Source organism: Barbatula barbatula (assembly GCF_947034865.1).
Source record: "Barbatula barbatula genome assembly, chromosome: 8".
NCBI classification, from domain to species: domain Eukaryota; kingdom Metazoa; phylum Chordata; class Actinopteri; order Cypriniformes; family Nemacheilidae; genus Barbatula; species Barbatula barbatula.
In genome coordinates, this window is record NC_136771.1 from 6,800,052 (window position 1) to 6,869,918 (window position 69,867).

At 38.0% G+C, this 69,867-nt stretch overlaps 7 protein-coding genes and 1 long non-coding RNA gene across 13 annotated transcripts in view; 4 read left to right on the plus strand and 4 right to left on the minus strand.

Annotated features, from left to right (window-relative positions):
* Positions 1-7,504: 7,504 nt before the first annotated feature.
* mdh1aa (malate dehydrogenase 1Aa, NAD (soluble)) lies at positions 7,505-13,741 on the plus strand (the record flags this gene model as incomplete). 2 transcript variants are annotated; one of them, XM_079462149.1, is made up of 9 exons in its annotated part: positions 7,505-7,558; positions 9,820-9,918; positions 10,598-10,694; positions 11,560-11,735; positions 11,953-12,075; positions 12,166-12,342; positions 12,556-12,669; positions 12,857-12,946; positions 13,345-13,741. In XM_079462149.1, 9 exons carry the CDS (start codon positions 7,505-7,507, stop codon positions 13,465-13,467), a joined length of 1,053 nt encoding a protein of 350 aa, XP_079318275.1. In that variant the 3' UTR covers positions 13,468-13,741. The 2 variants fall into 2 exon arrangements, with proteins under 2 accessions (XP_079318275.1, XP_079318274.1); XM_079462148.1 differs by lacking the exon at positions 7,505-7,558 and adding an exon at positions 9,051-9,275.
* Positions 13,742-14,150: 409 nt separating this feature from the next.
* Positions 14,151-22,235, plus strand: ugp2a (UDP-glucose pyrophosphorylase 2a). Of its 2 annotated transcripts, none has more exons than XM_079462143.1 (10): positions 14,151-14,189; positions 15,660-15,787; positions 16,813-16,920; positions 18,067-18,252; positions 19,352-19,485; positions 19,735-20,032; positions 20,139-20,336; positions 20,416-20,658; positions 20,948-21,049; positions 21,320-22,235. In XM_079462143.1, exons 2-10 carry the CDS (start codon positions 15,689-15,691, stop codon positions 21,425-21,427), a joined length of 1,476 nt encoding a protein of 491 aa, XP_079318269.1. In that variant the 5' UTR covers positions 14,151-14,189; positions 15,660-15,688; the 3' UTR covers positions 21,428-22,235. The 2 variants fall into 2 exon arrangements, with proteins under 2 accessions (XP_079318269.1, XP_079318268.1); XM_079462142.1 differs by lacking the exon at positions 14,151-14,189 and adding an exon at positions 15,097-15,404.
* Positions 22,236-22,431: 196 nt separating this feature from the next.
* spast (spastin) lies at positions 22,432-29,124 on the minus strand. Of its 2 annotated transcripts, XM_079462140.1 has the most exons (17): positions 28,623-29,124; positions 27,217-27,300; positions 26,941-27,024; positions 26,178-26,252; positions 25,873-26,033; positions 25,638-25,783; positions 25,278-25,371; positions 24,753-24,827; positions 24,598-24,669; positions 24,292-24,367; positions 24,109-24,200; positions 23,927-24,006; positions 23,803-23,845; positions 23,640-23,719; positions 23,486-23,556; positions 23,364-23,404; positions 22,432-23,255 (listed from the first exon to the last, which is right to left on the minus strand). In XM_079462140.1, exons 1-17 carry the CDS (start codon positions 28,948-28,950, stop codon positions 23,130-23,132), a joined length of 1,728 nt encoding a protein of 575 aa, XP_079318266.1. In that variant the 5' UTR covers positions 28,951-29,124; the 3' UTR covers positions 22,432-23,129. The 2 variants fall into 2 exon arrangements, with proteins under 2 accessions (XP_079318266.1, XP_079318267.1); XM_079462141.1 differs by lacking the exon at positions 26,178-26,252.
* A 504-nt stretch (positions 29,125-29,628) lies between these two features.
* dpy30 (dpy-30 histone methyltransferase complex regulatory subunit) lies at positions 29,629-31,376 on the plus strand. Its single transcript, XM_079462152.1, has 5 exons — positions 29,629-29,672; positions 30,158-30,192; positions 30,277-30,324; positions 30,551-30,699; positions 31,145-31,376. The coding sequence occupies exons 1-5, from the start codon at positions 29,663-29,665 to the stop codon at positions 31,215-31,217; spliced, it is 315 nt and encodes a 104-aa protein (XP_079318278.1). The 5' UTR covers positions 29,629-29,662; the 3' UTR covers positions 31,218-31,376.
* A 105-nt stretch (positions 31,377-31,481) lies between these two features.
* psen2 (presenilin 2) lies at positions 31,482-37,426 on the minus strand. 3 transcript variants are annotated; one of them, XM_079462145.1, is made up of 11 exons: positions 37,297-37,426; positions 36,341-36,506; positions 35,769-35,977; positions 35,415-35,556; positions 35,011-35,078; positions 34,555-34,775; positions 34,220-34,318; positions 34,057-34,107; positions 33,827-33,946; positions 33,464-33,579; positions 31,482-32,919 (listed from the first exon to the last, which is right to left on the minus strand). In XM_079462145.1, exons 2-11 carry the CDS (start codon positions 36,470-36,472, stop codon positions 32,764-32,766), a joined length of 1,314 nt encoding a protein of 437 aa, XP_079318271.1. In that variant the 5' UTR covers positions 36,473-36,506; positions 37,297-37,426; the 3' UTR covers positions 31,482-32,763. The 3 variants fall into 3 exon arrangements, with proteins under 3 accessions (XP_079318271.1, XP_079318273.1, XP_079318272.1); XM_079462147.1 differs by having other exon boundaries at positions 37,146-37,387; XM_079462146.1 differs by having other exon boundaries at positions 36,608-37,387.
* Positions 37,427-42,106: 4,680 nt separating this feature from the next.
* On the plus strand, positions 42,107-45,642 carry srd5a2a (steroid-5-alpha-reductase, alpha polypeptide 2a; the record flags this gene model as incomplete). The annotated part of the gene is made up of 5 exons (XM_079462151.1): positions 42,107-42,381; positions 44,037-44,200; positions 44,353-44,454; positions 44,632-44,782; positions 45,371-45,642. The coding sequence occupies 5 exons, from the start codon at positions 42,107-42,109 to the stop codon at positions 45,435-45,437; spliced, it is 759 nt and encodes a 252-aa protein (XP_079318277.1). The 3' UTR covers positions 45,438-45,642.
* Positions 45,000-47,525, minus strand: LOC306897422. The gene is made up of 3 exons (XR_013787007.1): positions 47,467-47,525; positions 47,030-47,290; positions 45,000-46,206 (listed from the first exon to the last, which is right to left on the minus strand). It is a non-coding gene; the product is annotated as an uncharacterized lncRNA (long non-coding RNA).
* Positions 47,526-57,645: 10,120 nt separating this feature from the next.
* Positions 57,646-69,867, minus strand: part of jag1a (jagged canonical Notch ligand 1a) — a 17,341-nt gene continuing 5,119 nt past the window's right edge. The window contains exons 4-26 of the mRNA XM_079462138.1: positions 69,762-69,867; positions 69,402-69,462; positions 68,803-68,933; positions 68,431-68,550; positions 67,163-67,276; positions 66,707-66,820; positions 66,239-66,352; positions 65,742-65,788; positions 64,457-64,630; positions 64,208-64,358; positions 63,319-63,483; positions 63,114-63,227; positions 62,810-62,923; positions 62,521-62,634; positions 62,319-62,435; positions 61,771-61,798; positions 61,605-61,690; positions 61,348-61,461; positions 61,133-61,242; positions 60,821-61,045; positions 60,224-60,355; positions 59,903-60,056; positions 57,646-59,635 (exon numbers count right to left, since the gene is read on the minus strand). The exon at positions 69,762-69,867 is cut by the window's right edge and continues 152 nt beyond it. Coding sequence (XP_079318264.1) covers positions 59,085-59,635; positions 59,903-60,056; positions 60,224-60,355; positions 60,821-61,045; positions 61,133-61,242; positions 61,348-61,461; positions 61,605-61,690; positions 61,771-61,798; positions 62,319-62,435; positions 62,521-62,634; positions 62,810-62,923; positions 63,114-63,227; positions 63,319-63,483; positions 64,208-64,358; positions 64,457-64,630; positions 65,742-65,788; positions 66,239-66,352; positions 66,707-66,820; positions 67,163-67,276; positions 68,431-68,550; positions 68,803-68,933; positions 69,402-69,462; positions 69,762-69,867 — 3,156 coding nt within the window. The 3' untranslated portion in view covers positions 57,646-59,084. The remainder of the gene's footprint in view (positions 59,636-59,902; positions 60,057-60,223; positions 60,356-60,820; positions 61,046-61,132; positions 61,243-61,347; positions 61,462-61,604; positions 61,691-61,770; positions 61,799-62,318; positions 62,436-62,520; positions 62,635-62,809; positions 62,924-63,113; positions 63,228-63,318; positions 63,484-64,207; positions 64,359-64,456; positions 64,631-65,741; positions 65,789-66,238; positions 66,353-66,706; positions 66,821-67,162; positions 67,277-68,430; positions 68,551-68,802; positions 68,934-69,401; positions 69,463-69,761) is intronic.

Here is a 69,867-nt window from a genome sequence, read left to right on the forward strand (position 1 = left end):
TATACTCGAAGACGTAAAAAAGCGATCTTTAGAGTTCAGTAAAAACTGGTTGTACACCTGTTCCACCTGAGGTGTACTTAAAAGCATACTTTTATAAACAACAAAAGTGGGCCAATTTTGTACAAGTGTACATTGATTTAAGTGTACTATTATATAGTGTAGTAGGCCCCTCTATATTATATAAAGTTTCTTGTAATAAAAATATATAAATAGTAAACTATTCTCAAAGGAGTTTAGGTAGTTCACTAGGAATATACTTCAAAGTATACTTTCATGAACTAAAAATGTGCAACAAGTATTAAACTGGAAAAACTATCATTATACTAGTTGCAGTTAAAACTAGTTTGATATTAGTATACTATTATATAGTATATTATATGTAAAGTTTCTATAATAACAATAATACATACCATAATAATAAATAAATAATAAACTATACTTGAAATAAGAAATTAGTTTACTAAGAGTATATTTCAAAGAAGTATTGAACTAGAAAACTAAATAAATAAGTAAAGAATTACAAAGGTATGTCTATGTTGCGCAGTATTCGTACACTGCAATAAAATAATAATAAATAGGAATACAGCAAATATAACAATACAATAATAAATAACATGTTGGCAAAAATAGCCTAACAAATTAGTTATTTCATAACCCAATAGTTGGATTCAAATTGACCCAACAAATAACCCAATGCTGGGTTATTATAGCACCGACCCATTGTTGGAAATTTTAACCCAGTTTTCTTAAGGTAAACCCTCTTAAGTGCAGCGTAGCGCTGAGAAGGTTTCGGGAAACGCAGCCGTGTTTGGTTATGAAATAACAAATTTGTTATTAAAACAAACATGTTACTTATTACAGATATATAAGTTATATTCTTATTTATTATTATTTTATTGCAGTGTAAACGCACAACGTAGTAATACCTTCATAATTCTTTATTTCCAATACAATACATTTTGGTTGCAGTTGTTTCCTTAATGTTCTTCCTTTTATCATAAAGTTACTAGCAATTGAGTATCAATTTACAAGAATCAAATAAATCAATAAACAAACAGAACAGAACAGAACAGAGGGTAGTCTAGTTTACACAATTATAAACATAAACAAAAGCTACCCAACAGCAGCACCACCAGGCTTGGCATACTCCAAAATGTTAATAAACAACACGTATCAACTTGAAAAAGACGGTCTTCCGTCATGCAAAAATCATGCTTCCCACAATAATGAAGACTAAAGAGGAAGTCCATTGCTCCTGATACTGAATTATGTTTGTTCCAACCTATTAACTGATATTCTATTTTGTAAATATGCACACACATGCACAGTATTATTCTTATTTTGACAATAATTATTTATAATTAAAACTGTATTGTCAAAAATTATGTTCAGTCATGTGGAAAAAGTACAAGCGCACTTCAATATGATGAATAGGTCTTTAAATCTTAGCCTGATGACCTGTAGTGCTCACACTTTTCCTATTGATTTGTAAAAAAAAATTATTTCAAGTCATATGATAGATTATATTAATTTATTATTAGGTATACGTTTCACTAAATATTTGTATAATCAAAAATGAAACATTTAAGGTACTTTTTCACATGACTGTACTAACAGGAAAGTTTTCAGACATTAATCTCCTACCTGCAGATTTGTCATTTAAGGTTTCAGGCAGGGCTGGACTGGACTGGAAAGAAAAATCGGCCAGATTTTTTGGCCACATCGGCCCTCCACCATTTCCGTCTGAACGGCCAAAGCATCCATTACAGGCCCCAAACGATAGTGGCTGACCGGGAAAACTCTTCAGGTTCCCGCTTCCGAAGATGTCCTTTGCATGTAATCTCTCTAAAAGACAAATATCTAAAATATGATTTCCACAAAGGTTTATGACTTACCTAAAAGTTTCGGACTAAGAAAAACAAAGCGAGGGGGTCGTCCCAAACAATTATTTGTATACGTTTTAAATTATGGTTATAAAGCAAGTGTTGGCATCGACAGTAATGCAGAGTATAAAAACAGTCGACAGAGATTCTGTGAAAAAACACGGCATACAAGCATTAAGAACGTATTAAGAACAAGCAGGTTGTCCTATTGCTTCGTGCCTGTCGCCTCCGGTGTAGACACGTTGTTAGACTGGACTTCTGTTCCACTTAAGGTGTAGGCCCTACTTAAAAGTAGGCCTATACTTTTATAAAGTAAAAAGAGGGCCAATTTAGTCCAAAGTAGTATTGAAATAGTACAACTAGATATACTACGAGTGCGTTTATATTAGTATACTATTATAGCATATAGAACATAGTACATATAGAGTTTTTAAAGTAACAATAATACACATTATAATAATATACAAATAGTAAACTATGTTTAAAGAATATAGATTACTAAGAGTAACCTCAAAATGTACTATGAACTAAAGTATACTTTTATAAACAAAAAAGTGGGTCAATTTAGTCCCAAGTAGTATTAAAATAGTACAACTACAATTGTGTAATAGTGCATTGATATTATATACTTACATGAAGTAAATTTAAAAATATACTTGAACTTCACTTAAGGAGACTGTACAATGCACTTCAAATATACTTTGTATACTTAAAATGATAGTGGTCTATCAAAGGTTGAGGGTTGAGGGTTGATCATCAATATCGACTTATATTGTCTTATACATTGACCCTAAAAATGAGTTTAAAACGGGCTGAATTTGGTGATGGTGTGCAAATTTTGGAAGAAAACCTTAACCCAATCGAATAACTCTGATAGAATAGAAATTGATCAAATGGAAAATATGACACTCAAAGCTTTACGTTCTCTGTAAAACGATTCCTTTTCCTTTGAGTTTTCACTCGGCGTGTTTTCCTTGTTTGACTGATCAAAAAAAGACATCCAACCCCAATTTGCGTCACACTAATTTCCCTTCTAGAGTTCCAGACCTCTGTGTGCCTCTCGCTCCCCGCAGGGCCCTGAGGGACAGAGAGGAGAAGAATGGAGACATGAAGGCGATAAAGAAAAGGCGGATGAGGAGGACAAGCACAGCCGCACCCGGTGGTACTGGATCTCCATTCAGCCTCGGACAGCGACATACTGGCGCCAGCACACAGCAAGAGAGTATGAATGAGAGATAGAGAGACTCCTAGCAGCTAATCGAGTATCTCAGAAAGGTAGCTCTTAGTGTAGAAGTGGGTGTGTACGCATGTGTGTAGTTCCGTGTGAACAGGTTCGTGAGCATGCACGCATTCACGTGTGCATGCTGGTGCATGTGTGTGACAAAAAATCCTTGTTTGACACCTGAGTGCAGATGACGAGTTGAAGAGTTCATCTTGCGGCGAAAGGTCAAATAAGCTTTTGACACACGTACACGTCACTTTAAGGAGTGCGGAAGAAAACATCCCCTGTTAAGGAAATAATAATAGACTGCAGACTTTATATAACAAACACTGTCAAAAACACAAAAGATATAATTTGTGACTATAAACACAGATTAAGAGTTAACACAAACACGTTGGCTGTGTGTGCCAGAAATGTAATGCCAACACAATCTCACGGGAAATCGTAACTATTTGTGACTAGTGACTAGTAACTAGTATTTTGTGTGATTTACTGTTTTTGTGATTTACATCAAATCAGTTTACATAATACATGAAAATATAACCTTCATATCTTTAATGTTGACTACATCCATGTCAAAGATTAAAAAGCCAACCTCTGTTTTGTGTGCTGAAAAATACTGTATGTTAAAAACAATTAAAATGTATTCAACATCAAAATAATAGAATGCAGTGTCAATTAAAATAATTTCAGTGTTGTCAATTTGTCAAAATCTATCAAATACTTAATCATTTATGATTTATATTACATATTTGTGTCATGCAAATCATACAAATTTATACCAATTTTATCACAGGTTCAGACTAGTTTAACTGAAATAATCGCAACATTATGAAGCTTCAATCGGAAACGTTTTCTGACTCTCTATTGCCATCTCTGTTCGAAACTGCATGTTATGTACTTGTGTACTTTTTAACATACTTATCTTTACCTCTGTTCAAGTCAAATAATGTCAAATTATTTTACGCTCACTGTTGTGAAACCTGAAGACAGTTTGATCACATTGTTTATGTACTTGCTCAATAACTGACTTTACATATTGCAGCTTTAAATTGAGAACTATTAAGTAATTTTTTAAGTGTTTCGTTTTCTGTTGATATGGTTACCAAACAATGTATAGCAGCTTGGCCATTAATATAGGATGTGCGGTCACTGCCTCAATCTGTTGCTCGTCTAGACTGTATTTTGGGTGTGGAATTCTATATCTGTTTCTCATGTCACAATTGCAAATTGTGAACAAGCATTCTTTTTATAGTGGTCTCAAACAGTCAAAATGAGATTTAAAATCATGTAACCGTTTCTTCTAGTCAGTAATGAGATTAAAAGTTTTTATAAAACTCATGAAAACCCAACGGTGAAGTGATGCATGATCTCAACACTGCTGAGACGACCAAATGTCTGCTGTTTTGTCTGATGGAAAAGCGGGAAGGATTGTTGTGTTTCATTGACATCTCATATCGGTTTATCAACTGGTCTACGATATAATCCGGATAAAGATACTGATCCTACTTCTGTTTGTTAATCCCTGTCCGAATGTAAGCGTGTCTTCGTTACCCCTATTCAGATACTAATCGGAGCATTTTACCTTAGAATGAACTCTTCGATAAAGCCACGTCTAACAAGAGTAAATATATATTTTTCAGATTAGACCATAATGAGCCTATATTTTATCTAAACACTTTCTTTAGCTAAAATCCGAAATTGCATTGTATCCTTTACTGAAATCTCATAATGAATTGCAACATGCAAAGATTGCAGATGATACAAGAATATTATATACCGCCAACCAAAAGTTCAGCCACACCTGTTCTTTATTTACATTTTTGAACATAATGAATAATAAATGCTGGCAAGTAAACTGTTTAATAAAAATACACAGCAAGTTACAGCTTTTTGGTTGATTATGAAAAAATAATTATTGATTAAATGTCAAGAAATATTTATATCAACGAAGAATGATGTGAAAATTATGTTTTTAAGGGGATAGTTCACCCAAATCCTCATTTATTCACCAAAGTTGTTTCAAACCTGTATAAATGTATTGGTCTGTTAAACACACACAAAAAAGATATATGGAGGACCTGTAGTGCTCACACTTTTCATATTGACTTTGATTGTGAAAATTTGTAAAACATTTAAATTTCATGTCATATGAGATACATTAATTTATTATTAGGTATACGTTTCACTAAATCTTTGTATAAATGTGAAAAATGTGAAAAATGTCCTTTTTCACATGACTGAATTGTTGCCTATGTAGAACATTTTAAAATAGCTCACTTCTGAGATTCCATTTAATTTAGGATGCTACCTCTGAAGGCCGTTGCCTATGCAGACTGCAGACATCTAGGCACCTATCTAGATTGGGAACAGAAATGTTGTATTTACAAGCAGCAGAACACATGAGGATGGAACCATGAGCGCTGAAAAGTTGTGTATTTCGGAGTAACACTGCTCACATCGAGCTCGTGGGGCTGCTTTTCACGTTCATGTGGAGCTTTAGATCAACCCACCAATCACAAGGCCGGTCACAAGATGGGGGTTCAAGTGTGTGTCAAGGATAGAATGCCCACAGTTCTCCACTGTCTTTACAGCAACAAATTCCGTGTCCATTATGACAAGTCTTAAAGAAGAGAATGATAGGATTGAATTCCATATTCTGTATTGTTCGAATATCTCTAATTTTAAACAAAGTATGCATACTTTGTTTGACACCAACTCTTGTCACATGACCTAATAATAATTGTTATATAATTTAAATGAAAAACAGCTATTTTTAAGCAATGGTTTTGTATGCTTCAGTATCTCTATCAATGCAGGACATTTTAAGTTCTTAAATTATGCAAATAACACTACATTCTCATCATGCATCGGTTCTCTAATCCAACGCTGACAGCCCCTTTCAATGCCGGTGTAATTACAAAGAGCAGACAGGAACAAGTCACTCACGCCCATTGACTACTGAAAAATACCTCTTCCAGTTTTCTTCTGGGCAAATCTGATTGACTGACTTCAAAAAAGAGAGTGAGAAAGTGCCAGTCATAGAGTGATGCAGGACAGTGTTTATTCGCACCAAAAGGAGGGTCCTGACTGTTGTTTCTCTCCACATCTCATATTTGTCAATCATTGCAGACAAAACTTGTGTTTTTACTGTCGAAAATGTTTGTTTAAATGAGTGGATGAAAGAACTGAAGTCTTTCACGGTCTTGACAGTGTTGTTTGTGAATGAGTAAATAACTGAGATTGTGTGTGTGTGGGGGGGGGGTGCTCAGGTTATGGCTTGTGTAAATTGGCTCTAGGCTGTATAATCAAGCATAAGTTGTTTGTCAGGGATGTGCTGAGTAAGGAATGCTGCTTTTCTCTTTGTGTTATGATTTGAACAGTAATTCTATGTATATGGAAACAATGTGTTTACAGTTGAAGTGTACTGGAGAACATTTTAACGGCACTGTTGAAAACTAGAAATTATTATTGTTATTATTATTATTATTATCATCATTTTTATTGGTCTTTTTGTGTAAAGTGATAAAGAGACACATGTATGGGCAGTTGGGCACGCTATACTGCCCACTTCTGCTCAAAGGTAGTACTACAGTAGAGTTCCACTCGGCTGTGCAATGAAGGAATGTGACATCGGGGATATGGATGGTACTTTGTCTCCATCGTGTGGATGAAGACACATGTTGAAACGTGCTGTTTTGCTGCTGAAAACAACACTGCAACGTGGCGAGTGAATTGCAGATAAGTCTTGTCTGCTTTTGACAGGCAACAGCCTCATTCAAGATACCCAATATACACTGCGCTGGACGTTGATGTCGAAATAAAATACAAATCACTGTCTGAAAAAACGCATGTGCATGTTTAACTTGTCACTGCAGCGCCCTTAAACGCCCTAATGTATACTGGGATAAACACAGATAAAAAGGACAAAACATCTATGAATGTACATTTTTCGAGTCAAGGTTGGAATTTAGAAAATCAGACCTTATATGTTTTATCATCCGGATATCCGCCCTGTCCACTTGTTTAACGGTATCTAGGCCTCTTTCATTCACACAGCCCATGTTTGCAGCGCCGGTCCTGTGTACTGACGTCACCTCCAAATTTCGCGGATCCCATCATCACTTGCCCCGTTCACTTAGCCCTGTGATCAGAAATGGCGGAAAGATTACTTGATGTCTAGCTATTTTTGTCCGCCAAAGCTCATTAGCGTAACCGCGTGCACCGCGTCGGGGTGCCAGTAAAAACCGTAGGCGCGCGCATCAGAGACGCGGTTCTCGTGCATTGCTCTCAGGTTACCAGAAACGTCGCTCTGCGTCACATCGCGTCCCAAAGCATCTGCGCTCTGTGGGAAAATATCAGACTCGATTGGACACTTCGAGGGACAAACTACTTGAAAATGTTGACCCTCTTGTCGGCTATGTACTTGGTTTTGCGCACGGCTTCGGCGCAGGTAAGACGCCTCTCCTTGACAACGGAGGCGTACGATGCACCATGAACGGTTTGCGGTGAAAATCACCGGTCTCCATTAAATGTGTATACGTATTTATCCCTCGCATGCGCTCACTCGAATGCTTTTTTCTTTATTTAGGGGTTGCTCGATATGACCGCTGGTGAATGGTTGATGCTATTGAATAGTCTCGTTCATAATGCACGACATTAAAACTTAGTGCGGGGGGAAGGCAGTGACCTCTTTGATGATTAATGCACGATGCTTTGGCGTTCAGAGAAGAGTCCAGCACCATGGATAGCACCCGTTCCCTTTCGGAACGCAGACCGGGCCCCCATGTAGGCGGCTCCACCCTTTCTTCGGAACGTTATGGCACTGTGAACTTAGCATACTGCTGAAGTGGCTCCGTCCCAGACCGAAGCAAATGTCCGCATCAATCAATAACTCATCTGTTAAGCTTGACTCTAAAAGGCTTTGCAGTTTAGATGTTTGTTTGGGGCTTTTAGATCACACACAAAACAGTCAACAAAAATCACAAATATTTTGACATAGCAAACCCATCTTTACGACAGCTCGGCTTTAACAGCAAAGAATGCAAGGCAAGGCAGGGGTTAAATAACCTGTTTTCAAAATGACAGTGTGAAAGTTGTTTAACTGAATGTACGGGTTAATCAATATAGATTTCTTAACGTCCAATATTATTACAGATATCTAGAGAGCTGGAAAGCCAATTGCCAAAAGCTGTCGATATGGTTGGGTTTATATGGTACACAATGCTTTCTCTGTGTGTAATTGTTTAAATGTTGTACCCATATCTTTGAAATATAGCTATGTAAAGACAGATGTGGAGTATCACTAAATATACTCAATTTAAGTAAGATTTACTTACATTTAGTAGGCTATATTAAGTGACCCAGAAATAGTGCAGAATCTTCTAAGTGTTTTAAGCGTTTTGTTTATTTATACGTGTGGTTTCAGATTATTGAACCTAAGCGTATACAAATGCAAAAACATATTTTCAACTTTATCATCTGCATAGAGACAAATATTAAATTGCAACATTTAATGCAAGAATGTCAACTAGTCTCCTGCTAAATCTGCACACCTTAGATTGGAATCTTATGAACTATGTAGCTTATTGTGTGGTCACAGAACACAAATCAGACGCCCTCTACAGAGGACAAAGAAATGACTTTCTGTATTCCAGGAACAACATTTTCTGTGCTAGTCAGCAGAATGTTAAGTTCCTGTTTGTCATTTGCAGTTTTATTTCACAGTAATGCAGCTTGCTTACTTTACGTTTGTTTATTTGTGCACCTAAAATGTTTTATCAAGATATTGTTTAACACCAGAATGCATACAGTTTATATGTGTGGTCGTCCTACACGACTCTAAACCTACTACCATAACGAACGCAGAGTAACAAAAGTCAACCTTTATAGAGCATTTTGGGGCGGTATCCTCTATATAAGGAAATGGGCGTGTATGATGACTTGCGTCAGAGCTGATATTCATGGGGAACGTGTTCGTTTCCGTGAGCTGGTTGGTGGAGGAGACCAGCAGTTCCTGAAATCAACTACATATCCCAGCGTACAGCTTCGCACGCTTTCGCGCCACCCCCATACAAGAATAGAGGTGACCCTTCCGATCAGACTGTCCGAGCGCTCGAGCAGCACATTTCTGGCGTACTTCTCACCCTGCACAATCTCACCTAGAAATGGTGAGATTCACATTCCTCCATTTTCGTTTTACATTTCGACAAACGACAAGTTTGCAACGTTCCATGCATAACATGGCGGGTTGGTTTTTGTCTGTACCGCGCTTTGGATGTCTGATGGTATAAATGCGAAGTCTTTGATCGAGAGATTGTGAGCGGTTCATATCGAAGGACATTTGAGATGTTTTGTGAATGTTTGCTTATAAACGACTATTTCCGCTGTTGTGGAGAAGGTGGTAACGCCGGCTATAGAAGAAAGCGTGGCTTTTGCACGTCGTTTAGGAATTATATTTATTTTATCTGATTGTAAGTAATGAGTGCGAAGCAGCACAGTTGCCATCGTTACAGTGTTTCGCGTCATTAATTGCATCACTTTTTCATTCATTTATTCATTCATTGAGGATATAAATAGTGGGCCTACACAGAAACCTGACAGCCAGCCGTCAAATCGCAGACGGATTTATGGGTCTATTGATTCGCAAAAAATGTCTGTTAAATAGGTCAAGTTGTTTTGCGCCATTGACTTCGCTTTGTGTCCTTATTTTAGGCCGAACCCATCCGTGTTCTGGTGACCGGCGCAGCCGGACAGATCGCCTATTCTTTGCTGTACAGCATCGCTAAAGGAGATGTGTTCGGAAAAGACCAGGTAAGGCTGGAGAACCTATTATTGAGGGATTTTAAACAGTCCTCGTGTGTTATATAAGAATATGGGATTAAAACGACTGATTGGGTCCCGTTTTATGCAGCTGTGGCGTTTTTAGTCGAGCATTTTAATGCACTACTTTTATTATTTCCAGAGTATGTAAACTTTGCATGTGTGCATAGAATCTCTTGCATGACGACCACTTCTACACTAGTTTGCAGTGTGCACCAAAGCACACGATTAGAGTACTGCATCCCACAATGCAATGCTCTCAATTCAACCTTCATTTACAACGTGACAAACCTGAGACTTTTGTGCACAAATAATAATTAATTTATGATAACTGGTACATTCTTTTGTATGGTACAATGTTTTCATGTGACTTTAGTACCAGTTATCAAAATGTATTTATTTCAGAATTACTCACTAAATTCAACATGTTTACAAAGAATTGAATTGAAATAAAAGTATAAAAATTATCAAAATAAAGATGACTGAATGCCACTCGTATAGAAGTCATGAGACCACTTATTTTTGAAATGTTGCATACTGCCTACTGATTCACCCTTTTTCTTTTGTATACTACACAGTATTTAGAACAGACTAGGGTAGTATTCTATTATGAACGCGGGCTATGTTTTTTGCCTGTCATGTTGAGGTGAATATTTATTTTCTCCATCAGCCAATCATCTTGGTGCTCCTCGATATCACTCCCATGCTACCCGTGCTGGACGGTGTCGTCATGGAACTGCAGGATTGCGCCCTTCCACTCCTGAGAGGTGACGACAATTATTTTTAATGTTACGGCCTTATCACACTGAATCGGTTTTGAAAGTCGCATTGGGGGAGCTATGCCTGAATCAGACCCCTAGCTGCAGACCGGTTCGACTCTGTAATTGGTTTGTTTACAGTAAAGCCTGCGACATCTTGAATGTGTTAAAAATGCACAAGAGCTAGCATGACTCTGCAGAACAGCTCTGCAGACTGCTGCGTTTGAGGAGTTGAGAGGTGTGTACAGCATCAAGTCGTCTTATTGGCTCACGCTGTAGGATGCTCTTCACAGTCGGGAACCAATCAGAAACATGATGGTGACACAACAATGGGGGCATAGGGGAGGTGTTCAAAGAACAGCTTGTGTCACAGAAGTTGAGCTTTGGGTGAAGTTCACTCTGATAAAAAGATTTTCACTGTTGCATTATCAATGAATTCAGCATCTTGATGAATGATTTATGATAGTAAGATATGAAAGTGTCAAAAGATAATGATCAGTGCTGATCAAGTCCTGCCTGCTCTACTTATACTGTTCTCAAAGCAGTGTTAACAATTGACCCTTAAACTGTTGTTTTTGTCAGGCCCCTCATTTAAAATAATTCCTTATCTCATTTTTATTGGCACAAAGCTGTTGAATAATACATTTAATTATTTAAATTATCTATCTCTTTCTGCTTTGATGAATATAAGAGGTTTTAAACAGAAAAATAGACTGTAAAAACATGTTTTACTATTCAATCAAACAGAAGAACCGATCAGTTCTGATGTGTATCATCAAAATGTCAGGTTTGAATAACCCAATGGTTTCAGAAAGTCTGAATCTTTCCTTTCCATTTCCCCTTTTCACTCCTCCTTTCCATTTCACCTTCACAGAGGTGATTCCCACTGATAAGGTGGAGGTGGGCTTTAAGGATCTTGACGCTGCCATCTTGGTGGGCTCTATGCCAAGGAAGGAGGGCATGGAGAGGAAGGACCTGCTGAAGGCTAACGTAGCCATTTTTAAAACCCAAGGCGAAGCCCTGGAGAAGTACGCCAAGAAGACTGTCAAGGTAATGTGGTTGATGTCAAGAGAAAAACAAAGCATGAATAAATATATTACAAACATTTCATACAAAATTCTCTCTCCATAAGGATACTAAGAGTTTCGTGCTTTGTGTTTCAAGCCATAATTTGCCCTTTAGTAGGATTAGTTTTTCCTGCATTTTAACTTTCATGAATCAATCGATCACTGAGCATTTTTGGTCACTGTTTTTTATCTCTCCGTAGGTGCTAGTTGTTGGAAACCCAGCCAACACCAACTGTCTGATCGCATCCAAATCTGCTCCCTCCATTCCTAAGGAGAACTTCTCCTGCCTGACCCGTCTGGACCATAACAGGGCCCGATCCCAGGTCTGAACTTTATAGCTGAGCCAAATTGTGCCTGTATATAATTTGTTGTATCTATGGCAGGTGTTTTCAGTGCATTTTATTTGCCTGTAGGTGGCGATGCGTGTCGGCGTGCCCTCTGACAACGTAAAGAATGTGATTATCTGGGGAAATCACTCCTCCACTCAGTACCCAGATGTGCATCACGCTACAGTGAAGCATCATGGGAAGGAGGTGGCAGCTTTTGACGCTGTGAATGACGAAAGCTGGCTGAAGGGTGACTTTATCACTGTACGTCAAAGACCTATTCATAATCACAGTCCGATTTTATCACAGCCTGAATTGCTTTGTCAGAAGAGTTGCTTACTCCAACTATTATAATTATGAATAAACTGAACTGTTGAAGACTATTTATAGTATTGCTTTTGATTTACTTTACTGTGGATTATTGGTTTAATTTACAGTTCAGAAACACTTTTTTTGACGTGGCTTGTTGTTTTTCAGACCGTACAGCAGAGAGGTGCAGCTGTCATCAAAGCCCGGAAGCTCTCTAGTGCCATGTCTGCTGCCAAGGCCATCTCTGACCACATGAGAGACATCTGGTTCGGCACTGCAGATGTGAGTTTACACCTCCATATGAGCATTTTATATACCATTAGGTGTCTGGCCCTTTACGTTTTGTTTAATTTCAACTGATTTGTCAATTTAGAGAGATGAATGAACATTTTCTTTTTAATGCAGTGGGTCAAGTGATGATTTGCTCCTTACTGATGCTTCATAAATTTGTGTATATGTCTCCGAGCAGGGTGAGTGGGTGTCTATGGGCATCTATTCCTCTGGTAATTCCTATGGAGTTCCTGATGACCTCATGTACTCCTTCCCTGTTATGATCAAGGTTTGTCTTCATGATAACCTACTTGTTCAATGACCTGTTGACGTCATAGTGGCAATATCACAATTATTGTTATTTTGCGATTACAAATTAGAGGCTCATTTAAAGTGGGTTCACCTGGAAATATTAATTCAATACAAATAGTTTAGCAAAATCGTTCTTTAACACACGAACCGCCACGGTGTAAAATTTCAAATGTACATAACATATTTTCAATAAAATACCCAAGTCTCCTTCTCATTGACTTTGACTTAACTTGTGTTGTTTATAATCCCCTGTTGGAAAAAATTGTTAAATAAAACCGGATTAAAAAGCCTATAAGCTTTTAGACCTATAAGTGCCGTCTGGTCTCATTTACCTAATTTAACTCATTTTTTGTGTATGTGTGTCAATCCCAACAGAATAAGACCTGGAAGGTGGTTGACGGACTCTCCATCAATGATTTCTCCCGCGGCAAGATGGACGCCACCACAGCCGAGCTGGTGGATGAGAGAGACACTGCAGTCACTTTCCTTGGAGCGTGACTTGATGGATCAACGACACGGCAGCCACTAGACTCTTCCAAGTCCCTAAACTCCCGTCTATGAAGTCCTGTAGATTCCCCGGCTGTCCGTTTGTGTGTGTCTGGATGCATGTCTCTTAATGGACGCGTGTGTGTATGTGTGTGTGTGTCATTACTTCCTCTGCTCGTCTGGGGAATCACCTCGCCAGGGAACATTTCCATTTCAAATAAGACGCACATAGTTTTCCTGACCAAAATAACAACTGTTTATCCACCAATAAAAATGAAAAAAAGCCGTTGTTTGTGTTATATTTTCATTCTTGTGCAAGATTAAGTCATTTTCATCCTCATGAGTCATGACTGTAAAAGTCATGTTTATTTTTACATTGATATTGTCCAACATTTTACTGTTTCGGGTTCATTTGCTCATCTGTAAAATATTCAAGGTCAATTGTGAATGCATCTTTTATAAATGATTTAAAGTCAAAAGTGAGGAGTTTAAAGTAATCTAAAATAAAAATTGTAAAGTATTCTCCAAGGAGAAAGAGCCTCTCCTTTAGATTTTGCCAGAAGATGTCGCTGTTTTTCACTGTGGCATGATTCCGCGTACGTGCCTAATTCCCGAAATGTGATTGGTTTAGTCGACCTGCCTGCTGTTCTGATTGGTCCGTGAGCCAACTTCATTTGTACTCCCCGATTCTGCTCGACACTTCCGCCCTTGAAACAGCGGGCAGTGCACTTGACGTGAGTATCTCCGCATGGTCTGTCAAAAATGCGCAAGAAAGCCGGTCTGCTCTCTAAATGTGCTTTATAGTTCCCCGACCCCAAACAGCCAATGATCTCTGCGCAGTGTGTTTTGTGTTTGCTTGCCAGGGTCGCTGTCCATTGTTTTGTCTGGTAAAGTTCACATGACAGATGCTATTAGCTGGATGAGAGGTTTTACCCTCAAGCTTTTTGTGTGTGTGTGTTTATGGCAAGCCGAATTATATTTTAATCATTCTCAAGATATGACTTTTTAATATCAACAATTTATAATTTATATATAATTCTTGCTATCAATAATGGAATTTGTACTAGTAACAGTTGCTATTTTTGATTTCAGTAATTACATTTCACTAGTAAAAATCATCACTCGCAGTAATGTGTATTCTTAGTAAAAAACATAATTCTTGATATCTGTAATAGCATTTTTACTAGTTAAAAAGCACAATAGGCTGCCATTCATATTCAATTTCAGATTTCAATCTTATTTCTGATATCAGAGATGCAATTCTGACTAGTAAAAAACTATAATGTTTTATATCAACAATTAACTTTGTTACTAGGAAAAATGTTAATTCCTGAGATCAAGAATTTAATTTTCACTAGTTGAAATGCTTATTATTGATATCTGTAAATGAATCTTAACATGTAGCATTGGGTATTTCTGATATCAGGAAATATATTGCAGATATCAATAAATCAGAGAGAAATTGTAGATATCTACATTCCCACTGTATTCCACGCTGTGACGTTACGAACTTTACATGTGAAATGACGTTCTCTCTCTCTCTCGCTCTCTCGCTCTCTATCTCGCTCTCTCTCTATCTCTCTTTCTCTCTCTCTCTCTCTCTCTCTCTCTCTCTCTCTCATGCATGCCCGCACTTGATTCGTTCAGTACAAAGCTGTGATCAGGTGTCAGCCCCCCAGACCCTCTGAAATCTAATCTGACTTCAAACCGGCTCAGATGCGTAGGCTGGGAGCTTGTTTTACTGCTGAACACTTTGTGTCTTTTGGTTTTTGTAGATTTGAGGTTTTCAAAGGATTATTGCTTAAACCGTTGTTTAATGTACTGTAGCAATAGGAAAATATATGTACAATATTGAATCTGACCGTCTCCGCTTCTGAATTCAACAAAGGATTAAGTCATACCATAATTTGAGAGTTGTCAGAAGTGTTTAATCATGTCTTTGGTTGCTGGTAAGTTGACTTTTCAAAGCCTTATAATAAGTGCTGCCATGTTACCATTAGATCAGTGTTGATACCGTGGCATCTTAACGTATACCTAAATGATCAAAATGGTATTTACATGGAAACTTTAAAGAATACCATGGTATGTTAAATGCAACTCGAACAGTTTGAGTCTTTCTTTAACGTTTGGACTCAAAGAACTCATGCATTTGTCCTGTTGTCACTGCATTTCTAACCCATTGTCATGTTTTTGCATTTGTGTAGATTTATACAGAGGTGGTTCTAATGCAGGTATGACAGAGTTTCAGGAGAAGCAGAGACTGCAGCATGAGACCTCCATGCACAGAGAGCTAGAGAAACTCCTGACCACTGCCAAGACATCAGAAGTGGAGGTGAGTCTCAAACTATGGGATCTGCTGAGGTGACAAGCATGTTCCGCAAGAGCTTTTGTCCTTGACATATGTACCCAAATATACCACCACCGTGCTTGTCTAGCTGTCCAAATGAACATATGATGAAATAAATGTACATAGTACAAGGGTCAAAGACAAAAATAATGTAAAGCTCAATTTTTGGCTAGAACTGTTGAGTTATATAGAAGTACATGTATTTATGCACACAAATAATTTGAATATGTGATAACATTTTTGTAAGTGAATTTTGAGGCTTTTTAGTGGGACGTAAAATAAAAAAATAAGCAGTTTTGTTTATATCAGAATGGTGAAAGCAACATGCAGGAAGCCATTTTGTTGTCATGTGACAAGACAACCATCAAATTTGAAATGGTGTCCCAGAGAAAACACTATAAACCCTTTTGACTGTGTTTAAATATCACATTTTTGTTCTTTTATCTCGTAACGTTTGTTCAAAAAGTTTCAATGCTTCATAAATGTGTATTTACATTTACAGTAATGTATGTTAATGTAATGTGCATGAAACTTTTGCGAATCAAAATGAATAAAAATATTTCCTGGTTAGAGCATTTAATGCTATATTAGTTTGTGAATTTCTGTCGTGCTTTAGATGTTTTGCACTCGTTTAACTCTGCGTGGTAATTTATATGAGTTTTCCAACATACCACCTGAAATTAGCCATGCTTAGAATTTTCTCATAGATGCTCGTGATGACCTAACATAGGAGGCGTGTCTTAATTACAGCCTGTCGCCTGATTAGTCTAAAGGTCGAAGGAGAATATTAATTTTGTGCAATCACTGCACAGGGTAATTTGGGATAAATGACTTATAGCTACATGATCCAGCGAATCCGATTATTTGAAAATCAAACATTATTGTTTGGAGTTTAACACAGGTTATATGTATTCAATTAAGTACAGTTAAAAGTGAAGCTTAATTTATTTTCGAGCTAAAGACATGATACACTCTAATATCCGAATTCATGTGGGTTGTGGCTCTTGCAGATCTCCAGGAAGGACTTTGAGGGCTTCAAGAAGCTATTTCACAATTTCCTTCAGGCGAAGGGACCATCTGTGGACTGGGCCAAGATCCAGAGACCACCTGAGGACTCGGTAAGATCCACGAGAGCACCCTAGCCTGAACGACAACCGGGGCTGTGCAGTGTATTTTGGAAAACATTTTTGAAGTCTGTGTTGTTGATGTTACCTGATAGAAAAGCCCTTGTGAGAGATATCAGAAAAGCACCAAATTAAGAATCAAATTAAAACATAAAACAAAAGGGATAGACAGCTACTGTAAAGTCAACATAGCCGAAGAGAGAGAGAGAGAGAGAGAGGTGTTTGGTTTTGTGCGTAGGCAAGACATTTTGCTTCTGGTCCCCTCCCCATGACCGACAACCACTCCAGAAATAGTCGCACACCGAAGGTTAAACTATGAATAGCCCAACACTTCCAGCATCCCACAGCCTTGGCTGACATTTCTCTCCAAGCACACAGCCGTTGTGAAAACTCAGGTTACAGCGCATAATAATCCCGAAACAGTGACCTGAAATCTGCTACAATATATCAAAACTCATCCAACCTGTTACAATATAAACACCACATCTGCTCTGAGATCAGCACTCAAGCGTAACGCTCAATGGCTCGGTTCTATTTCTGTCACCGCATGTGCTCGCCATTCACATGTGCTCATTGGTCTGATGGTAGTTAACTTTACCCAGTCGACATGTAGTCTGTTTTGTCATGACACGTGTCATTGAGGGTGCAGTCAGGAGAGAGGAATTTTAAAACTTTATATTCGGCGAGGGGCTTTACCCTCTCTGCCAGTTTTTTCAAAGTAACATGAAACTTGTTATGTTTATACAGTCACGACAGTTGTGAACCTGAAAGAGAAACGATTTTAATAATAGTATTAATGTTAGCGCTTTCAAACGATCAATTGCATCCAGAATAAATGTTTGTGTTTACATAATATATGTCTGTGTACTGAGCGTATTCATTTTGTATTTATAAAAACATACATGCATATATTTAAAAACAATTGTAAAATATAAAAATTTATAATTATTTAAATGTTAATATAAATAAATACGTGTAAATATGACCTAAATCTGTATACAAATGTGTACGTGTATGTTATAAAAGAAAATAATATGCACAGGTCATAGACAGTAATTATGTAAACAAACGTTTATTCTGGATGCGATGAATCATTTGACAGTCCTACTAAATATACATATTTCTCTCTTTCTTTGACAGATCCAGCCCTATGAGAAGATTAAGTTGAAGGGTCTTCCTGCCGACGTTGCGTCCAGTCTTAATAAACTGGCCGTGGTAAAACTGAATGGAGGTCTGGGAACTAGCATGGGCTGCAAAGGACCCAAGAGTCTCATCAGCGTCCGCAACGAAAACACTTTCCTGGACCTGACCGTCCAGCAGATTGAGGTACTGTGTTCAAACGGTCAAAGGGAAATTCATTAGTAATGAAGTTACACGTTTATAAAATGTATTGTTCATTTAATCACCTCAGGCCATCTTCTAGGATGTAGGTGACTTTTTCTTAAGTAGAAGAGTGCAAAAGTTTCCAAGTCCAAGACGCAAGTCCACAGATGCTTTTCCCCTTAGAATTAAAGAAGCTGATCCATGCAACCAAAAATCATAGTTTTATAGTCTAGCATTGTAGAAACAGAACTGTATTCAGCAATACAAAAATTGACAATAGTATTGTATCGCTGGGTAAACAGAACAAAGGAGTCATAACGTACCGTTACAGCACGGGACAAGTCTGATCTTATCTTATCTATTTCACGTGAATTTTAAGCGTATTTCACGCGAATTTCCATGAATTGAAAAATATTTTTTATTGATGAATACTTATGAGGTTGCGTTAGGACATATAGATAAGGATGTTACATTATGAACATTTCTGAGTAAGATTTAAGCAACATCTGATTAAAAGCTAAAAATGATAATATTGTGTGGAACTTAGAAAAGCAGGTGATGTGTCAAACTGTATTTACCCACATCTAGGTCAAGTACACCAGTTTAAACATTTCTGTGGATTATATGTGATCTGTTAGAAGATGATGTGAGCCTCTGTTTGCAGGTTTAGACTCTGCTATCGATTCTTCCTCTGTGTCGATGACAGTTTACCCCGAAGTTGCGTAACGCTGATATCCTTCTCAAACCTTGTATCTCCTTATTTCATGATTTTTGCCTTAAATAATTGTTATTAATCACCCTTTGTGCTTGTCACTGGGTTTTGCAAATATATAACCAATAAAAGTATTAAAAAGAATAAACTTTAAGTGTTTTTTGCCATTTCTTGAAAAGCAGCTCATTTGGGCATACAAGGTTTTTGATGGACAGCGACGATAGTGTAGCTTTTCTTATCAAAATAAAATGTATTTTCTCTGAGATTTTTTTTCTGTGCTACGAATAATATTATTAACACAATAATTCTTACCGTAGGCTTTAGAATATATTTCAACATTATAATAATTTAATTTGTTTTATTTGCCTTTGCTCACGCTCTCTCTCTCAGCATTTAAACAAGACGTATAATGCAGACGTGCCACTGGTGCTAATGAATTCCTTCAACACAGATGAAGACACCAATAAGATCTTGCAGAAATACACACATCACCGTGTGAAGATACACACCTTCAACCAGAGCAGGTGCACACACACTTCATCACCCTCATGCCTTCATATGACAATATGAACAAAAATATTTTCTAGCTGTGACTTTTTCTCCCTTTCCAATATGCTTCTCATTTGTGTTTTAGCCTCTCTTCATCTTTCTGTAGATCTCTGTTCCTATTTAGTATTTTTACGTATTCTGTATAAACCTCAACACACTGAACCACCCAACCCAAAGTGTGTCAAATATTGACAATTGACTTGCCTTTCTCCACGTTTCCACAGATATCCCAGAATCAATAAGGAGTCTTTGTTGCCAGTGGCCACTAACATGGGCCTGATGGGCGAGAACGGAGAAGCCTGGTACCCGCCCGGCCACGGAGACATCTACGCCAGTTTTTACAACTCAGGACTGCTAGATAAACTCATCGCTGATGGGAAGGAGTACATCTTTGTGTCCAACATCGATAACTTGGGTGCCACGGTGGACCTGCACATCCTAAACCACCTCATGAGTCAACCAAGTGGAAAACGGTGCGAGTTCGTCATGGAAGTCACAGACAAGACCAGAGCTGACGTAAAGGTGAGGTTATCATGTTGTCATAGCCCTGTCGTTTCATATCTCTTTGACTCGTATTCTTCTATGGAAATGACGGGGTCTTTAAAAGATCTTTCCCATTCAACTTTAGGGTGGTACACTGACGCAGTTTGACGGCAAACTCAGGCTGCTGGAGATTGCCCAGGTGCCTAAAGCTCACGTGGACGAGTTCAAATCCGTCACCAAGTTCAAGATCTTCAACACCAATAACTTGTGGATCAGCCTGCCAGCCATTAAAAGACTTCACGAGCAGAACGCAATGGACATGGAGATCATTGTTAACACCAAGGTGAACACATCTTCACTATAGAGAAGAACTCGCTGGATGATTGTATGCTTTTGTGATGTCATAATGTTTGTGTCTCAAGACTTTAGATGGCGGGCTAAACGTGATTCAGCTTGAAACAGCAGTCGGCGCTGCCATGAAGAGTTTCGACAACGCGCTGGGCATCAACGTTCCTCGTAGCCGTTTCCTGCCCGTCAAAACCACCTCTGACCTCCTATTGGTCATGTCTAATCTATACAGCATGGAGGCGGGGTCTCTGACCATGAGTCCCAAGAGGGAGTTTCTCACAACACCTCATGTCAAACTGGGCAGCTCCTTCACCAAAGTAAGCAGGTCTCACAGATCTTTTGAGGATCTGCAGGATATCTTGTCTATTGTGCTGTTTATAATCTGACCATGTACAGATTATCTCACAGATATTTTTTGCTTAGTTTCTATTTTTTGCTATTGAGCAAAACTCCAAGTTGAGTTGTCAGCTTTCATAGCACAATTTTGTTTAATGTTCTTTGATTTCAACCCACGTTAATAATGTTTCAGACTGAGATGGCAAGGGTTGCAGATTGCAGTTTTTACATGACAGAAACCACCTTAATTTGCAAGCTTGTGTGTTTCAGGTTCAGGACTTTCTGAAACGGTTCGAGAGCATTCCCGACATGCTGGAACTGGACCACCTCACTGTGTCAGGAGATGTTACTTTCGGCAATGTTACACTCAAGGTATAGACCACTTTGCAAGATGTAAACACTGTTCCAGAACTACTTCTGGTTTCAGTTTTTATTTAGAGTAGAGTATTTTTTCAAATCCTAAATATATTATTGTGTACACTGTTAAAAAATAGTGTACAAAACTAAAACAGGACCGGCGTTAACCACTGTTGTTTACGTCATTCGAAAAAGTCTGTAAGGTATAGAAGTCCAGGAATTTAAACAGAATAAATAGAAGAGATAGAGATAAGAAATGATCTCAACGTTGTGTGTTGTTGACAGGGCACTGTTATCATTATTGCTAATCATGGAGACAGAATCGACATCCCAGCTGGAGCGATGCTGGAGAACAAGATTGTTTCAGGAAACCTGCGTATCCTGGACCACTGAGGCCATTACAACCATTTCACATACTTCATGTCCAACATGTCAGCTGGACTGTTACAGGCTGTGTGTGTGTGTCCAACATGTATCAGATATATTAGTGATTTCCTCTGTATGCTGTCAATACGATTAGGATTAAGATAAGTACCATTTAAAAAATTTATTTGTTTTGTGTAAAAACTGGTTTTACTGCTTTGTGGCTCACTCAGTGATATTTCAGTCGAGTGTCACATGAAAGCAAATGTCGTGTTTAAAGGCTGGTCAAAGATCAGCTGTAATCGTTACATGGTAGATCACCGAAAAAAAATATTTAACTGAAATCACTGTTGTTTCAAACTCATATGCCTACATTTCAGTCTGTGCCTCATACAAAGCCGTATAGATACCAAAAATAAAGTCACATTTATGGATGTTTCCAGAGCTTAATAGATATATCCACTGCGAATAAGGGCAATAATGGCTGTGCTCTCGTGGGCGGACTGTTCCTTTAACACTGCAATCTGAATGACCGAGGTTGTGCAATTATGCTGTATGTATGTTCAATTCAAAAAAAGAAATTAAAATGAAGATTTAATCAGCCGAGCTGTTTCTTTTCTGTGTGGGATGACAAAAGTTATGTTTTTTTGTTTCTTTCTGTAAATGACTAGAATTGCACCAAAGATGAAGCACGAGCATATATGAAATGATCAATTATTCACATGTTCTTTTAAAGACAAATCTACAACATTTAAGCATAAGAATATGTTATGCACTGTTATCTAATGAATGAATCACAGCAAACTGTTACAAAGTTGACATTAAACGGTTGATGTGGAACAACATTTGTACAAATAACAATATAATGGTTTTGTTGAAGGAGTCTGTTCTAGTCTTCGCAACTGTTCTGTGTAGTGAACGGAGCAAGAGCATCGACGGACAAGCGTTTACCCCACTTCCGGTTTGTCACGCTGTGAAATAGGTCTATTGAGGAGATGAATTAATTCATATGACTTAATGTGACGACACAAATCACCACTGCAAGTTTTTTAATGTTCCAAACAGAACTAAAATATAAAAAGTTTAAGAAACATATTTATAATTCAGGCAAAAATAGTCCTGACCTTTAAAGGTGTCATTGGGTTTATCCATCATTGTCTTTTTGCATCAATCCCACAGCAGCTACAAACATTTTATTATATTATATTATAAACCATATTTCAAGATCAAACAATTAACAACTAAAACTCATCAGACAAGTGTAAAACTCAATGTATCATCTTCCTCAAACTGTATGTATGAGGAAGACAAGCCTTGCGAAACATCATTTCATTTAACTTTATCTGAACACATAAATCCGCCTATAACAAAACAAACGCGTCCAACAAACAAACACTACAGAGTCTTGTTCACAAGTGCTTCACATGTCAGATATATGAACTAGCATGTTAAATGTTTCTGAAAGATCTCCGACTTGGAAAAAGACTTTGTGACAAATGCAGGCAAGAATCTCAAATGGTTGCTTTGCTCTCCAAATTGTCTCAAGATCAGGGTGTCAAAACAGCCGTAAGTTCGTAAATCGTATGATCCCACCCTGAGTTTCACATGTAGTCATGGTAGAAAAACAAAAATATTATAAACTCCAACCAAAATGTGTTTGTTCCGTCTTTAGTTAAAAGAGCTGTGCACTCCTCCATAGTGCTGCGGGACCGTGAGTACAAAGTTCATGATGTCATACGCCAGTTGTGTCTCCATACTCTCTGTTCCAGCGGACATACAGATCCAGTGTCTGAGGACTGACGCTGCGCTTTATCCTCTTCAGTGAATCGATAAAATCAGGGTATCGGATGTTCCTCACCTGAACAGAAGAATAACAACATGAGGGAGACATTTATTATTATTTGTGGGTGAACTTTTCCTTTACAAAACAGCCTGAATAATCTTAAAATGTGAAAAAAACATTTACCTCATTGGCCGACATGTTTCTCACTTGGTCAGGCCTCAGTTCTGCAATTAGAAGAAAATCAGTACACAGTTATAAATTACAAATATCAATACACGCCTAAATAAATCTCTAACATACAGTACCTCGTATGGGGCCCAGAGCCGCATCTTTAGCCAGTGAGGTCAGATCACTGCCGGAGTAACCTTCAGTCAACCTGTAAACAACACACACATTAAACATCAAACAAAAACATCCATCTAATTTGCATATCATGCATAAATATAAGCTGTCTCGTACCTGGCTAACTGGCTAAGCTCTTTCTGAGTTAACGGGTTTCCATGTTTACTCAGGAGGTTCTTGAGCAGCTTCAAGCGAGACTGAAACGCACAAATAAAGAGCATATTAGTGTCTTTAATTGTTATTTAATATCTGGCAACCCTAAAAAAACCACACACAGTACCTCCTCTGTAGGTAAAGCCACATAAATGCGTTTAGCGAATCGCCTGTAAGAAAAATAAAAGTTAATTAAGAAAATTGTGAAATAATTGACAGAATGCGGCAGACAGGTCAAAGGTCACAAGCACCTGAGCACAGCCTCATCAAGTTCCTGAGGTCTGTTAGTGGCTCCCATAACTAACACACGATCATCACCGCCTGACTGCACCTACAACACACACGCATATCCCCATTCAGACTTGAGACTGTTTGACTGACACGTAGGCCGGCCAATCACAGTTTGCTGCACATCAGCTGTACTCGTACTCACTCCATCAAACTCGATGAGAAACTCAGTTTTGAGTCTTCTGCTGGCATCGTGCTCTCCCTCTCTCCTCTCGCACAGCAAACTGTCGATCTCATCTGCATCCAAATCACCATTAAATGACATTCTGACAGGAGCAGGACGTTTACAAAAAAAAAAAAGAGTCATGACGCATGATAGAGTTCTCACCCATGAAGATGATTGACGGCTGTAGTTCCCTAGCAACAGCAAATAGAGCACGAACCAGTTTCTCACCCTCTCCCACCTGCGCACACAAAACAAGTTTCTTGAATAAACAAATGGTTGCTTTTTAAAAATAAAATAAACACTTACACAGCCGTAAGTCACAATGTCATGCCCTTTCTGATCATAAATAAGCAGTGACACAACGGCTGGAATTTTAAACCAATCAGACTCAACTCTTGAGCTTTCATGCATTATGCAGAAACCAAGTGACCATCAGACGAATATACCACAGGACTTTTTATCACTCACATATTTGGAGGTCAGACTGGCAGCGCTGATGTTGAAAAAAGTGGCATTAGATTCCATTGCAACGGCTTTAGCCTGTGAGTAAACAGAAGAGATTAAATACAGCTCTGTTCACACTATATACAAATATGTGATTTGAAATTTGTTTTTTGCGTTACCAGCATGGTCTTCCCATTGCCAGGGGGCCCGAAGAGAAGGAGGCCTCTTGCAGGAGCCCTGAGACCAGTGAACAGCTAAAAATAGATTCATACATAAGAAACATGAAATGTTTGAACATTTAAAATGAGTTTAGTCATTCTGCAGCTTGCAGTTTATAGATTTCAATTTCAATATAGTACAATAGCACATTCGTTTCCGCAGTGGTATAGAGAATTATATTATCAAAAACTGAAATGTAACCATTAACCAATTCAACTGTTTATATTTTAAGATTGGATTAGTAGAATAGTTCACTCAAATCTTGAAATAAAGATTCTGTCCACGTTTGTTCACCCTCATGTTGTTCCAAATCAGTATATGACTCTTTTTTTCTGTGACAATGTTTCTGTGTTTCTTTTGTCCATACAATTGAAGTAAATGGGGGCCAACATTGTATGGTTACCAGCGTTCTTCAAAATATCTACGTTTGTGTTCTGCAAAAGAAAGTCTTACAGGTCAAACAACCCGAGATGTCACAGACGTACCTCTGGACGTAAAGCAGGCAGTATCACGATCTCCTGCAGGGCCTGTTTGGCCAATTCCTGTCCTGCTATATCATCGAACGCCACTGAAGAAGCGCTGAAACAAACACACAAATGATCATATGTGAAGATTTCAGAAGCCCCCAGAGTGCTAAACATGTCTTCAAACGTTCAAACTTCATTAGCTTTTCTGCATTCTTGCTCTTAAGGAAGTGTTGTGTCCATAAAAAAGACACACTTATGTTAATGCTGTTGTGGTTTTAGATTGCAGCAAAATCATTATTAACATTTCACGAATATTCAACATATTACCAAACCCTAATGGTGACCAAGAGTACTGTCAATGATACGCTCTTATGTTACCTGTCGACTATCTCATTAAGAATGAGGTTGGCCAGCTTGCTGTCTACATTTTTAAAGTTCTTCGTCTCTCGTTTCTTCTGAGGTGACGCTGTAGTGGCGTGGCTGGGTTTGCTGATAGGTCTGTTACCTCCTCTTGTAGAGAGAGCCTATAAAAACAACGCAGGTCCAACATGACTACAAAATAATAGCAAGCTGCCTATGTAGGAAGCATTTTAAGACACGCTGTGGCACTGACCTTCTGGTTGTTCTGTGGGCCGGTCCTGCCGGTCTGACATGCTGAAGGTGTACGGTGCAGGGCAGCAGCAGGAGCACTGTTGGAGGATTTGGGTGGGTTTTTAGGCCGCGGATGGGATTGACTCGGGATGGTGTCTTTCTTTTTAGAAACAGCTCCACTGCCTGTAATTATAAAGTCAAATACAGTTTTTGTGTTATACTTCACTAACAAACAATCCAAACATGAGCAAAGCATTTCCAACAAAGATAATATACAATTTAACCAGCACACCACAAGATCACCTAAGATCACCCAGAAACACCCACCTGGCCGCAGGTTCCCGTTGGAGAGGGGAAGAACAGTTAGGTCGGAGAAGCCCTCTGCCGGAGACTGCAGTTTGGCTTTAAGTTTGAAAAATTTTGAGAGAAAGTGAGAGTGATAAGACGTTTACGGAAAAACCAAGACGACACTAGAAAAAAATTAAAATGCAGAAGATCAGAGACAGAGGTTTAATCTTATGTCCAGGTCACACTTTATCACCAAGCACAATACATTTCATTTAGCACAAAATATATAACAGTATATATTACATTATGCATATGCATTTGCTTAAACAAAATATAATTTGCTTTTTTGAGAATAAATGTGACCTCGACAATATCTGACAGGTTCTGCCAAATTTACCCAAAATACTGAAGACACAAAAATGTGTTTTATAATTAAACATATGCAGCGTGTTATATATTTTAAAAGAGGAATGAAAGGAACAAGAAAACCACTGCAAATTGTGAAAATATATTTGGAAAACAATGAAAGATGGCTTATTTGAAATACAGTTGTTCAAAATAATAGCAGTGTGTTTAAAACAAAATCCTTATAATAACTTTGATTTCAATACACAAATGCATTGGGATCACTGCACATCAATGCACAAACTTACTTATACACTGCCCCTTTAAATGATGCATGTATTAAACTGATCACAATGGTGTATCAGAAAAGCTTTTAGAGACAAGTCACTGGTTATAAGAGAAAATAATCAGCACAGATCTTTCCGGATGCTCTCCAGGACTCACTAAGTCCGCTTACCCAGAAGCTTCAGTCGATCTTTGGCCATGCTGAGGTTGCTGGTCATCTTGTCCTTAAGACGTCTTGCCCTGTCTGCCTTCTCACCTAAAAAAAAAAGTTTACAACTTTTCAACTGATATATATCTGTGTGAGGTTCAACAAAAATATCACAAAACAAAGCTGTTTAAGCTGCAAAATTATTTTAATGACGCACAAAATGCAATGTTATTAAAACACGTCACACGGATTTGTTTATTTTACACAGTAATGGAAATCAATATGACTAAATCATCTCACCAGTTTCAGTGACCTGGATACTGATGCCCTTCTCCAGCTCAGCGATGCCTTTTTTGTACCAATGCACTGCTTGATCCTTATTACCTACAACACATGAAAGATAGACAGTACAGACTCGTGTACAGAGTCATTTTCATTATATAATATGAATGCGACAATGAAACACACCATACTGAGTAACAGTATTATGCTTTTTATAACATTTTAAGATACTGGCATGTTTTCCCCAAACACAATGTTTGTTGAAAACACTTCACTCTAAGTGTCCAAAAATAAGCTGTTACAGAAGTTCTTTAGATAAAACAGGAAATGCTGAACGTCATGCATTCTCTAACCATCTGCCCCAAGGCATGATGGGACTGAGAAACAGTTGATGAACTTTGAACAAGTTCTTTGTTTATCACAGCGCTGGTATTTCTGACATCTCCTTAAAAGAGACTACATAGTGAGACGCAAACATGATCTCCCAATTTAATTAGTAAAGTATAATTTCAGGTGCATAAAAAGTAAGTTTTCACAGGTTTTGGAGCACAGCAGCACTCTAAAATATAAATTCTAAATGTGCACATTTTCATAAGGTTTTCTCCTTTTCCACCAACTGACTTGCAGTAGTAACAGAAAATCATTCCCCGGTCCTTCCAGACGGAAAGAACTGCCATCAGTTAATAATAAAGTAAAACTTCTGTACACAAACTGTTCACAGCAGAGTGAGTGCCGGCTGGTGAGGCCACATTTTCTATCGGACTGCTGACAAGGACAATGTGTGTGAGCCTGAATTAGTCCTCTCGACACTAGTGATCCCAGTCAAAATTCGGACTAAAACAACACCATTGGGACAAAGTTTATAATGGCTAAGATCTGATCATCATTGTAGACTTGGTATGCCAGGGTTTTGGTTAAAAAGGTCCAAAGCTGGTTTAGGTGGCTGATCACTGGTCAGATGGATCATCAGATACAGATCACTGTGGATGCTTCATGTGCTACTACGGACAGGATGAATTGGTTAAATCATGTTTCGAAACAACAGCTGACAATTGGAAACGTGACCCTATTCTAGCAAAAATAAACAAATAAATGATGTCAAACGCTGGGGTCAAGAGTAGATCTTCTTGACATATGAAGTGAAAGCAAAACCACACCAGGGACAATTTTTTTTTCTGTTTGTTCAGATACATGTACATGTGTACAAAACATAAACACTGGCGTGGTTCAAGGCCATCGTTACAATAAAACGATATAAAACAAAATGTTAAAAAACAATGCACGTATCATTTAATACAAATAAATCGGTCAATATCATAGTTCCCCTAAAGTTACCATAAACCTAAAATAACTTTTTACCATCGTACACACTCTTGTCAGGGCGCTTTGTTCAAATGTCAAGCAACAATAAAGGGAAATACTACCTTTATCATCCTCGTCGATCTGTAAAGCCACAGAAATGAACTCAAACGCTTGTTTGTGATAGTTTCGAATCTGTTCTCCCGTGTCATCACAGCTCTCGGACCCGACATCTTTGGCTCTGGCCGCCATGGTCCGGCGGAAGGGCCGGTATAGCCACGAGAGGAGCAAGAGGAGAGCCCACAAAAGGGAACACGGGATCCGGCAGAGGGTTCGGATGAGAGAGCGCAGCCGGTCCAATGGACCGCGACCAGTTCCGTTAGTCACCTGAGCGCAGGTGTGTCCTCCCGCACGCGCTGATCCCCTGTGTCTCGCTCCCTTCCCAGAAGTCATCCACCCAATTCGGGCTATTCATTCCATGACGGGCCGGTTTTGGTGTGTGGAGTCTTAACTATTCGGTGATGTCGGCTCTCCGGTTTGTTTTCACCCGCAGCAATTGCGGAAGTCATCGAGTGTTTAGTGAATACGGTCTCAAGCGAATGACGTATGGTTGCGTCGCGTCGCATTGGGCGACAAAAGTTTAATCTTGCATATTAACGTAATTATTATTTGTTGCTTTAGTGTGTTTGTGTACGGTTTGTGTTTTCACGTGTTCAAAGAAATCCGATTAAACCCTAAATACGCTTATACCATTCAAATAATTATCATATTGGAGTTACAACAAATTAAAGTTGTTTTATTTTAATATGTTATTTGTACAATAATTAATAAATTATATGCAAACGTGAATCAACTAGCAATTTATATTTCATTTACTATAAAAATCCTGTAATCTTAAACCACTTTGATTGGTCTAGTGTGACCAGCGCTGAGAAAAGTACTCAGCCCGTCCTGACATTTAAGCCCCGCCTTGTTAGGAAACGTGTATCGAATAAACTCTATTTAACCGGTTATCTCTCCCTGATTATTTTACTCATTTATATTTGAATAGATTTGATATGTTTTGTGTTTATTTATTTGCATCCCGTAATAATACAAATAAATCGGTATTAATGGATGTTCTGCGCATGCGCAACGCCAATCGCGTAGAAACCAACAACAAACCATGGCGGACGGTAAGATGTGTTGCTAACCTTTGTGGTTTGTTTCGTATTTTTAAAATGTGTAGAGTTGGTGTTTTCTCTTAATTTAGCACCTGTTGGTGTTAGCATGTGGTGGGGAGATCTACAGATATCTGCGTACGTCAGATTGTTTAAAACATTGCTATTGCTTAGCTTTTCTTCAGTGGCTCATTGAATCCCGCCATTGACTGCAGTAAGATCAATGAATTCATACATGTGTTTTTATTTTTACAGTTGCAGCACCGATGTGTAAAAAGAGTTTTTAAGTGATCGTGTTACATTACATTACATTATAGCATTACTATAATCTTAAACAATGCTGGTATTTCTATGGCACAGCGAGATGCATTGTGCAAAACACCCATTTGGTACTTTTTGTTGGTGTATTGGTTCAAGGTGTCTGTAATGTGTTTTAAAACGATGCTACTGTGTTTCGTGTGATTTACATGAATAATCCATTATTTTGGTTTTGGTTGTAGAGCATACTGATGCAGAGCAGAGCATGGAGGGTCCTGTAAGTACCACTACACTATTTCAGTAAGAGTTTGTTGTCTGTTTGTTTTGAGCAGTTGGCATTATTGTGAGTTTCTTATTTTAGGTTCCAGAAAATCCTCATGCAGAATACGGCCTTTCTGAAAACATCCAGGTGGAACATCAGAAGTTCTTGTTTGCTCCTTACAGTTCACAGGCCTTCCTGTGTGTCATGTAAAGTGTTGTCACGGGTTTTAGATTCAGATGGCTCATAAAAACATGAAGATGTGGATCTGAATTTATTATTTGTAAATGACAGTGTAAATAATGTGCAATTCTAAAGATCAGGTTGAAAAAAAAGCTTCATGCTTGAATTCGTGTGCTTGTATGTGTCTTACCAGAGAATAGTGGAGAATGAGAAAACGGCGGAAAAAGTTACCAAACAGAAGGTGGATCCCCAGACCCTGCAGACTCTTCCCACGCGAGCATATCTGGATCAGACTGTTGTTCCTATTCTCTTGCAGGGCTTGTCGGTTCTCGCCAAGGAAAGGTCTGTATAGGAACGCTAACATTTTACCAAATGCAACATTGTCTTGCTGATGGCTATATTTTTACAAAAGGAATGCAGACAGATTTCATGACCACCCGAATAATACTCCATTTATTATCATTTACAACTGGTAAATAAATAAAGCAAGCAACTTATAATAGCAGCAGTAACTGAAAACTTCTGCTGTTTTTTGTGCGATTCCGCATTCACAACAATAGGTGTCAGTACAGGAACACTGTTAAACCAAGGACAGTTTGGTTTAGCTGTTTGTTTCTATAACCATGTTTTCATAATTGCAGAAGTTGTCTAACTTGCGGTGTACTTTGACCAAAGGATATTTAACATGGGTTGAAAAGCAAGTTGTACTTTGTGAATTCCACATCTGATTGGGAACAGTAAAATCTGTGTATCTAACGTCATTATTCATCTCACTTTCTTCCTTTAGGCCTCCAAATCCTATAGAGTTTTTAGCCGCATTTTTGCTGAAGAATAAATCCCAGTTTGAAGAACGGAATTAACGGCACAGTACAGACGAAATGCAGCAGAAGACTAATAGGGATCTGTGTTCATTGTTGTAAAATTAAATTTAATGGAGTCACACTATCCAAGTTGTTTCTTTTCCCACTTAAATGTAGTTTCTTTTCTACTCTACTCAAATAAACATGTTCAAGCAGAGACTTCTGTTATTTTAATTGACAGGTTGCTGAGGGGTAAAACCACAAAAAAGTTGAAATATTGGATAACGTGGTTGTACAGCATATCCCAAATAAATCATTCTGATTAATTTGCTTGATCAATATTTTATTACACAACACAAAGCATTGTACACAATTTAAAAAAAACACTCGTAAAGGAAACAATTTTAAATCGTAAACATACACATTTCATTTGTAGTAAATATAATTTCTTCAGTATAAAGATCTCAATAAAAGCAAAATATCGCCAAATTGCTTTCATCAGTTTTAAAGAGCGAACTAAAGCAACCACAACTAACATGTCTCTACTTTCATAGAGCAGTATCTCAAGGATTTGTGTTAAAGCTAAAGAACAGTATATTAAATCAATTTCAGAGCTTTTAGTTTGAGAGAAATTGTTATTCATTATTAATAACTTATATAATTCAATGTTTTATACTGAGGATTAACTTAAAATGCTGGGAAAATTATAAGCGAAGCATGATTAAAACAAAAATATATTACGTTTTACATACTACTGACCTGTTTACAACCCCAAACTGGTGTGTGACATTTTTGTTTCTAACTTCTGTGGTTTATGTTAATATAAAACTGCAACTCCATTGCACTGGTTCTTGTGCGTTATCTTTAGTGGCACCAAAACAACAGCAAAGGCATCAACAATATATATGAGCCACCATCTCCACTATTGGTCAGTCTAGACATTCTTAAATCAATTCCTAGTGTGCAAAATGTGGTCTTGAAGAATTTCCAGATTATTGTAAACAAAGGACCATATTTAAACTAGTAAACTAATGTGAATGTGGCTTTCATCCACACAAAAAGAACAGTAACCAACAAATAGGATTTAAACAAATATAATGGTAAAGAATTGGTACACATCCATGGGGCTATTTAACTGAAAAATGAATGTTTACAAAGCAAAATGTAAGTGTGTCATTAGTTTATTATGCGGCAAAGCTTTAACCTCTGGCAGACCTACTTGCACGTTCACACACCACCTGGGAACAGGCCACATATGCAAACAATCTTTTACTTAATATTTTTTAAAGTATTTTATGTATATTTACTATGAAAACAGTTATTCGGCACCACTCTGAATGCTAGTAATATTGCACCCCCATTTATCTCTTCATAAGGTACGCAAAATAGAGAAACTATTCTGCATTTGAAAAAACTGCTCCATTTTGACCACCTCATAACTGTCATAACTTTGCTTGTAACATTATCAAGATTTTAGCTCCTCACCCACAGCTTCAAATCAGACGGAAACCAGCTCAGATTCATGAGAACTAAAAAAGTCTTCATCTTGTTTAAACATATCGACTGAAGGGGTTTTAAAATTCTTCTGTAACCCGTTGGGATTCTGTCAGATGTAGTACTGGTGGGAAGCCAGGCTGTCCATGAAGGGCTGTACCAGATTGTCAGTGGAGAAGTAGAAGACAAGACCGAACGTGATGGAGATGGGTAGAGCTGGCAGGGCCTTCTTGAAAATGGCCAGCAGGAGAAGTGTCAAACACAGTCCCTACAAGCAAAAACATTTTGTCAGAAACTTTAGACATAATCTGAATGCCACGACTGACCAATCAGAATCAAGTATTCAAGAATTGAGCCTTAAGATCATTCTTCCTAAGGCCTGACCGGTGCCCACACAAGGGGTGACAGCTCATTACCTTGTTTGCTTTTAGCATCACATGTTGTTGAGAGAGAGAGTCATGACAACGGAAGTTAGACATTTTCGCATGTCACGTGATTCATGGAGCCTTCAGATAGCTCCAGAAAGTTATATTTTCTCTGTAAATGCTTTATTTCTTATCTTTTTTATGCGATACATGACTTGCGTCTTTCAATTGGTTAAACGTTCGTCACAATCGGTCTGTTTAGCAACAATTCCATGCTTTACTAGTAACTTCCGGGAACTATTGAGAGCCTCCATGAACCACCATTGCTGTGAAAAAAAATTCCATTGGAGACAACGGAGTTGAAGCAACTCTCCATCTCAATGGCTCTAAGCATCACATGGTTTTCATTCCTTGTCCATACATATTGATGTATTTATAAATGCTCACAATGAGAATGGCCACGAAACAGGCCAGCGTGGTGTTCCAGTCTCCTCCGGTGGCAGCTGCCTTTCCCACCAGAACACTGTAGAAAATGAAGTCTCCTAGTCCCAGTTTCACGCCTCCTGTGAAAAAATCCACCAACATGCAGTTGGGTGTAATGCAAAACCTGTTTGTTAGCTTTGCCATTCCTCCTTGGGCATAATCCCCCCCCACCTCATTGTCATCAGTACATGTGAGCCCCTTTGACAATACAAGCTCTTCAAGCAAAGCATATCATGTTAACACAAAATCCATAAAGGCCCATATAATTCAGTGCAATGTATACCTAGAAATGACCTTAATATTACAGACGCCATGGAAATGACTTACGGTCTTCTTCAAGGTCCTCTTCTGCTGAATATCCTTGCCTCTGTCCTTGGGGTGCATCATCATCTGACTCCACCCCTCGCTGTTGCCGAGCTCCGCCCTCACCAAGGTGTCTTTCACTAGCTATGATGACATCAATATTTGAATGTCTGCAATTAATGGTGCACTTTTATACATGTAAAGTTCTTCTACAAGTGCTAGTAATTTAGTAAACGCTAAAGTAAAGTACTAACCTGAATCCTGATGACCAGAATCTGCCATGCCAACCATCCACACCATAGCAGCTGAAAAAGATCAACAGTGATTTAAAGAATTTCATCCTTCAGGCCTACATGCAAACACATTTGCTCTGAGGTTATATGCCGTAAGTACTTGCTTTCGTTTTTGAATACGTACATGAGTATATAAGGGCAGGGAAAATTGGCTCGTTTCTTTCTTGCGCTGTCTCAACCAGCATCCTTAACGGGCCTTTCGGGGACAGCACTGCTACCAGATCTGAAGAACAAACATATTAAATGGAAGTCAATGTGGGCCAATGTTGTGTGGTTACCAACATTCTTCAAAATCTCTTCTTTTGTGTCAAAAAAGTCATACAGGTTTGGAATGACAAAAGGGCGAGTAAACTATGAAATACATTTTCTTTCTAGAGAACTATTCCTTAAAGAACAAGAAACAACAAACTGTCTTTCAGACGTGAATGAACAAATGCAGTCGCAAATTCGTAAATGTACCATAAATAGAAATGGCTCCCAGTATTACCCACGCCGACCACTCAGGGAGGTATTTGATGAATATGAGAGCCATGAGAGCACTGATGACGATAAGATACGCCTGCTGCAGCTTTAAGGGTCCTTTCCAGTGAATGCAGATCATTCCCACCACGCCGAAATTCCAAATGATCATCGCTAATGTTGGGTAGTCCATGGCGATGTTGTATGTCTTAAACACCTCTCTGTAAAGTAAAGCGTTCAATAAAAGTCAACTCTCCACTCACATGATACGATTTGGAAAGGGTTGATTTGATAAACAAACACTTTAAATGTTTGAATTTGTGAAAATGTTATATTGTGCTATATACACATACTGTAACTGAAGAACTCAAAGCTTCCTCCCAAGTTAAAGAAAATCCACATTTACATGCCTCTGCTGTAAATATGTAATATGATAAGAAAGAAAAGCTCACTTACTCCAGATACATAAAGCTGAACCAGAAAAGCAACATCAGGGAAGACAGAATCAGCCAGCCATGAATAAACTAAACAAACACAGACAAAACAAATAAAAAAAACTGATTTGGAAACAGAAAGGCACTTCTTACCAGATTTAAATATAGTCATCAAAACTCAAGAACACAAATTTTGGTTAAATCTACAAATCTAACTAATCTTATTATAATCTTATCATTTGTTAGATTACAGCTCTGCACACTCTGCACGTTCATTTTTAAACAGAAAAAAATTGATACAACTTTTTAAAATGATGTAGTTACACACAGATATAAAATATAGCCTGTTTGAATTCAGTTTCTCTGTAAATGAAACCCTGCAGATAGTATAGTGCCACAGCTACAGTAATAAAAGGAGGGTCTCACTTTATAGCAGCGATACTTGTAAAGCACCACAAGTATGATCGTCATGACAACGATGACACTGATCATGACGATGGTGTTAAGGAAGGATGACAGCAGCCTCTGACCCACAGAGTTTGGATCCTCTACGAAGGGAGTGTAGATGCTGCAAAACAGAGCGTTGCGATTTGGAGTAGTTCAGACATTTTAACACCTTAAAGTACATTTCTGTAGGTATGCTCAGGTATATATTCAGATTGAAAAGCAGAACGTAAAAAATAAAAGGTCAAAAGGGTTGTGACCGATAAAACAAGAAGCCATGGAGCTAGCCATTGACAAAACAGCATAAGATGACCTCTACAAAAGATAAAACCGTACAGCTGCTGTCCGCTCTTCTCCGTGTAGAAACTGACAGATTTGATCGTTGCCACGACGACCACCATGCAGAGCGTAACTGGGATGAAGAGCATAATGACGTGCTTGGCTCCATATTTGAGGGTCAGCTCTTCTTCCTCCCCATCGGGAGTGTGCGCTCTCTCTCTTTCCACCTGCTCTGCTTCACCCGGACCTGAGCTGAGTGGCCGTCGCTAAGAGAATCAAGAGTTTATTATAAACATTTTCATGATTTTAATATTACATTCAAACAAAAAAAATGATTCCCTCATATTTTAGAATAATGATGTCATTAAAACCCAAGAACACAACTTTAAGTATAAAATCTACATCTAAAAAATATTTTTTTATTTTATTTTAAGGTTTCTATGACCAAGAACAAGACCAAGTACAAACATTAGGTACAGTATAACATCATACAGTTACAATGTCCTTTAAACTGTACTTACCACAAAACCCAAAGGGCACAATACTTAAGTCTTGTAAGTGTGACAGATGTATGTGAATACTCTAAAAAACACTTTAGTTTAAAAGGAGAGGGAATCATTTCCACTCACCTGTTTGGTGTCTGTGTCCTGGGGCAGAGACATGTTGGGCTCTCGATTGTATGTGGGTATTGTTGGGCTTTCACACTGGACCAGAGCGGATCTCTCATTATAAGAGTCTTCTTCACTTTCTGAAGTATTCATGAAGACAACGTTCCCGCAGTCGAAACGCCCAGAACTGCAATAGGCATCAAATCACATACCTCAGGCCCTGTTTATATCTGGTATAAAGATGCATTTCGGTCGATCGGATCACAAGTGGACAAAGGAGATGCATACCGTAAAACACCTGGTGTTTTAATCTGTCTCTTTTTGCCCAAATTACCCCTGTGGTCCCGATGGTGTCAAGAGGAGGGTAAACGGGTGGATCCCTTATGCAGAGTTCACACTGTACTCCATTATACTACAGGCCGTCGTCCACCACAAATCACAGCGAATACTCATGCAGTAATTCATATCTGTTATTCTAGACTGTTTGATTGTTAAAAAAATAAGCTTAAACATCTGTCTACTTAACAGGTTTACTAATATCAATGTGGGATGGCCTGGCAGTGTTCATGATGCCAGAACCTGATGGATGTGGAGCAGACAGTTGAACTGAATGCACCTGCATCTCAAGAGAGAGCAGAACAGCCAATGGGTGTTAGACAGGCACTTTCGCAGTATTTTTCTAACATCCGAGTTTGAAATATTGTAGCAAAACGACACCAAACTTTACCATGAACATAAAGAAAGAATCTCTGGAACGAATGCAAAGATTTTCACGAAAAATGATATTTAAGTGCAATAGATAATATAAATGAATAACGTCACGCACTTATGATTCACGAACCCAGATCATCTTAGCATTCACTGTGATCCGCGGCTCCCCCCTCCGAATGAATGTGACTCGAAAGTTATCCAGTTCTACCCCCGATCAAAACTCAAACAAGTTAACACGAAGCTTACAAGGGGAAACAGTGAAATACCTGTTAATGCGAGAGAATTTACATGAAGGATGATCCGATAATGATTTGAAGAGAGTCACCGTCACAACATCGCGAATCTCATTCAGGAAGTGATGGTGATCAGCTGGTGGTGACGTCACCTCGCCATGTGATTCGCGTCACCTGATGCTCGGTTTTATTTAATGTATATTTACCCAATCTTTTTTATAATGTACATATATTTTTATACCCCAAACACACACAAATATACATGACATATAAATATATAATATACATTTCTTTCAGCCTTTGAAGATGCAAGTAATAGCACAATAATTTCCTTTTAATTTATTAATTTATTTTAAGTTATCACCTGTATAGTTTAGCTACTTTTTTATTCTCTGCTGTATTACTATTAGGATTGTAACAGTGGGTACAAAATAGGGCTGTGCAATTAATCGCAAGACAATCGCGATTTGAGCACATAAGATTTCTATACCGCATAAGGCTGCGATTTTATTTATGAATTATTTTATATTTTAATTCAGAATACTGCAACGTTCTTGTGCGCATGTTTCCGAGGTTAACGCATTTTCCTTTTGAAATTATAACGTCACAATCGGGCATCGGGCGTTTCCGTTTTTTGGGTTGATGATGAAAACAAAGGATCAAAAAACTTCCATTTTTTTAAATAAAAAAGGAAAAACGGTTAAAGAAATGTTGAAGTAAAATTTTCTGTAATATATATATATATATATATATATATATAGTTTAAACAGGAAAAATATAATAATAAACATGAAATAATGCCTGTTTTTTCTACCATGAGCTACGTTTCTTTGCAAACAGTTGCATATGTCTCCAACAGGGGGAAAGGTAAGGCTAAAAACTCTGAATACTTTGAGTCTAATATGACTCGTCTAAGGTCAGTTTTTTTTTTAGAAATGTAAGCCTTCTTTTTATAGCTTGATCACTAATATTTTAGTAGTCTACTTCTGATGCAAAATGAAAGGGTTTGTATTAATGGACTGTCCACTAGAGGTCTGCATTACTGCGGCTCCCGAGGGACTCTTAGAATTAGTTTTCATTGCCTATAAAATGAGGTAGCGGTCGGGTACTCTGGTGTACTGTGAACGGTAGCCAACTCCAGATCACAAGAACAACTGAGGACTGCATATGGGCGCGGGGACAAAAAACATTCAAGCAAATAGCGAGTGACCTCAACTTGTTTTGCAATTTTCACAAAGCAGCTGTACATGAAACATGATACTTAAGTTACAAGGAATATATCAAATGTATCGAAAGAAAAAAATGAAGAGCAAAGTGACACAGACACAACGCACAAGCCCATACGCTCACAACACAGACTCACTGAACACACACACACGGCAAGCTGTATACGCAATCTATATATTTACTACCATTTCAGAAACATGTTAATTAGTTCTTAAATATGGTTATTCACCTTAAGTGTAAATGGACCTGAATGACTGTAGCTGCTGTGCATCGTCTTTGCTCCCCCTGTTGGTAATATTTGCAACTGTTTGCCATTAAACTTACTCATAGTAGAGAAAACAGGCATTTAACATAATTTCATATGTTCATTATTTACTTTTACCAGTTTAAACTAAATGTAGAAAAGGGTAATATTAATACTTTGAAAATAAACGTATAGTCCACAAACTCCACATGAAAATCTGGGTTTATGACCCAACCCAACAGATGGGCAGACAGTCCATGAGGTAGGGGGCACGTTACCGGAAAAGGCAAAGTGAGATTGCAAATTTCACTTTAACAGTCCACTTTGAATCCAACGTGGCGTAGTGTTTATTGGGGATGGGCGATACCAATTATTTTCTTTCCGATCCGATACCTAGTACTTTCAAGACATCGTCGATGTCGATATCGATACCGATACTAGAATGAAATGTTTTTATGCGAGTGATTTTATATAGTTATTTTATAGCCATCATCATTCATTTTAAATAAACTGCAATGGACATTTTTTTTACATTTATTAAAAAATACTGAACATTATTAATTAAATAAACAAAGATAACACTGTAGGCTATATAACAAATTCACGTCACACAAACTTTTTTCTACCCTTTATAGGTTTTTGAGATGAAACAAGTAAATGTTGACATTCCTCTTCATCCTGTTTAGGGTTAGGGTAAGGGTTAGATTATGATTATGATCTCCAGATTATGCTTCTTTTTCTTTCAGTCATGATGACCGTAGCCACGCACTCTTTAACTTCGCGTCACACGTGCTTGCTTGTCTTAAACAGAGTGAGCGAACAGAACACTGTCTTGACAAGCGGAGATACAACGGAAGAAGTAGTTCCCATTGCAGTTCCTATTTAAGTAAATATTTCAATAATATACGGCGTACTACTGTTATTAAAGTATCACAAAATCACCAAAAAAACAGATAGGATCGATACTTCTAATTGAGAATCGATCTTTTTGACACAACGCTAGTATCGAAAGTATCGATAGGATCGATCCGCCCATCCCTAGTGTTTATAGTCCATCATGGGTTAGCATCAATTTGTCAATCCTATTGTCCTGTGGAAATAAGGGTTAACAACAGAAAACAATGCATAGGCTACTATCAAAAGTGATGTATAGCAAGGAAACAACTTCAGTAAATCAATTTTCTTAAAAGTGCATAACAAAAACCACCCGGATTACGAGAGAACATTACTACTTTGACAGGTTTGTTATATAACATTTGACATGCATTTTTTTCCAGAACAATGCATGTAAACAATACGAACATTTTAGAAAGTCCATTCTCCAACCCGCTCCGGCGGTCTTTTGGCTCGTAGGGGCCTTCCCCCTTTTTGACCGTAAACAGTCCCTGTTAATTCCTGTGGCACTGTGCTACCCCCACTGAGCTCGACCTCATCGGGCCCAAACTCTGTAATCGGCACATCACAAGTTGTCAAAAGTGCGTGTTTCGTCCGGAGCATGCCGTATCGTTTTGTGCAAAGGGGTTTTTACTGTCATTATTTAATGCTTGAGCACTTAATTCGCTTAACCAATCCGAAAATGACAGACGTTCGTTTGTCATCATGCTCTGTTGGCATCGTAGTGTAACAACAGGGCAAATGGAAGTCAGAGACCAAACACTCCAGGAATAAGTATGACAGCTTTATTTAATTAAAACCATAAAAACACTCATATGGCACATGCCCCTTTAGTCAAGGCTTGCTTTAATCTCCTCGACGCCAGATCCCGAAGACAGGAGGCACGGAGCTTGATCTCCGCCTGGGTCAGGACTCAGGATATAATCCAGGGGTCGGTGGCACCCGTATAAAGAAGGCGCAGCTCGAGTAGTCGCTCAGATCCACAGGCCGGATATCATCCAATAATCCACAAGACCGTTTGTCAAATCTCGTTTAGCTGTCCGGGGCTCTCCTAACCACCAAAGCAGGTCCTAACTAACTAACTAACTGTAGTAACTGTAGTAACTGTAGTAACTGTAGTAACTGTAGTAACTGTAGTAACTGTAGTAACTGTAGTAACTGTAGTAACTGTAGTAACTGTAGTAACTGTAGTAACTGTAGTAACACCCCCTTTAACTAGCTACCTGTCTTCATCGCCGGAGACACTAATCATCCCGAATAGCATCTTCAACAGCATTTTTATCAGCCCTTTAACCCGCATCACCTGTGCACTTCAATTACCTTAGTCCCCACCCCCTCATTAACTACAGGATATGCCCTCTCGCACATATTTCACACGAGTTACTCTTTTAGAAATGAGAAATGTAAGGCGGGTGTTGAATACGAGCTTAAGCAGGGGAAATAAAAAGTCGATGCTTGCAGACAGCATACTTTCCAGAAGATCACACTGGAGAAAATGTCTCAAGCTTTAGCATCATGGGGCTTTCTGAAGAGCAACAGATGTCTTGCACCACAGACAATGGATCGTATATAGTTTAGGTTAGTTAACCATAATTTATTGTTAAAGACAGTCTATTACAGTTGTATTGTGGTTGAAATGTTATTTCATTGTGAAATGTTCTGTTTTGCACTTCTGGTGCACTGAATACATTTAGAATGTTACATGTTTAAAAAACCAAAAACAATTGCCAAAATCTCAAATAAAATCGCAATTGCAATTTTCCTTAAAAAAATAGCACTATGATTATTTTGTCCATATTGCACAGCCATAAAGTGATCATCTGTGTGTTATGTAAAATTCTTATTCTTGTATAAAAAAAAATTAGACTTCAAATAAAGGTCCTCGTGTTTATAAATAATTGTATAAGTAACTGTAGAACTTTTTATATTTACGTAGAACGATTGAAAATAAACCTTAACTTATTTTACCTTGTTTCTACATGTATGCCAAATGAATTCATGCTGATTAAAGCTCATAATGCAAATTATTATCTTTTGGTAGAGAAGTGTACATTTTAAAAACGTAAAACCTAGTTGTATGTTTGTGTATTATGTCAGGCGGTTATGTGTTATCAGTTGGTTTTAGTGATTGTTTTAGTGAACATTTAGGACGAGTTAGGGTTTGTCAGTGTCTCGAAGTTTTGTAGTTGTGGGTATGTGAGAGAGAGAGAGAGAGAGAGAGAGAGAGAGAGAGAGAAAGAGAGAGATAGAAAGAGAGAGACTAGTAACTGATTGACTCCACCTTTTATCTGCATTGACCCTTTAGGGTGGATGAATGTGTATGTTCTGTACATTACAATGCATGGACATACTGATAACCAATGAAATCTGGAGGGAGGAACTTCATGACATGGGGAAGTGACATTCCTCACTGAGCTTCACCCCATTGCTTCTCTGGAATGTTAAACAGTAGCCTGTAGTGCCACGATGTTTTTTACAATGATCTGCCAGGAACACACAGTTTGCTATGGAAGCTGGACATTTGTAATCGGAGGACTCCTATACCTCTTTCGCCAAATGACAATACACACTCCATATGGGCGCTATGTGGACACAAAGAATACAGGGTTGATGGTTTCAGCCAAGGCAGGCTGGTTTATCCAGGAATTTCCATCATTCTTAGTTCCTGTGCTATTGGTTTTGACGACAGAAAGTTTGTCTAGTATGGGACAAATTCTGCTTCTCTGTACCTTTTGTCTGCACTACTTTCAAAGGTAAGAAGTAACAACCTTCTGGTCTATTGCATCTTTGACAACAGTAACCCAATGTCGCTTAAGCACATTGCCAACATTGAAGTTGCCAGGGTGGTTTTGATTTGGTGTTTTGTATTCAAGACAAGGCATGTCAGCTTTTTTATAGGGTAATTCGAAGTCCTTAAAGGGATATTCACCCAATTTCTTTAATTCTTCATTTACATACCCTTGTCATTTCACTTGTATAAATGACTTTGTTTTGATTAACACAGAGAGAGATATTTTGACTATTGTTGGCAATTTTCACTTCAGCGACATCATTGACTACCATAGTAGGAAAAATAAATGGTAGTCAGAGGTGCCCTGGAACTGTTTGTTTTTACAAAATTCTTCAAAATATCTAATCTTGTGTTCAACAAAATAATATACAATAGTAGTTTACTAATATTGTAGTGGATGATGTTCCAGAACTGAAAACATTCTTCCAAATATCTTTTTTTGTGTTCAACAGAACAAAAACAAGTATACAGGTTTAAAACAACCTGTGTGTGAGTAAATTATGCCAGAATTTTCATTTTTGGGTGAACTGTCCTTTTAAGTCGAGATGAGAAGGTGCTTTTGATAGAAATAAAAAGAGATAAATAAAAAGTAAGTTAAATATATTTACAAAGAAATGGTTTAAAACGGTGGTTTAAAAATCAATACAATTTATTTTAAATATGTGATAACAGTAATTTTTTTAAATCAAAATGTTGACAGTGACAGTACTAAGACCATGTCTAAAGTTTTGCAGATGACCTATTAAGCTGTGTATAGGAAGTAGCTACTTTTTCAGTTATAACACAATCTTGTGGTATTACGAGGCAAGGAAAACTTTTGTTAGAGCCAACAAAAATGTTAAAGTCTCGAGCTCAGACCACAGCAATGCCTAACGCCAAGACACATCTTAAAAATAGAAGAACATAACTGCTCACAGATTAACAAGTCATTAACAATTTCCGGCAGTGGTTCTGTTGAATTAGAAGTGAATGAAAAACAAACTCCTGCAGCATTCTAAATGAACTGCTTTTGTGTGGAAACAGATTGTTACTTTATAGTCAGCAAGAAAAACACATTTTATAGTTAATTTAACAAAAGATTATGAAACTACACATTCTTTGCCCTCCTTTACTGATTGTCCTAAAAGTTCACAAGTTGGTTCAATGACTTTTGGGTCTTCATATAAACAATTTACAAGCCAAATGTGATCCGAGAGTTGACCTTGCAAAAATATTTGATATTACTAAATAAAATGCATCTTAATCCAATGCCTTCAACAGCATTTGTTGCAAAGATGTTTTGCATGTCTGTGCTGATACATCAGGTGGTAAACAGACATGCTGACTCGAGGTTGCCACTGCTACGGTTTACTCATCTGCAAATAAGCATCCTGAGCAAACAAATCCAAAATAAACATCAACAGCTTCCTAACATGTCCTGAAACATGTTGGTTGTGGATTGTGTGTAAAGCTTAATGACTAAATGTAAAGGTGAAATATACTACACTTCATATTTACACAACCTTTGTTGAGCCAGGGAGGTTGTGCGAGTCTGATTGGACAAACAACCTGAGGACAGCTCAACAGCATTTTTTAATAAGAAACTCAAATTTCTCATTAATTTAATTGATCTTGCAGGACCTTTGTGTATTCGTTGCTGACTAATGGCAGACCGTCTCCACTCCACATCGTGGTATCTGCAGTAATCTTCTGTTCCCTGAATGGATTTTTGCAGGGCCATTATTTGCTTCACTGTGCTCAATACAAAACAGACTGGCACAGAGACACACGCTTTCTCATAGGTACATAAACTAGTGCCCAAATAATTTTAATATGTTAGATTATGTTTTTTTGTAAGATGGAACCAATTTAATTTTACTGCTTACAAATCACAAAACTGTGAAATGTATTCTTTTGTGAAAATATAAACTAACATTTAGATGATTCTCTCTAGGTGTGTTGATCTTTATCTTAGGAATGGCAATTAACATCCACAGTGACTACATTTTACGAAACCTGAGGAAACCAGGAGAGGTCAGCTATAAAATCCCCAGAGGTCAGTATTTACTTGATTCTGATAACAGAATTTTGAGGGACGTATAGTTGCATTGTCTGTCTGTCAAATTTGTTGTACAGTGTGTAGAGCCAAAACAAAAACTTTTAACAAATAATAAAAACAAAACGTATATTTTTTTTATCAAAATTGTATTGTATGCTCACTGTTTATTTTCAGGGGGAATGTTTGAGTTGATATCTGGGGCAAATTTTTTCGGAGAGATCATTGAATGGTGTGGATTCGCTGTGGCCACCTGGTCCTTTCCTGCTTTCACCTTTGCCTTCTTCACCATCTGCTCTATTGGGCCACGAGCATACCACCATCACAGGTGTGTGTTGTTGTTTCACCAACAATTTTCTTTCAAAAACTTTGTGAGATGCCACAACATTGCAGGAATCACAGGCAGACCAACTTTTTGGCAGTTCATTTGTTCCTTGTGTAATCCGACAGCTATATGGGGGAAATTCTTAAAAGTAATTATCTTATCCATATTCGTTTTTATCTTTTTAGTGAATGTATTGTTTGAGTCTGTTGTAATTTTTCTTGCTTTCCACTGCATCCAAATGACCCGCAGAGGATTTTAATATAGTGAACTTGAAGGATCAAACCAAGATGGTAGATGATGTCAATTACAAATACAGTTAATTTAAACAACAAATAAAAATAAATAAAAGCAATCAGGTTAGACCAGATTATTTTACTCAATATTTATTAGCGCCAGGTTTGGACTGTGTATTAAAATCTATTGAACAAAGCTTGAGAATCAATGTTTCCATTTTAATGATAATGCTGCCACTATCACAGTAGTTACAAAACATGTCAATGTTGTAGGATTTTGACTTGTAGTGACAACTTTAAAATAATACAAAGCATTTGTCTGATGCTTTTCAGTTAACACCTCTTGTCTTTTTCACAGGTATTACTTGCAGAAATTTAAAGACTACCCCAAATCAAGAAAAGCGGTGATTCCTTTTTTGCTGTAACAGCCAAACAGAAATCCATGCCTTTCCTGGTGACTTTTAAAGAAAATCAAAAAGACATTGACCTTTAAAACATGTTTAACTACTGTACTAATGCAAACTGTCAAGTGTTGATATTCTACTAGTCAAATATTACACAAGAGACTCTTGTGAATCTTGTTTTTTTTCTATTCTGTACATCAATAAAAAATCCTTGTTTACATCTGTACCTAGCACATAGTGATCAATTATATACAGCACGTTCCAATCTGCACACACAGGTATCATACAATAATAAAGCCATCCCACATAAAAGGATTTATAGAAAGGCTTGTTTCGAGGACTCTGAACATGTTTGGCGTTTTGTGATCAATATGCCCCTCTATGTTTCGTTTCATTACATACTTATACTTCATGGCCTTTTTAGGGAATAGATTAGTTATCTGCTTTAAAACTTGATCTTTCCAGAAAACACATTCTGTTTCTGAGTATATTCACCAGGCAGAAAATAGGCTGTTATGTTGTCAGTGAGAAAGCACAAAACAAATATTTTCCTTAAAGTTCTACATCCAATTCTCATGCAGTATTAGTCCTCTGAAACATCCTTGTTTCTGAGCTGCTGTTCGGAGCGCACTGCATGTTTTGTGACCTTCTGCAGGGCCCATGTTCCCAAATGGATACCAAGAAATGCACCACCAGCAACCCACAGCCAGTTTTTCCTAAGCCAGCTGTGGTTTCTCATCTTCACTGTCCTCAATGTACACAAATGTCTTCGGTCGGGGGTTATGAAACTCTAGAATGGAAGACATCAGATAAGGACAGAAGGCAACAAAAACTTGCAGCTCAATTTGTAAAGTTTTGTATTAGCGGAGCAAAGGTTAGGGATTCGATTCTCATGTAACACACATACGGTATTGATAAACTGTACAGCTTGAAAGCACTGTAAATCACTTTAGATAGTAGTAAACACTGTGTAAGAAATCTTGCTGCATTCCACTAATATGCCAGAGACATGTCATTTAAAACAAAAAAAAAACTTATCTTTGTATACTGTCCTGGGCTATATGTGACCAGTTTTTACTGCACTTATGCATTTTGTTGTCCTTCCATTGTTCCAATTACTTCCATTGTTTACCTCATTTGTAAATCGCTTTGGATAAGAGCGTCTGCTAAATAACTACATTTTAATGTCAAATGTAAATGTAGGTATGTGGAAAAAGATACAGAGAGAAAGAGAATTAGGTAGGGAAATTATTTAGGCTACTCTTGTTAAATGTGGATAGTTTTTATGCATTTCTGAATGCACAGATTATACAATGCATACTGTATCTACTATCACCAGGCTGAATTTGGACTCAACTTTCCCCAGAATATGTTATCTGTTCCATCAAGGTTTCCTTGGGTGCCATTTTCCAACTGTAAAAGCAGTCTATGCTTTAACCATTTCTCACATTTTAAGGATCGTTCCAGTAATCGTCCAAGTCAGATAAGATTAGACACATAAATCTTATCAAAGTTATAAACAGCGATAAGAGAAAACTAGTTAGCAGTGGGACCATAACACACCCTTCTCTGCGTCAGTTAACAGGTAAATGTAGGTGGGAACCTATGCCAACCTTGAGCCTCAGCTGGTGTTTATTCCTTGGATTTGGATTCTCTCTTTTTCTTCGGCTCGGGCAGAGGTGGCAGAGATGGAGACGTCGCGACGTATGATACGACTCCCGGCTCGGGAATATATTCGTCCCTGCTCTTCTTAAACAGCGGATTGGATTTAATCGTGTACCAGCCCCAGTGCACCAACCCGAGCCCAGACCCCATAACAATCAGCACTTTATAATTATCCCAAAAGCTCTTGAGCTTGCTCATGTCTGCTGACACTAAATACATGAAATGGATATGAAGAAAAGTATAACGTTAGTCAAGTCATTTTAAAAGAAAATAAGTGACATGTCACACAATATTCTATGACGTGTCATATTGCATAATTTCTGCCAGATTAACTGTAAACACATAAAACACGTCCACAATGAAATTCACACGTTATAACACTCACCTTCAACTTTCTATTGCCATTGACGGCGCTGCCATTTTAGGTCCTGATTGTGGAGACATAGGTAGCAGATTATTATCCTGACTGAAAATCTTAAAAGCAAACCTAATTAATGTAGCAACAATACCTTTGCGCTTCTTAAAATAGCGATAATGTAAAAGTGGTCGCTTTTGTTAAAACATCTTGAAACGTCTTCTTTTTTTCCAGTCACTGGTTACTTTCACTTGGTCACTGATATTTATAAAGTCCTTTTTTTTGTAAAGCTGATTTTGGATTAAAACTATGTTAAAATAATATTATATTTAATAATACTTATTTACATTTTCAAACAGGCGACTCTTTCGGTGTAAAAACAAAGCGCAGTGCGTGCGAACGTTTGCATTGGTAACATTTTTATGGAGGATGAGATCATTGGTTTAGCAGATAATCGTTCAAAGAAACTGTATTTGCGTTTTTGCAATTTTTTTGTATGTTATCATGTGTCTGTTCTTATTAAATAAATAAATAAATAAATAAATACAACGTCAATAATGTAAAAAAAGGATTTCGCGTTTAAAAAAAACACTTTTGTGTAGCGCCACCAGAGGGAGCTCACTGCTCACTTCTGTTTTATACCATTTAAAGGCCCTGAACGCACACATTCACACTTGGAGACATGTGGTTGCAATGGTGCAAAGTGATCATGGGTTTGTTAACCAGGGAACACACATACTGATAAAAATGTATACATTGAGTACATTGTTTTGGATAACAGTGTTAATAAGAATAATAAAAGCACTAAAAAGGGGACCATAATGTGTGTCTAGCAGCTTTGTGAATTTGCCTGGCCTAGTTTGCATGGCCACTCAAAGCCAACCTTTGATTTCACATGTGTCTGAGAAAACAGCTGGTCTAGTCTCTCTCTCTCTCTCTCTCTCTCTCTCTCTCTCTCTCTCTCTCTCTCTCTCTCTCTCTCTCTCTCTCTCACTCTCTCTCTCTCTCTCTCTCTCTCTCTCTCTCTCTCTCTCTCTCTCTCTCTCTGCTGTTTATCTCCATCTCCCTCTCACTCAGTCTAGCTTCTTACACACAATATGTTCACACTTTCTTTACACCGCATAAAAATACCAAAAAGCTCTTCAGAATGCAATCACAGTCCACATATGTGTTTTATAAGCGTTAAGGTTTAGGTTGTTATGTTGTTTATTTTAGAGTCTATCTTTATAATGCCTGGCATGTACAGCATCTGGGTCTTATCTTTGTAAAGACACTAATGACAGGGTGTGGAACATTAAGAGGATTTGATACTCCAACATCTGAAGTGTGATCATTCCACAAAGATCAGGTCCACTGACATCTCCCCTACATCTACCCCCTCCAAAACAACATCTGGCACCTGACTGCAGATCTGAGTCTGCAGGGGTCTGCTCCCCCCCCCCAAATCCATCATACATTGTAAGGAAAACTCTTTAGAGTTCTAGATATGCACATGTTTTTTCAATTACATGAAGATTTATTTAAAGGAATAGTTCATCTGAAAATAAAAGTTACATATTACTCACTACTCATCCTCGTGCCGTGGTGTGTCTTCCTTTCTTCAAGTCAAACACAGTCAGGGTTACACATAATATCCTGGCTCCTTCTAGTTTTGTAATGCCATTGAATAGTGCCTACAAAAATCACATATAACCATAGTAAAAATATGACTTTGGGCGGTTAACAAATGTCTTCTAAAGCAAATTAATAATGCATGTAAATATATACAAACAATGACAAATAGTCCTAGAAAGTTCACTTAATGCATAATATTCTAAATAAACCAACGGGAGACTGCATTTATTAGATATTATTTACTTGAATAATCTAGCTTGTTCTATAAACACCATTCACTGTGCTGTGCTGTACCTTTTTTGTGTATTTCAGTTTTTCTTATTTTCTTCTGTAAAGCTGCTTTGTAACAATGCACATTGTGAAAAGGACTATATAAATAAAATTGAGGGTTTGGAACAACATTTGGTAGGAATATTAATTTGTGGCTAAATTGTTGCTTCAATGTTTCCATATAGCTCTTTAGTCTGGGAGAGCTTTGTGTTTCAATTGGAGACTAAAACATCCTTGCAAAACTGTATTGCTACACTAAACTTTCTCTATAATTAGTCTGTGTTGTAAACACGCTGTATTTGTAAAAACAAGCAGCGATTCTGCAGTTCCCATGAGAATTTGCCCTTGTATATACTGTGACTCCACAGTTAATCTTACCAACAGCATGCAAGTCTCCCTGTGTGTGTGTGTGTGTGTTTGTGTGTGTATGTGTGTGTGTACGTGTGAAAATTGTTTACTAAACTAAAAAATTATTTAAATCGGTTAAAACATTGGCCTAAATATTATTAATGTTGTTTTAGGAATAAAACTGAAACATGTTTAAGTTGAGGCACTAGAATTATGAAAATAACAAAAAATAAATAAAATAAAATTTGTCTTATACAGCAACATAAAAAAATAAACAATAAATAATAAAATGACAAAAGCACATGACAAAATTGTTTAAAAAAATTATATAACACTATAAATATAAACAATAAAATCTAATTCAAAATATGAATTTACACTACAATAAAACTGAATACAAAAATAAATAATTATTTTAGATACATTTTTGAAATACATAAAATCAAGTGCCTGTCTCAATTTGAATCGATCTATCTTCTCTTATAGTTAAAAATTTGTGAAAGCGTTTCGTCTCCGAGCTGTGTGAGAGCAGTATGAGCGAGATTCTGTATTATTGCCTCTAGGTAGGCGAATATATCACTACAAAGTACATTTACCGAAACATCTGTCAGTGTTAGTTCCTATGTTAAGGTGGACACATGTCCCAAGGATGTTGTGATTTGTTTGTTCGAGAAAAAGTGATCCATCTCTTATTTTCCATGTCTGTTAACACGGTTGACGTCTTCCCATGGAATCGAGAAAGAGAGATGGCAGTTTTTTAAAGGAATGACAGAGGGTAATTGAAACAATGTAAGTTGGCTAATTGTTGGATGCCCAGGGCTATAACAGTGAGTGTGGGAAACTAGCTTGTGTTACAATGAGAGACACACATTTTTTCTCCTCCGGGGCAAACATCCAATCAGCAGCTGCTTTCTGGGCATGTGCAAACACAGAGGCCCTGTTTACACCTGCTATTAAACTCCATCTCAGGCGATTGGGTCACGAGTGGTCAGCCCAGGAGTTCGCCATCTATACCTGCTATTAACACGTCTCAATGTTGTATCTTGTGTGACCATGTATGTGATTTTGTGACACGCATCAGGTAAGGAATACAGTTGTTAAGTTTGGTTCTCTTAATCATTCTTAACTGTCTAAATTATTTTGTAATAAAATATAACATATGAGCAATTCGGGCACCCTAAACCTTGTAGTTGTCATGGAAATCAAAATGTGTTTTATTTTCTGTTGGCTGCTCACAAACCTTATGTAAACGAACTTTTGTTTGTGGTGAATATGGTACGCCTCACAGGATTCCCAGGTGCAAGTTTTGGAGCGATAACAAAGACGGTATTACAATCAAATTATGTACCTATAATATGAACGAGTAAAAACCTGTTGCTTTTTTTTAATTAAAATCTTCACAAGGGTCTGCGAATACAAAGTGAATTTGGTAAATAAAAGGATTTGGGTGTTGTGTTGAAATGAGCGAGTCAAAACCTGTTGCTTATGTTTTTTTCGATGAAATATTACTTTTGTGCAAAAATGATCACATGGGCGTGTGAATGACAAGTGAATTTGGAAAATGGGGGGGGGGATTTGGGTGTAGTGTTGAAATCTGAAATGATCGCAGTAAGTGCAACAAATGTAATAAAATGTCCATTCTTTCTTAAACCAACTAAAATACTACTTTTTAGATGAAATGTCTTCATTTGATTGCAATTGTAGTATTGAAGTCCTATAAAAAGGGACAGTTCCCCAAAAATACAAATTATTGGATCATTTATTAATTCTCATGTCATTCCAAGGGTGTCTAACTTTCCTTCTTCTATGTAACAAAAATATATATTTCTAAAAAACAACCCATGTAAAGCTACCTGTTTGACTTTGGATAGCATTAATAGGCCTGTCTATGAAAAAACACACTATTGAAAAAAAATTTGAAGTTCTTGCTTGACTGCAACAATAACGTCAATTGCCTGTTTGCTTTGCTCTAAGAACTAGAAACGTTTTGTTTTATATTGCCTTCTCCAGCAGACCTTAGCAACTAAAGTGGCAGAAAAACAGTTCGATGAAAGCAAGGGTGGGGGTCCTGACTTTACTTTGAAATTTACCTGATCCAGGTGATTGAGTCATAAGCATTTTCCCACATGGATTACCTCATCCTCCCCTCAGTCTATAAACATCAATGATTCCAAAGACATCAGTTGCTTATCCTCCTGAAACACCTGTCAACAGCATGGTTATTAATGTTGGCTGCATTTTTAAGCTTAGATGACTTGCACCCATTAGTGACTCTAACCCCTCTCTCACCCACCCTCTTAGTCTTTTCTCATTATTTCACATACTCGGGGAGACTGAGAGGAAATATGCACAATAACATCACCCACATTCAAACTAGTTCTTCAGCCGACTCATTTAAACTGAAATGTATGTGTTGTTTAAATGTGTGCAGGTTTAAATACACTTGTGGAGACACATCGGCTTGTGTTAACTTGTGCGATGTAGCGGGACCCGTGATGATGTCATGAAAGGTGGAGGTAGTAGTTAATCAAAAGATGACTCTCAGCCTTTCTGGGAACTGAACAGCACTTGTTGAGTACAGCTTGATTTGTGATTCATCGGCATGTTTGAAAACATTTCTGAACATAAAGTATGGGTGTGGGGTGAATAATTTGTTTTGTATACATTGTGTTGGAACACTGGGGAGGACACCGCTCAGTATACATTGGGTCACTGATGTGTCATTTTTCAGTGAAGTGGCATGGCGCGTTGTGAACCATCACCAACTGATAAGTAAATAAAAAATATACATATATATTTTATGAATATTAAATGTGCTGTAAATACAGTAACAGATTGTGTTCCCTACCTAGCTGTGTGTCTAGTGTGTTTATTAAAAAACATGTTTTTAAATTCATATGCCATTTAATAAAGTTTATTGAGGTGGCACGTGTAATCTGAGTCTGAGAGGCTTCTGAAAATGTGATGGTAAGGGAACATAGTAGGCATTGATGCTTCTGTGGTGCATTGTGGGATTTTTATGGGAACGTTTCAGTGCATGTCATGATTCTGCCTTCTCTTGTCTTGATTTTCTGGTCTAGGGGCAGAATCATGACAGACCCACGTGTTTTATGTGGAGAGAAACATGTTATTGTCAATCAAGACATAATATGCGTTCTCTCCAGTCTCGTCATTTGGCCCCGCCCCTCTCGTTCCTAGTTTAGCTTTCCTCCTGTGTCTCATTACCCACACCTGCCCATGGTTATCTCCTTTGTTAGTCTCCCTATTTAATGCCCGCTTGTTCGTTGTACATGTTTCCTGCACTGTATGTAGAGTTCTTTGGTCATGTCTTGGTCTGGGCTGCTTAATGTTAAAGTACCTAGTGTTTTGTTATTTTTGCCCCCCTTTTGGGAAGTGATTGTTTTCTGTTTTTGTATCTTGTTTAGTTAGTGTTTTCCCCATCGAGGGTGTTTTTGTTATTGTTCATTAAAGTCTGTTTGCTAACCCCTTCACCCGGCTGCCTTGCAATTGGGTTCTTCCACTACGCACCTCGTGACATTTGCAAAATTATTCTAATGCACTAAGACATTCATCACTAATGAATGCTAGTTTTTCTCCCCTCTAAGGACCTTATAGGGGCAACTAATCTCATAAGGCCACACATTTTACTTTTCAGCATAAAATCTGATCCATGTTGTCAATTATTTAGCAGAAACATTTTGCACATAGATGTGAAATGTCACATTTTTTTAAATAATTTGTGGCTGGGTTTATCTGATATAGTTTCCACAATAAAAAAAACGTTTAAATAATTGTACAATAGAGTCTGTCTCTGACTGTCTGTATGGAAAAAAACACTAAAAATATTTATTTCCAGTACATCTGTCTCTGTGAATCTTTGGTCATATTGTCTTTGAGCTTCGGGAGGTACAAACAGGTCAGATTGTTGGTTTTCCCTGTGCCTGACCCAGATTCTGCCTCCACTGGGTACAACAGTTTGTGGGGTGCGACAAAGTACACAAAAACAACCTTGTGGTGATTTCACAAGCAGAGTTCTGAGCTGGATTAAATAGAAGTCAACCACTTCAGATTTTCTATGCTTTGCAAGCATTGCTAGGGTCCTGCTAGGCGGTTGCTAGGGTGTTGCTAAGTAGTTGTTGGGGGGTTCTATGCTGGTTACTAGGGTATCGCTCCCAAATATCACGGGTACGTCAGTAAGATGTCTGCTAAAGATCTGGAAAGGATCTGTTGTGTAAAAACATCTGATAAACATCTTAGAAAGGGCAGTTTTACTTTATTTACAATATTATCATATCTGTATATTGTGTTATACATCCTAGTGGTTACTATGGTGTTCTGGCTGGTTGGCAGGGTTTGCTGCATTTTAGGGGCAATACAGGAAATTTAGTAAGTCTAATTATTTAGAAAACCCATCACACTAAATCTAAACAGATTGCAGGATTGTGCCAAGTCACTCCAAATTTGACGACAACAAAATGCTGGCTTCGTCCTGCCAACATAATAAATGTTCCTGATTAAGTCATGCGTGTAATGATAAAGTATATTTTCTTTTGCTATGCTGTTATAAGCAGACTTCTGCAACAGTTCAATTGGACGACTGGAAAATTTACAACCTACCCCAAAATAGACTGTATACTGTAAACTCTTTGCCAAAACAATACTTGTGAAGCCTTTAAATAGCCCTGCGCAGCTTTATATCGAGGATATGATACTGTGGGAAATATCAAGAACATCAGAGAAGGAAATCAGACTCTTATCACAGTGAGGAATAACACAGCAGTGACGCCTCTCCTGATAAGCTCAATCACTAATGACAAACCTCTTAAATCTAGACTAGTCTTTCGCCAGTCGTCCCCGTTTGATCACACACACATCCTGCTGCCGAAACCAAAGATCCAGCTTTTGTTTTCGGCAGATTAAAAGAGCCTTAAATACCATGACACAGGAACTTAATAGATAAATGGCGTATTCTCTCTCGCCTGTGAGGCTGTGTTGTTTTTATGACCTCTCTTAAACGCTCTCATGTTTCAGAATGATTAAAGGAGCTACAGAGGAAACGGCGACTGTGTCGTTGGGTATGTGCCGGTTGTGTGTGAACGGTTCAAGGGGGAAAGTGTGCGGCTGTGTTTTCTGTCTCGTGTACTTTTAGAGTCTGCCAAAGCAATTCTTAAGTTGTTGTATGTGGGATTGAGAGCAGACTAAAAGAGTAAAAACTAACAACAGAAGTGCAGCCTATGTTACAGATCGAGCCAAGAACGGATGAGAAAATGACCACTGACAGACACGGAAAGTCAGAACTTGGTACATTTGCTTTAGTTGTTTAATTGTGGGTTTGTTTAAAAAAGAAACCGAGAGCCTTAAAAATGTGTTATGTATTGAAGGTATTAAAAGTATTAAAATAGAAATTCTCCACAAATGGTTGTTGGGCCGTTTTTACTATTAACATTAGAAGTATATCAGCATCAACACCAATAAGCCGAACAGCTTTTTACATATTAAATGCACGGAAGGTTGGTGCAAAGGTTAACAAATTTTGTAACTTTTCAGTTATCATTTAGTGTGGATGGACCTTAACACATAATAACATAACATGACAAAATCCACCCATGCATGTAAATGTAAATAATGGAAATGTGTGTTGATCCAAAATAACAGACATCTGGGTTTTTGTTTCATCTGGGTTTTAATATTTCACAGACATTGGAGTGTTTACTCAGAAATGCTTGCAAATGGTGGGCAAAACTCCCTTATTATTCAAATTTTCATGTTTAATTCTGACAAAGCCGTATATAAAATAAAAAATATTTTTTTATATTTGTTTATATGGATGGTTGCACTAATAATTCTATGCAAAGCATTTCTGAGGGGAAAAGATCTGTGCATCCATGTATTTATAAACATAAGAATTATACAAAACTGTAAAAACTTTACTTTTAAAACTACTTTAAAATGTATTTTACATTACTCCCTTTTCAATGAGGGAGGCTAATTGTAATCCCATTTTATGTAGACATTTTTCAGCCTTAAGGAAAGTTGACATCATCATCTAAGTGCACATGTATAAGTTCCCACACATTCTAGTGGCTCAGTTTTGCTGTCTCACACACACACAGGGTGAGTCAAGGTACAGAGCCAACCGTTGGCTCTAAAACGCAGTCTGGTGTCAGGGTGGTTGAACTGGTGTTTCTGCAGCAATGGGACACGATCTCCTCGGAGTTCATGTGAATTTTACATAGGGCTGTTGAATATAATCGTTTTTACGGTGCATTACAATGATAATGTGACCGATTCTGCATTGATGCATAAAATAATCGATTATTTAAAAAAATGCAATAAACGATATAATTTATGCGCCAACTGTTACTGTTTTCATCATAAAGAAGTATTCTTATTATGTCTTTGAAAACATTGCTTTTGACATAAACCATTCATTTACGACTTTTACAATTTATAACACTCAACACAAAGTGCAAGAGTTGAGTTTGTGGTCAGCAAGTTGCAAATCTTAACATAAAATTAGCTTACTACATTCATAAACACACAACATACAAACATACAGAGGCCGGTTAAAAGTCAATTTTGACCTGAAATAGTAACTAGGGTAGTTGAAATTTCACGCTTTCACACATAATTTGTTCTACTTCATCTATAATATTTGGATGTCTTTTTTTCACAGAGCTTCCAAAAGCATTCTGGGATTGCCTTCAGCATGCAAAAATGTCTTTGAATTAGGCCTAAATAAAGCATTTTAACATGATTCTCTTACCTTGTCTTAAAATAAAGCATGTGTTGGGTACTAAGATTAGGAATAGAACAAATGTTTTTGTGGTTAATTTAAGGGTTACATGCGTTTGAACATTATTTTCCAAAAAACACTATCATTACGGTTTAAACACATGCAGATCAGTCTCCAAAACGCTCTGTACACGTTCCCAACAAACGTGATGTAACATGAAGCACCTCAGCGCTGCGCTGGCGGTTTTAAGCGTTGCGTTGTTTCTAAAGAAGTGAATGTTGACTCTGGTTACCGTGACAAATTTGTAACCGTGATGAATCCATTATTGTTGAAGGTGGCAGTCAAGTCAAATTTCAGATTTAACTGAGACTTCCTCTCCGCCTGGTGCCAGAATTAAAAGTGAAATGACTATATTTGCTCTTTTGATATCAGCAATGTGTAGCTTTATTTCTTTTAGTTATCTGGGTTTGAAGGGTCAGTAAGATTTATAGCCAGGTTAATTTTTTCAATGACTTAAAACCAAAGCAAACCAAAAAACTGAAGCACATCACTGACCAAAACGTGATGACTCATCCTGCACCACACAAATCTTTGGGGACATCTGTTAGTCCAAATATATTTTGTCATTTCAAGAATTCTACACTGTCATTTGTATTGTGGAGAAATCGTTTCGTATACACATTTCGCACGTGTTAAATGCTCTTGTGAATCAAGTCTGTTGAAAGGGTCACGATGCGGTCTTTCCAAGAAGTGCTGATTGGAAAGGAGATGCAGAAGAAGACGTTCTTTGTGCGCTGCCTTTACAAACATCTCATGGCGTCTGTTTGAGACTGTATCTGTGGCTTTCCCACGACAGGAGAGAGAGTCAGTGTAAAGGACTTTCTTAACTTCACTCACATGTTTGCTCTCAGCTGAACGTCTAGACTCGCACAATGTGGACACTGTTGGGACCTGTTACAGCTGTGGACGCTGCATTTCAGGCTCTGGATCACATTTAATCGCACATAATAAGAAAACAATAGTCCTAGAACTAATAGTAAACTTTTGGGTATTGCAAAAAATTGCATTTTATTAGCATGAGCAGAATTGATCTTAAATCGATCATAAATCTGTTCTAACATATACTGTCATTTTGTATTGAATGCGTTTTTGCGAACGACTTGTTATTTGTTCCTCTCAAGCCTCATGAATAAGGCCCATCGGCTAAAACTGTTCAAGGAAAATGCATTTCTCAACTGGAAAACATTCAAGTGAACTTTTATTTGATTTAAGGGATCTAAATGTAAACAGATTGAATTCAAATGTAAATGTGTACAAAACCCAGGGTAGTTACATTTTTATGTAGTTTGATAAATCTAAAATAAAAACATTCAAGAAATGTACAATAAAACATGGCAGCAGTAGGAAAAATATCAAAGATTCAACAAAAAATGTTAACTTACTGTATTGTACATTAAATGGCCTAATAATAGCAATTTTGCTTTCATAGTTGTCCCTCTTATCACATTCAGGTCTGTTTCTTCATATTTCATATTACTGTACTAGCAAAATTGCACTTCTAATACTGTTTGTTCCCCTTTGGGCTGTTTAGATACGATTCATTTGAATAATGTGGTTTACCAGAAAACGAATGTTGCTTGATATTGCCTGCCAATTTCATTTAACACTGAAGTCTCAACAACTATGAGGATTGAATATTTTAGGAATGATTTGGACAAAATTTTATGACAAAAAATGTGAATTTGTACAGGCAACGTGTGTTTCAAAACCTGATGGAAACCGCCCATCTAGCTTACGTCTCACAACATTTAAAAAACAAACCAAGCTCATGTTTTCTAAAACAGACATTGCACAATAGATCCAAACACACCCTATTCTTCAAAAATAAGATAATCTTTTGGCATCTCAGAACATGAAAAAATACAAATGCTGAACACAAATCTTTTCAAACCATGAAAATAAATAAAAACAAAAGATAGGCTCTTGATGATTAAGTTAATAAAATCAAATATACACAACCATTAATGATTCAAATATTTACAAAATCATCTATACAACACTGACTGAACTGACAGTTCTTTCTTCATATAGACAGTAATTTCGAAGCATGACCTGCCTGCCTGAATACATATTTGAAAAAAGTGAAAAAGCCAAATAAATAAAAACAAATTGTTGGCAAGAGCATGAAAATGGAATAAAAAAGGGGTTGAATACAATCTTCAGGCACGTGATGCACCTGTAATCATACATTTTTGGAACTGATTCACAAGAATTTTTATTTGTCGTGCATTACGAACTATAGAATAACTAAATGTACATGTGCTAATACACACGCAGTTCAGCAAAACAGTTTATTCACTCACAAAAAACATTTTGAGAGATTCACCCAAGGAGCTAATTTTGGCATATTACGTCATCCTGGTGACGAGTTTTGATAGGCTAGAAGTACTGCACACTACTGATACTGACGTGCACAAATTCACCCAAACCAACCTGTGGTCCTGTGAATTATCTTTCTGTAATACATAATCCAGAATCGTCTGGAATCGTCATGACAGTCAACGATAAACAGCTTCCAAACAGATCCTCCGTCATCTTCCGTTGACCTCGTGGGGCATTGCGCAAGGACTGCGCCGATGCTGTAATTGTTACCGTGCCAACTTCACCATGCTATCGGCTGCTATACGATGTACTCCATTTTGCGCAAGCTGTGTTGCGTCTCCAGGTCTCTGTGCTGTGAATCTGGAACTCTGTGCTGTGATTCCAGGTCCCTGTTGTCTTGTTTGTTAGTCCAGTGCGGAGGTTTTCCATCCGTGGCGTTGGAGCTCAGCCTGTCGTCCCGGTCGACCAGCATGTAGGCCGGCGGAAACCGAGCCATCTGCAGCCGCTTGCTGGAATCCGGGATGTCCTCTGCCAGTCTGGCGGATTCAGAATAATGCGTCCTGATTTTGGCTTTAACCGTGTTTTTGTCATCGCCGTGTTCTTTGCCGGGCAGGCTGCCGTTGGACGCGTTCTTCTCGATGTGGTTCTTGATCTGATTGAGTTGTTCACGAGCGTTGTTCACCGTGTTGTCCTCCGTGATTCCAGTGGAGAAGGTGGCAGCGGGGTTGATGGCCGTGGGGCTGGAACTCTGTTTACGCCGCTGTCGCACGCACCACAGGAACACCGATGCCAGTGCCAAAACCCAGACTGCCGTCACTATGGAAACCAGCAGTGGCACCAAGTAGTCTACTGAACCAGAGAGATTGACAAAGGCATTGAAAATAGATTAATCTAATTTTCTAAATTAAAAAAGAAAATCTAAATGCACTTTCAAGACCAGATACAGTGTGAATGCAAACAGAACTGAATTCTGGATCACTTCATTCAGAATCCATTTTAAGCAAACACAGTTAGCATCTTGTAAAATGCACCCTATGAATATATAAAGCAAAGCCTAAAACACACAAATATGATCTCCTCAACAATTTTCTACAATTCTGTAAAGTAATTTCTCACCATTTGGGTTCTGTTGTTGTCTGCGTTGCACGCGGACCTCAGCGATGGAGCCGATGATGCTGCTGTTGGCGCTGTGTTTGCTCACCAGGTCGATGATGCTGTCAGTGATCTGTTTGACGGGGACCCGGCCCTGCATGCCATCCTCAGTCACATGCTGTGAAACAAAGCAATCCCTTAAATATTCACTAAAACAAAATACATAAAGATAAAGCTTAATTGGATGAATTACTGTAAAAGTTTTTTTATTTCTGTGTGTGTGTGCAACAGACATCAATGGATGTTAACACAATGCTGCGAGTTAATGTGTAAAAGATCACTTACGATGGCCACATGGATCTGGTTATTGGCGACAGAAGACGCCTCGCAGCTCATGGAGATGGAAAACTCTGCTGAAACATTCCTGGTCACATATAGATGCCTTAGTTCTCGACACACTTGCTCCACTGTCACACCCTGAGAGAGAACGAAAGAAAATATAGATCAGTCACAGCTGTCAGATCAGTACTTCTAAAATGGCGTACGTCAATTTGATGGGCTCGTATGTTACACAAAAAGAATTCACTAAGAAATGCAGGGTTGTGATTATATTTGTAGAACATGAAATATCAAAGCACATCATAGGTTTTTAATCCATCTAAATATATCCTAATATCTATGTATGTGATCTGAAATGAATTTTATTTAAAAATTGTTGCAGATTTTCTAAATTAACTAAAATAATTACAATTAAATTATTAAATGAAATACAATTAAATGAAATGAAAATATTTCTTAATATATGTAAATAAATTAAATCAATATCTTTTTCACACCCATTTAATCATTGTAATTTGAATATAAAAAATTGACAAAAATAGACAATAAAATAGACAAAAATAACAACACATGTCTTGACTTAGGTTGTCTCTATGTTCACACCTGTGGCATAGTATCCTTATTAAAAGTAAAGGTAACATTCGCGCAGTCGCTCTCCGGGTGACATCTCGCCCGTATGGCTGGGCGGTGAGCTGACCAGCATTCACCCTGTGAGGAGCAGGGCTTCACGAAACACTGCTCCTCGCGTACCGGCACACAGAGCTGACCCAACGGGCACTCATCTCGCCCGGAGCCATGCAAGCGGCAGGGTTTAGGGCCACACCACAGCTGACGGAGAGAAATGATGTAAAATGAATGACTGAGCGTAAAATAAACATTAAGAATTACAAAACAGCTACAAAAACGGGCTCATACCTTGGTACAGGTGACAACGCCCTTATTGCAGTAACAGGTGTTGCAATCTTCAGTCCACTTTGTGCCATCCACAGCAAAGCGACCTCCGACCACACATGAACGACCAGACACTGAGAAAAAAATCATGGCATATTTCACTTCAACATGTACACACAAAACAAAAAGGTTTGTACGTATATTTACATACAGTATATTAACTTGTCTGGGTCATTTACCTTCTTGACACCTGGGTCCAGTTCTGCCAGGTGGACACAGGCAACGATAGCCGTTAATTTCATCAATACATGTGGACCCGAATGCGCAAGGAGACGACTGGCACTCATTAATGTCTGTGGGGAGACGTGCATGTTATGACACAATATTTATCCAGTCATGTGAATACATTTTTATATTTTCAAGCTTTGGGAGCAACAGAATATAGAAAGTATATGTTAGAAAAATGTCAACTGGGCAAAAAGCATCAATAACTCACTGATGCGACAGTCGGGCCCCGCAAATCCACTGGCACACTCACACCTGTACCAGTTATCACCGTCCACACACGTGCCACTGTTATAGCTGCACAAAGATGAGGCGTATAGTGAGATAAGCAGAAAATACTTTAATAATTGACACAAATGTTATTTAATGGAGCTTACCATGGTTGGGGGTTGCAGTCGTTGGAATCTGAAAAACAAAATGCAATCCATTATTAAATGAGATTTGCGTAACAATATGTACGAAAAAAAGATCTAGAAAGACACTTTTGATGTTGGTATGAAATGTTTACATGCATCGTCAAGAATGCTCATCACGCACAAACTGCTTAATGATCTGGTTTGGAGTAGGCCTAAATACGTTTTTTTTATTGTTTTAAGTTTACAATAAAATAGTTATAGTTTACCATATTGACTACTTATTGCCTTTAGTTCAGTGGAGACTAAAGTAAAATTTTGGGGTCTTTTTCTCAACTTGACTGGAATTAAATTTTTGCAAGTTCTGCGGTTCATCTGCAGATAAAACTAAAGAAGAGCATTTGGAGCTTAACTTCTATGAAAATTGTTATATTGTAACTATATACAGTATGTTTATTATTTGAAAGAGAACCTTAAGGACCATGAAGCAGTAGATGAGAGTTGGAAACAGGAAGTAGACAGAAGTCAAGACAGGAAGTAGTAAGGAAGGGGAACGGGAAGTTTTGCCGTACTCTGGCTGCAGATGGGCCCCTCCCATCCTTCTTTGCAGACACAGGTGAAGCTGTCGCCTCTTACAACGCACGTGGCTCCATTCTCACAAGGGTTCGGCGAGCAGGTGCTGTTCTTTGCTTTAGGTAACAGCATAAAAACATGTTTTTACAACTGATTAAGAGTTTAACCCGTAAAATATTGTCATTTAGAATAGCTGCTTACCTATATTACAGGTAGTTCCCTCCCATCCAGGGGCACACATGCATTTAAATGAGTCCCCCTCGTCAGAGCATGTACCTCCGTTGTTACAAGTAGCTTCATCACATTGGCTTTCACCTAGCAACAATAAATCAATCTGTTTACAGACAATATTAGCAATTATCTTTTTCTGCCGCTTAACTAGTTTTACAATTTTATCTATTTTGAGACTTGCATTTTTATGTTTTTAAATCTCTCTGCCTTTACCACCCAAAAGAACATTGCTATGTAGATGAAGTGGGGCGGGACTTACGTGAGTGACAAGTCTTTCCCTTCCATCCATTTTCACACTCGCAGTAAAAATCGTTCACAAGATCGCGACACACACCACGATCTCGACAAGGCTTCATGCTACAGTCGTCAATGTCTGTTTTGAAAACAATTTTTTTGCTAAATATAATTTCATTAAATAAAGAATATAGATGTATTATTATACATATTATATATGATTTTTATTCAAAATATTATTCATCATTTTAATGTATTCCAATACACATACATAATCATTTCTAATACACCTGAATTGAACTGATGGTTCGGGGTAAAAATATACTCACTGGTCTCACAGTTGGGTCCCTCCCAGCCATCAGCGCAGATACACTGGTACACATTGATTTTATCAATACATGTACCACCATTGTGACAGGGATTACTTTCACAGTCGTTGATGTCTAAGAGAGAAATACAATGTCAGAAAATCGAAAAATCTACAAAAGAGCACTGAAGTCAGAGACGGGTCTAAATATGGCACGTTTTTCTTACTCTCATGGCAGTATGTTCCGGTAAATCCCTCCTGACATTTACAGCTGAAATGTCCACCGGCGTGACTTTGGCAGCGGCCGTGAGGACCACAAACATTTGAGGAGATGAGTCGTCTGCCACTTGGTGTACTGTTGGACGCCACGGCAACCGTGCAACTGTCAATCACTGAGAATGATGGAGAAGGTACGGGGTAAAACACCGGAAAGATTGGTACTTTTGGAACAAACTAGACAATAATAAATTACTTTTGTAGCCATTCATCTTATAGACACATCAGACATAGACATATCAAATATCTTTATATCAAAATGGGAAAACTTTACATTTGCAGTAAAAATGTTCAAGACTTTTCCAGGCCTGAAAATCAATAATACACTAATATTTTGCGGTGGGAACCCTTTATCCATACAAGACTAAATTCGGTATTATGTTCTTGCATGTACTGGCAGGATCAAATACAAACCCTGATCATTGACAGGTATGTTGAAAGCTATGAATTAGTGAAACCGTCATGTAGTCGCTTCACGGACGGGTTTTCCCCTTTCGGTAAGCTTGTGAAGTTTGCATATGCGTTGTGTAACAAGATCTTATCTGTTACTATGGCGACACAACCCGGGGGACCAATAGACTAGTGCTGGCGATCGTTAACGCAGCGCTTTACACAATGGCACAGCATCAAACGCTTGAGGCCTTGGGACGAGGGGATAGCTTTACGGCCGGGCTGACTAAAAAAGCCTCTACTTCTATTTCAAGTGCCCATTAAAACCTCAGAATGAGCCCAACCAGATAATCTTACACGCGCATATAAGGGAGCGATCAGCTCTTGATAAAGTTGGAGTTACCGTGACTCCTAGAGAACACGCACATGGTGTTTAAGAAGACAAAGTACCTTGACAGGGTGTGGTAAGGCAGTGGTCCTTTAACTGCGAGCAGTTCTTTCCCTCGTAATCTTCCGGACATTTACAGTTATAGTCTGAGGCCAAACTGAAACACTGCGCTCCGTTCTGACACGGGCCGCTCTCACAGTAGTCCACATCCAGCTGAAGACAAAACAAACACGTATTCTATATCTGCTCACGAGATCATTCGTGCCATTTAAAAGCCTTAATGTGTTGATTCAACAATGTGTTTTACAAACCTGACACAGGACGCCTGAGAATCCAGTTGGACACAAACACTGGAATCCGTTGACGCCGTCTTGGCATCGCCCTCCATTGAGGCAGGGTCGACTGGCACATTCGTCCACGTTTCTCTCGCAGTGTTCACCTGCAAATCCCGGAGCGCACAGACACCTGAAGCCATTTACCAGATCCTGAGAGAGAGAGACAATTAGTTATAAATTGTTCATTATGTACATCATCTGAACGATATCGAATCCGGCAAATCGGTTTATATACGTTTTCTGTCTCACCAGGCATTTTTTAAGTATACATTTATTGCAAACCATTGCGATGTCCACATATGCAATATTTTGATAGTTTCAATTTATCTTGGAAATGTTTTTCCCAAATACTATCCTATCTTTTCGACTACATTCTTTAAGTTCCATATATATATTATATATTTATAAATTATTATTTAAAATAAATTCATTTTCATTTGCAACGCAATTACTTTAATGGTTTACAAATACAATGATTTTATTGCATTGTTCTCGTTTAATGCGAAACTCTTTTTTACAAGTTATTTTAAATAAATTAACATAAACTTGAGAGCTTGAACTCCACAAAGTTATTCTAGAAGGATTTCAGATCATTTTAAAGAGCAAAACACCTATTTTTCATACAAAGCAGTTTGTACGTTTTTTGTCACAGAAGGGTCCAGAATTTTTTACATTTCTCTTTTATTTTACATCACAACCCTCCTTTTCTAACCTTTTTTTAAATCCCAAACCTTGTATTTACTTTTCTATCCATTTGTACTGTTACTGTGGTATGAAAGTACTTATACCGTAGTATAAAGTTATGCTCATACCACCCACACCTTCTGTTAACCTGGTATCCATTACATCTCGCTGCATTCGATCAAATCAAACACAAGAGTGTCAGCAGAGATTATAACTTTATTCGCATTGTATTCACTTCTAACCGACTCAGACATTGTTCTAATGTTTTCCAGCTGCAAGAGAACCAGCCTGGACTAACATGCTGAAAACAAGGACTGAGGAAAGTAAACGAAAGATAAAAAACAAAGGAAAGGAGACAAGAAAGTTTATGGTAATGTGATCTTTCTCCTCTCACGCTCTCTCTCTCACTTTGACTACTCTTTTTTTCTGTTCGCTCTCCAAAGCGTGACTCAGCTTGCGCTGTTTTTAAACAAGAATGGCAGGAGACGGAGGTGATGGGGTGGAGGGAAAAAGGGTTTCTGGGGGGCTCTTTCTCCTCGGCCAAAACCAATGAAAAAGCTTGGGGAAATGGGCTTACCTTACACAGGCCTCCATTAAGACACTGTCCGTGGCAGTCATTGACATCTGTGGGGGTAATCCATCAAAATATAATTTCACATTGCATAAATCATGTCAAGAAAGTAACATTAAGCTCCATTTAAGGTCATATTGAGCTCTGTTGCAAATCTGCACAATTCTATGAAACAGACCTAACATGGTGAAATGTTTTAAGCATTATTAGATTAACAAAATATTTCATAAACCCAACTTGCGTGTAATATTTGACAAACCAAAGTTTAAGTTCTCTGGGTTTCTGGGAGAGATGTCAGTGTTGTTTGAGTTGCATGATGTCACTTCCTAAACTTGTGCCAGCTCAACCAATCAAGATGATGCAGATAATAACGGGTTTCAAACACTGATCTTTTTGTACTACTTGCTTGTAATGTTTACGTAGTTTACACCCCCCCCCTCCTAAATAAATTAAGGCTTTAGCTGCTTTAAATCAAAACTGAGAATCAACTGTAAAATACTTACTGATGTCACAGTTCTGGCCCCTCCAACCCGGGAGACAGTCACAGAAGTATCCACCAATCAGATTTCGACAAGAGTGGGCATTGACACAAGGGCTTTCCTCACACTCATTAGCATCTGCGCCAAAAATGACAAAACAACATGAGGATGGTCCAAATAAAAATCAGAGCGAAATAAATGCAGGAAAATTCCATTACATCCCAACGTCCCTTTAGAATAAGCAAGATGATGTGTGTGTGTGTGTGTGTGTGTGTGTGTGTAAATGCACTCTAGTATGAAACAGTGGGGGTCTCATGGTGGTCTGTTACTTAAATTCTTCCAAGGCTGACTCGGTTACCACGGTAATTGGATTTTTGAGCAAACACACACACACACACACGGACTCAAAGACAGAGAGCCAGAGAAGAAAAGAACAGTGCCGGAAAAGTTGAGGCGCAGAGAGGGGTAAAGAGAAAAGTGCAGGACACACACCGATGAGACAGGTCTTTCCGGTCCACTGAGCGGGACAAACGCATTTAAATCCGTCCACCAGGTCCACGCACATGCCGCCTTGATTGCAGGGGTTTGGATTGCAGTCGTCTACATCTGAGGAAGAACGGAAAACCCAGAGGAAAATGTTAAGGATTTTGAGACTTCAGAAGTTCTCAGCTCTCATAGATTTAAAGCAACATTTTAAAGCAATTTCACCCAAAAAAATATCATTACAATGATGTACAGGGTGGTTGCTTCCTTGCTTAAACCCCACCCCCCAACGTTACATAGTATTCTGGACTCCATATAAACCTAAGGTTTGATTTCCACAGCATTACTTATCAAGGTGGACAGTATAATTTATAAATCATTTTTATAATTTACAATATTGACTTTGGTATCCCGGGAAAACAGAGCATTATTAGGGCTTTCACACACTCATATAAACAGGCTTACTGATATTGCAGGACGGTCCGCTCCAGCCGGCCGCACACTGACACTCAAATCCCTGACTGGACTCCACACAACTGCCTTCGTTCAAACACGGCTCAGAAAGGCAGGCATTATCCACTACAGAAAGAGAGAGAGAGGTTATAATGTTGTGTCCGCAATGTAATCAAATTACACCACACTGCAGCTGAGACAAACAAAATACACAGACGTTTGGAAAAGGCTACTCTAAAATAAAACACACAGACCAGATTATTCATTGCAATGAATTATTTTAGGTTAAATATTTTTCAATACTTACTAACTGTTTATTTTATTTGCACTTTTCTTTTGCCCTTCTTTGGCAAAACAAAGGCTGTTGTAATACCAATGGCATGCCAACAAAGCACGCAAGATTCAATTTGAAATCACAATTAATCTGGAGTTATATACAGCGAGACAGGATCACATCCTTGGTTTTCCCCTTTCAATCTCTCAGTAACTCCCTGTTTAGGTCCGTCACTCTTTTTATCAGATACAGTCGGTGGACTGGAAAACCCCTTCGGCCTTTCTCACACCGGCTACAGACCACACCAACAGAAACATGGAGAGCAACAAGAGGCAGTGTGTGCTCGTTTCCAATTGATGGTAAACAAAGACAAAATAACGGGAAAATTTCTTTCCTTTGTGTACCGAACAGGCTGGTTGGGTACATTATGCTAAATTCACCCAATCAAGAAACATAACTATCCCTCTACCACACAACTGATGTGATGCATTTTTCTGTCTTAATCTATTAATGCACACTGCATTCTTTGGCTTGGCTGAGTCAGACGCAGTTTGTTTGTGTGTCGGGTGTATGTTTTTTGGAAGAAATGATCCCTATTTTCCTCCCTTCAACTTGCTTTACAATCACTGTCAAAATCTAGATAGAAACACTGAAATAAGTAAGAGTGACAGGCAATATCCAGAATGAACATTCGTCAAGTGCCAAAAACGAGTAGGAAATCTTCGACCAAACATATAAAAGAGACATTTTGGCCAGATGACAACATAATATTTGATTCAATTTGGCTTGCAAGAGCAATAGTCTGACTCTCACTATTAGGCAACGCAAGCGATCCAAATCGAAGATGTACAACCCATTTTAAATTAAAAATAAATCCTCCATAAGATCTTCAGGAAGTTAACCTAATTTCTAACTTGACCCAACTTTGTCTTGAACGATTGGCTCGAATGATGTTGGTCTGTTAAGGATGTCGCCTTTGTACGACATGTATGTAACTGTGACCCACCATTCTCACAGTTCAGTCCAGAGTATCCGTCAGGACAGGCGCAGTGGTACTTGTCCGGTCCGGTATTACTGCAGGTACCTCCATGAAGACAGGGCTGCCGTGTACGACAGGTATTCAAATCTGTATTAAACAAATCAGTTTGAAACTATCCATATTTAATGTGGATCAACTCGATAGAAGGAAATATAGACCCTTTTGCAAGACTGGTTGAAAAGCACTTTCTGTATCATTTAAAGTATTTCAATTTAGTTCAAATTGTTGTGTTAGTTTATGGTTAAAAAACTTAAACAGAAAGAATCTGGACCCAGTGTTGCATGTGTCTTTCAAAATGGTCTATAGAAAAATTTAAGGGAATGGTATAGAGTAAAACACCTTTGTCGCAAAGCTGCCCGCCCCAGTTGGTGTCACACAGGCACTGCCAGGGTTCGACACAGGTGCCGTGCACACACCCAGGGTGAGGAATGCACTGATCACAGTATTCTCCTTGCCAGCCATATGAACAACTGAGAAAAGAAGAAAATCTGAAATAACTAAAATTGTGGATTTGATCTACCATCTGCTTAATCTGCCATCTTAAACAAATCTATCATAGGCCATTCTGAGCTGTCAACTAGTGATGTCAAAACGATTACAAAATAAATGTTTGTGTTTATGTAATATATTTGAGTGGGGTGTGTATATCTTTATGTATATATAAATACATAAAAATACATGTATATATTTAAGAAATAAGTAATATTTAACTGTATACATAATGTTAACTATAGTTTAATACAAATACTGAATATTTATTATATGTACACATGTATGTGCATGTTTTTATATATACTGTACATAAAAATATACAAGCCACACACATATATAACATAAACAAACGCGATTAATCGATTTGACAGCATTACTTTAAACTCAAAGATACATGCCATGCTGCTTTAAAACTTGGCAAAAAGAAATAAAAACTAGCATTTTACCTGCAGTCTCCGGGTACTTTACAAGAGCCGTGCTCAGTGCTACAGCCTTGCTTACAGATCGCTGGGAAAACAGGAAAGAGAACAAGAGAGTTTAGTGATCCATCCCATCTTTGTGATCTTAGCAACTCTCTTGCATCACAACACTTCACTATGAACATGATGTCATTTCCCTCCCGCTCCTCTTGGTTCTTCATGCGGGGTATAATAATCGTTCTGTATCTGTGCGCAAGTCAAAGCTTGTCATGAGTGTGACGATCAAACGGCATTAATTCCTCAACTTAACACTGAGTCAGATGAATCAACGAATACATGTACGGTATATATTTTCATTTAAATGAACCGTCCAGCCTGTCCTCTTACCGGTGTTGCATTCTGGGCCGGCCCAACCCTCCAGGCATGTCTTGTTGCCGTTGTGATCACAGGTGTAGTGACCGAAAAAATAATCCCTGGGTCGACAAAACTTATT

Excerpts from the sequence above, each read along its gene's own strand:
- ugp2a (XM_079462142.1), top strand. Across the intron at positions 18,253-19,351 it reads TGACCGTCCAGCAGATTGAG|CATTTAAACAAGACGTATAA; the intron begins GTACTGTGTTCA and ends TCTCTCTCTCAG. Across the intron at positions 20,337-20,415 it reads AGATCATTGTTAACACCAAG|ACTTTAGATGGCGGGCTAAA; the intron begins GTGAACACATCT and ends TTGTGTCTCAAG.
- spast (XM_079462140.1), bottom strand. The coding sequence starts at position 28,950 with ATGACTTCTGGGAAGGGAGCGAGACACAGGGGATCAGCGCGTGCGGGA. Across the intron at positions 24,670-24,752 it reads GCAATGGGAAGACCATGCTG|GCTAAAGCCGTTGCAATGGA; the intron begins GTAACGCAAAAA and ends GTTTACTCACAG. Across the intron at positions 24,368-24,597 it reads CCAGTCTGACCTCCAAATAT|GTGGGAGAGGGTGAGAAACT; the intron begins GTGAGTGATAAA and ends TTGTGTGCGCAG.
- dpy30 (XM_079462152.1), top strand. Across the intron at positions 30,193-30,276 it reads AGCAGAGCATGGAGGGTCCT|GTTCCAGAAAATCCTCATGC; the intron begins GTAAGTACCACT and ends TTCTTATTTTAG. Across the intron at positions 30,700-31,144 it reads TCGGTTCTCGCCAAGGAAAG|GCCTCCAAATCCTATAGAGT; the intron begins GTCTGTATAGGA and ends TTCTTCCTTTAG.
- psen2 (XM_079462145.1), bottom strand. The coding sequence starts at position 36,472 with ATGAATACTTCAGAAAGTGAAGAAGACTCTTATAATGAGAGATCCGCT. Across the intron at positions 35,978-36,340 it reads AGGACACAGACACCAAACAG|CGACGGCCACTCAGCTCAGG; the intron begins GTGAGTGGAAAT and ends TGATTCTCTTAG. Across the intron at positions 34,319-34,554 it reads GGGAGCCATTTCTATTTATG|ATCTGGTAGCAGTGCTGTCC; the intron begins GTACATTTACGA and ends TTTGTTCTTCAG.